Raw genomic sequence first — 63,640 nt, 5'->3', positions numbered from 1 at the left:
TTAGTGTGCCAAAGTGCAAATCAAACCGCTAGTAGCTATAGTTTGTTCCAAGCCACTGCACTCTAATGCTAAATAGGCTTACACAAGCACTTAGTACTTCTGCACTTTAATTGCTACAGTGTGTTCTTTTATGATGCATTATGGGTACAAGTTGTCCGTACATCCAGCCTTACATCCGTTCCATTCTCATGAATGAAATATAACAAGATCGCCAGAAGAAATTTGTTTAAATTTAGCAAAAGCATCCACTTGGCCTCAAAGAAGCACACATTTGATTTGGTGGTAAATAGCTGATGTGACTGTGACCTCACAAGTTTATGGCCATAACTGAATAAGGAATTGGCTAAGATCATTTCATAACAATGTTAATGAGGTTAAAATTATGAAGTGATAACATTTGGTTTTCAAGGTGTAATGTTTTTTATCAAACCAACCAACCCTCCATTTTAAAACCACCAATCATCATCAAACCTGTGTTATTGGTACAAAAAACATCTATTTCATTCTCCATATAATATGCATTGGGTCACAGTTGGTTGGGTAGATGTCTTTTACTAGTTCGCCATGAGTCACTAAGCTATCATTTAACGACATGACCTCTCCTCGGCCTTCAAATAAAAAAATATTTTTTCACAAATCTCCTCCTCTATTTTCACACTATTCTGAGATGACTGAGCAACCATCCAAGCCTCCTTTCCAGATCCTCTCCAATCATCTAAATTATTAATATTATAAATCAAGGCACATGAATGTATTATTTAGTAAGGTCCTTCAAATTATGCCTATAAAACCTAGCTTTCTTGTGGTTTATAACCCCTCCCTCTAACTAACGGTTTCATAACCTACTTCCATAATTCACCAAAATAGGGTTGTACTGTGATTTAACACTGCCCTATACAATCTTACAGCGATTAGAGGCTTAACCCATTAATGTGTGAGAACTGATAACATTCTCCCATCATAACAAACACTTTGCTCGCTTTCCACCACAAACAGGCCTCAGTCTTGTTAGCAGAGTGCCACGTTCGAGGTCAGGATTTCTCCCATTTTCTAAAATGCGATTTACAGCCGTGACTCACAATGGCCTCTTTGTCACACAGTGTTCAGGCCTAATGTTATTTCAGCAACAGGGACTGATAATGTGATAACCACAGCCACCCAGCAGTGTTGTCTTAGGTCATCTGTGATCAAATAATGACCCCCAGGAAAAGAGTCTGGGGGCATAAAGACAAGCCGGGCTGTTTGTCTGAGCTGACAGCGGCGCGGACACTAATCATTCGAAGGGGGTTGATTCGAGGAAACCGAGCAGAGTTCAGTGAATCCACATCTCGTGATGCCAGTGTTTTGATATAAAATTCCTTCATCCATCCAGCAGTTCTTACGTAAGCTTGCTAGATCATGTTATATCACAATGACTGAGCTGTTTTCACATTAAACAGATTTAATGGTTACATAGAAACAAATAATTTAAGACATCATGACCTACTTTTAAAAGCCATGTGGGAAATATGTTGATCACCTGATCACATTGTTATTCTAAGAAGCTGGATTTAAGCAAACAAAATACATGTTGTTGTTTTTTTCTGTAATTCATACAAAATGTAAAACCCCAACTTTTTGTTTTGATACAAATGTTTTACTTAATAGATCTATTACCTACAGTAGTGCCTGCATACCTCAATATTTAATAGGTATTAAAGGGAGACTTCACCCAATAAATTACCATTTGTATATGTTTGAACATTTATGTTTTTCATATAATTTTTCTTAAGTTGAACACCGCCCCCATTTACTTAAATTTATCATAAAATGTCCCTAATTTTTCTCTTAAGATACCTTCAAGATTTCAATTTTAAACTGGTTGAATCATTGGTAAATTAACTATTTATTTGTATTGATGTTAATTAAAGTAGCTCTTGTTTCAGTTGGTTTGTTCTCTTGGTAAGTACTGGCCAGACTGTAATGACATTTGGTATAGATATCCCTAGAGTATCATTTTTAATGATTTTGGTAACCCTGTGACCTCTACTTCACCATTAGGCAAGAATCAGATTTCAGAAAATGGACACCCCTGTTTCCTAAAAAATAACGTTCCCATACAAAAAAACTGCATCGTCATGACATTTCGGGTTAGAGCAACAAAACTACTTAAGTATAACTTTGTTTTAGCAAGGCACAATCGCAGGTGTTTGGGATAAAACCCAGACTGGTATATCTACCTGATCTCCACATTTGAGGACTCAGCCGCCCATTAATGAGAATCATATCAGGGTTAAGTTAAAAACAATATACGTTCTCAAAGCGCTATTGACAATACAATTGACCTGTTTGGAACTTAATTTTTACGAGCCAAGGCCCATACCTATACAAACCAATAGGAATTGTCCAGTATGGATGTTATTCAGAGGGAGAAGTTCCTGTCATGAGAGTGAAAATCAAATGGTAGAAGTTTTACAGAAAACATCATGTCCTAAAAGTTGTGAAACGAGGTGAGGAAAAGGCAAAACATTGACTTGTTTGTCTTTTTGTTTGGGACATTGTGAGCCGTCCCAGATGCTGCTTCAGTTAATTCCACTGCGACACACAGCAGCTATAAATCCACTAAAATTAGTTCCTCAGGGACTTTAACAACCCTGTGTGATTGAGCTCATGGCTGTGTGCAGTTTTTTGAACATTAGTTCAGTTCTATCTTTAGACCCTTACAATAAGTCAGGTGGATGGAGTTGGCTAGACGTATTGACATGTGGCTGAAGGGAAGTAGATCACTGTTTCACTGCCGCTAAGGATGTAATTTCTGTTGAATTGACTACTTAATGGTCACGTTTGGCAGGTCTGGTGCAACAAATGTTGTCGTTATAATCTGCTCAAAGTCTCTTGACTACGAAAAAATACTGTTCATAGAAAACCATGTTTAGTATGGCCCTTAAACGATTGGGAAACTGCATCCAATGTGAAGTCATAAATCCTGAGAGTTCTCCAATATGATTGACTGTGGATCTCTTGCCTCAAGATTAGTGTTAAAATTACATGCATTGCTCCTCCTTAAGGGCTGATATGAATCCAGGCAGTCTACCATATTGTTCTTTTCTTCAGAATCATAAATCAAAGGAGGGTTAGAAAGCTTGCAGGCATAGTGTGACGGATAAATGCTCAAACATGTTACACACTTTTACATTGGGGAAATGCTGTTTACGCAAACACCTTTTTGAGTTGAATCTTCAAGACAATACATGGTGCTTTTATACTGTGGATCAAAAAATAAAATAATGGAGCCATTGGAATATTCCAAAAAAGAGAAATCCTACTTTCCTCTCCAAATGCACACATTTAATGCATACAAGAAAAAAAAATGTTTAGGATCCACATTGTTCACTTCCACAGCCGTGTATTTTTCCTGCTGTGGATAACCTCATCAAATAATACTTTACAATATGATTACTGTAAGCATAAAGAAATAGAATATCCATATAATCAAAAACATCCAGTATTTGAAGGGACGTTGCCCTGAAATGGGCCTTTTCAGTAGACAACAACATACGAGTAAGGATTTTTGACATGTTCTTAATGTGCACTTCTCACTAACATGTGTGGCATTTCCTGTTCACCACTAGAGTGATATAATGATTGTTGAAGTAAAACAACAATTTTTTCATAGATTGTTTCTCAGAAATGTTTGACTTTAATCTCAGATCATTAAAAACAAAACCTTGCTAACGTATTACTTTATACCTTTAGAAAATATCTCTGATTTTTATCTTTTGTTCCTTTGGAATATTAACCCCTCCCCTGGCTCAGAATAAATTATTTAAAATGAATATTCTGTCAAATGTGTAATTTACATAATACATACGGAACACAAGCCTGAGTTGAACATTGCAGCAATGAATTATTGACAGTGTACATTATTCCAAAAAAGGATAATTATTTGTCTAGTTGTTTTACTTTTTTTGTTCAATAGGGGCTTTCTCATGCACACTCATGCCCTTGCTGTGGTCCCTCTGTATGTGTGTGTGTGTGTGTGTGTGTGTGTGTGTGTGTGTGTGTGTGTGTGTGTGTGTGTGTGTGTGTGTGTGTGTGTGTGTGTGTGTGTGTGTGTGTGTGTGTGTGTGTGTGTGTGTGTGTGTGTGTGTGTGTGTGTGTGTGTGTGTGTGTGTGTGTGTGTGTGTGTGTGTGTGTGTGTGTGTGTAACCTTGACAGTGAAATCTAAGCTTCATTGAGTGCCTGGGAGCGCTGTACTATCTTTAGCTTTTGTTGAAGCTTTTACCACTGGCCTCCTCCTACTCTTCCTACTCTTCCCACTCTTCCTCCTCCTCCATTCCCCTCAGCCCACTCACTGTTGGCTGCACATGCAAACAAGCACACTTATTCATGCTTGCACGCATACTCGCACACACACTAGTGTAACATACAGATGAACACTGCATAACTGTTACAGGGCAGATTAGAAGAAGCAACCTACTTCTGGGGGGGGAAAAGGCTGATGTTTGTTTCTTGTTGCAGAGTGAAAGACCGACTCTTGCTCCCTGAGCCGCCCTGATTCCTGCCTGAAGGCAAGTTACAAGCTGAGAGTCTCACAGGATACACTCGTATTCCTATTGGCCCAAAATGTATTAAATTCAGTCAGTGGTGCACTCATCAAATATAAACTATTAATAAATAAATTTGCCCCGAACCAAACTGTGCTTACACCAATTATATTTCATCAGTGTAATGGCCCAGCGCCTCTTCAGAACATTTATATTGCATATTATGCACATGGGATACTGATACTTGTGGCAGGAAATGCATTTACTGTTGGTATAAATCAGCTTTTTAATTTGCCATGTTAATTCAGTAATATTAATGCATGCAATATTTTGACTTTTTTCCAAGATAGCACTTGTGATTTCAAACAAACTGCCGCAAAAAACTAAAGTTGCTAATGTAGATGGAATAATCAACAATATAATGTTATTGTTTTTATCAAACAATCCAAAAAAAGCTTCAGTCATCATTTGTAATCATGTTAAACACTGTCTTAAGTGATGACAGTCAATCGTCATCCTACATTTAAGATATTCCACAGAGGTTTTTTAGCATGCACATCCCTTTTCATGGTACATATTCATTTGTTATAAGCTCAAATAAATTGCAATATAACATGCCACAATTCAGTAACACTGAAATAAACATAGTCGGTTTAAATCATATCTTATTTAGTTTCTTTATACAAAGAAAACAATGAGGTTAAGCAGTTCCCTTAAATTGGTCATCTGATACCTCTTTATGTAGCAGATCTATATCCTTCCCAGCAATTTCACTGCTAATGTTATTCTGTAAAGACTTCTTCAATGATTACCGTTCTTATTTTATTCTATTATCAGATGTTTCCATTAAAGGCCAAAAAGCCGGGAGAGGTTTATCTTATCTTATCTTAGCTTAGCTTAGCTTAGCAGGAAGACTGCTGGCAGGGGGAAACAGCCAGCTTGGCTCTGTCCACTTGTTTTTACAGGTAAGGTTTGTACTGAATGAAGACATAAGATTGAATTGTTATTAAGTGAGCTTTTACCTTCTGACAGAGCCAAGCTATCTCTATCTTTAACGGACAGATAAGAGAATGCACTCCATGCAATCCATCTTCTCATCTAACTGCCAAGAATAGAACACATTTTTTTTTAACATTGGCCGGATTGCATATAAAAAAATTCTGCAAAACACTGCGTCATTGATGCCTAAATATGTCAAAAGTTCATTCAATTTTAATAATAATAAAGGACAGAAAATACTGCAAATAGGGAGAATCATTTGTACGACGACATAAAAGGCAACCTTTAACATTTAGTTTTTATTCAAACATCTCTGTTTAAATCATAGTGTCTTAGCCATTAGCGGGACACTCTCTCCTCCCAGCATGTGAGAATGGGAACTATTCTTGCATTCTTAATAACCATGAAATCATGTCAGTGTGCGGTTGTCTAATAATAGTCATTTTACAGGGCAGAATGAGCGTTATTGGTGTCAGTGCACCTGTAATAGTTTCCTCCCCTCTCTCCTCTTCTCTCTGTTTCTGCATTGCAGTGTCTGTATGTCAAGAGAGCATATGCACTGTGTGTTATGCTGGCCTCTGCTGCCTGTCATCTCTCCCCTGTGCAGAACAGGCCACCAGGCAACACATCGAGTAACAGTATACACACTTTCCCTGTCCTCCACGCTTCATCTCTGAGCTGTAGTCCCCTGACACACTCCTAGCCGAGAGCTTTACACTGCAGCTGACAGCGACCAGAAAGTATTGCAGCTTCTATGCTTCTAGGGAAAAGAAAAATCTCAACAAATATTTAGAGATTCAGTGTTTTTGCTGCTAACCTCCTGCAGTTTTTCCACCAAGCTGTTATGCTTTAATCCCAGTATGAAAAAACAGATAGAACCCAACTGGTGAATAATGAATGGAATGGCACATTTGTGGCCTCCACTGCCTTAATATAAATGATACCCAAGTAAACGAAAGAGTAGTTGTCGAATCCTCTACATTTCCCTGAAATTGTAAAAGCGTGCCCTTGACAGAATGACAGGGTATTTAGTCGCATTCAACTGATGCCTGGGGCGTTTCTTCTTGTTTCTTTTTTACTGTCTCACTCTCCGAGTTTCCATTCAGGATTAATAAGTTCCTAATGAAAGGGGGCCGGCGGAAGCTGTTTCACTTGTGCACAGTTACAGATCATTGGATGCCTCATTTAGGGTGATTTAAATGTGTGCCATGGGACATATTCCAAAAAGCAATTGACACAATGGTTTCCCATTTACTTTCCTCCTTCTCCTCTCGTATTACAGAAATGGAAGTGGGATTTTCTAAAGGCAACAGACAAAAGAAAGCACAATGGTTATACCCCCCAACTCAACCCCTCCTCCCATACTCTCCTTGGAAATGGCATGACAGTTAAGCGTGCACCCCGGTGTCATTGTAAAATATATATATATAAAGCTGCGCGATCAATCGAGTAAGACAAAAACTACCGGTGCAAACTATGCTGCATGTCACAATTTTGCAACATGTAGGAATATAATGAGGGAAACGAAGCATCTTTTGTTCAATCTATAACTGAAACTGTTAAGGAAAGGTAGAAACATTTAGAAATGTTGGATGTTGAGGAGTTCTCAGGATCTACGGGACAATATTTGGACTTTGCACACTGACTGTGTTGCTTACTTACAGAAATATGTTGAAGTATATATGGCCCTATAGGGAGAGTAAGAATGTTCCCCTGCTCAATACATTTTAATAATAAAATACAATTACTATGACACATTAGGAAGATGATGTTCTTAGCAATCTTAGTGTATCCATGTCAATATGTTGAAAATCACCCGGCTCATCGATGGTACACTCCATAAAACCTAAACCTTAAAAGTTGCATTGAGCAGCTTTTTGAATTCAGATATTGATGTTTCTAAATTGTTTCAAAAGATTTCTTAACGGTCAACTGTATTTGTAACGTCCATCTCTGAAGACAGACGATTCTGAAAACGGGGGGAGGACCCGATTGCTAAAGCATTCCGAGATTAGCATACCTTTTTTGCTAACTGTAGCCAAAACACTTTTTATCAAATAGCATTTTTACAGCCAAGCCAGTGAGCTCACTTGGAGATTTCACACATCATTTCCTAATCATTAGACAGGACATGGGTCTGCATGAAGGGTGTTACTATCCATTAGCTGTCCTGTCTAGACAGGACTTAAGGCTGTTTGTGACCTGCGGGTCTCATACCACTGGTGCTTCCTGGTAACACTTTGCTTTAGGTCTGTGTAACAGGATTAAAGCAACGCTGGAGGACTTGTGTATGTCACCTATGAGATGGGGGTGGGGGTGGGGGGGCAGTAGACGTGATACAACCAACAGCTGTAACGCCCGTGATGCTTGATGTAGAGCAACTTTATATAAGATAGAAGGGTCAATGAGGTTTCTAGTATTATAACCTTAACCAAATAAGTGTGGTTTAGGTTTGGTTTGTTGGTTTATTTTAGCATGATTACATAACACTACTATTAAAATGATTTTCATGAAAGTTGGGGGAAGAGCAGATTATATTTTGGAATGTAATGCATTTTTTTAATGCTTTTGTATAGGTTTGCTTTCACCTAGTGTAATCTTTGTCTGTCCCTCTATTTTTGCCCTACGTTTTCTCAACACGATGATCGTGAAATGTCCCAACACAAGTGTAATTGTCAACATTGGTCCTTAGAAACATAATCACATAACCACGGCATTGATATATGAAGTTAATATATGCAATAGAAAATCTACGGTGGCCCTGAAGTGCAAGTCACTACAGCATTTCACAAAACACTACAGCATTTCATAAAACACAACGAAATTTCAAAAAACACTACAGCATTTCAGAAAATGCTTCAGATTTAACACATTTGAATCCAGGTTGATGTAGAGTGAACTGAATTACCACATCCCCTTGTGGGAATGAACTCACTGTTGTCAAATGAGTCCTGGTGGTTCCTGTGTTGTAATGGTCACTGGAGGACAGAGATTTTACTGCTGAGCCTCAATAAAAAAAACAATCAACTTTATCCAAGCATGATGCCTACTTTGAAGTACAGTACCATGGATAGTCTGGCCAACTTCAGACCCTCAAACAATGAAATCCTTGATAAAATAACACAGAAAAGCAACAAAAGGAACGCTGTGATGGCTGAAAGGCCGGAGCATGGCCGTGATGAACAAAAAGGCCAGTATGGAAGCCTCATTTGGGAGATCAAGCTCCAAATACCAGATCTGATCCGCATGGGTTCCCCCTCACAACCATGGTCAAGATTCCTGGGTTCTACACAATACAGCTTGCAGTCTATTGTACACCCATTACGGGCATTTATGACTGAGAAATACTCTTACTAAGTGAGTTTGTCATTTTCTAGTCTTCACTTTTTGTATAAGTAAATAAAAACTATAGGCCTAATTAGATTGCAGCTTTCCCATTCTTCAAACAAAGCTTAGGTTATTTTTGGACATATTTATGCCAAAAGCATCTGAGCTTTAGGACTTTGGGTGGGAGTTTCAAATCATACAGTTGATTGGAATTTGAGAGCCGGCCTTGGTAGAAGTGTGCATGTGTTACAATGTGAGTCAAAGAAGACTTTGTCCTTTTAAAAAAAAGCACAAATAATGCAGTGTCGTTTTTAAGACGGATGGTAGAAGCTAGCAAGCTGGACTAACTAGTTAGCTCAACATCGGGTTTGCTTTATCCAGCGTTATTGTTGTGTAATATTACTAAAGTGGTGTATTGCAAAGCTACTATCTGCAACTGCATCTGTTTCTGTCACAAAAATATCCGTACTTAGACTTATTCACATTATAGTTGGTACCGGTGAAATTGTTAATTGTTTTCTATTAAAGGCTTTACTTCTACAATGAGTACTCCATACCAGTCATAATGTGGTGAATACAGGGAACAGGGATATGACACAAATGCAGATGAAGTTCAGTGATGTATTCAAGGTAAATACTTACTGGCAGGCAGGAAGCAGGTTCCTTTAAGCACCCAGTCTCACGGCATTTCGTGTTATACTGTAGTCACGAAATTAATCTATTGACTCGTGTTCCAGTGGCGTCGAAGCCATGAATGTTTTTTCTTTAGCCCTGGACAATTCTCCCTCAATAGTATAATACATTAACCGTGCTTTACCTGAACCTCATCATGACACTAGAGAGGACGGCAGAATTGTAATTTACCGTGTTCAGTAAATGCAATTATTTTGTAAAATATTATTTCCAAGGCACACCTTCATATGATCATTGTAGTTGTAAAAGAAATAAGAGAATAAATGAAAAAGTTATGAAAGTATGACAGTAAAACAAGAATACAGTTTAAAAGGTGATTAGTAAAATATCCATAAAGAAAAAGAAAATCTGCTTACAGTTCTGTTTCATATGGGTTTTGAGAGATGTATCCATAGATCTCTTAATGTTGCTCTCAAGTGCACCAGATTGATGCTTTTAACTTCAATATTTAAAAAAAAAATCTCCTGGGGGCACTCCCCAATTAATAGCACTTTACCCCTGCTTACACCAATATGCTGTGAGTTGATCATTGAGCCTTCATTGTAACAGTCGCGGGTACACTGTGTTTGCGTGTGGGGAGTGTTGCAGTAGAAATTTCCACTGTAACGCCCGGTACCTTAATGGGAAACCTTAAATGTTTCAGCACCCTCTATGAAACGTCAAGCTACCCCACAGCACCCCCAAAACAAAATCTCCGGCCGCCACTGTGTGCTAAGCCCCGGATGTTTCCAGGTCCAGGAAACGCCCCTGGTGTTCACCAACACGATTTCCCCATTTCTTTCGTGTTACACAGAACGATTTTAAAATCAATGTAAATAATAACAGATTAGAAGGAAAAAAATACAGATTTCAGTATTCTGAGGCTCTGAGCCCAATTTATTTTCCTTGCGGATGGCAAAAAAAGTCTGACATTATACAATTTATAATACAAACAATAATCGTGGCTTTATATTGAGTAAGAACATGTTTTTATGAACCCCACAGCTTCTGGTCTTCCAAGACCCGACCGGACAAAAAGACGTGGTGCAGGCACGAAACATACTAATAGAAATACATTGCTTTTAAAATCGTTCTGTGACGCGAAACAAATGGGAACATCGTGTTGGTGAACACGAATCAATAGATTGCATTTATTTTGTGACTATTACACGAAATGCCGTGAAACTGGGTTGGTAAGCAGACAGGTCCAGGTCCAGCTCCAGGTAAAGGGGCAGAGGAGGAGTAGCAGAACAAAAAAGATGCATCTTGGTAACTTTGATGGTCTTGCAGGGAATGAATGGAACTAGGCAGGTATATTAACTGAGAGACTGATGGTGGACGGGAAAGCCCAAAATCCACAGGTGCAAATACTGTATGCAGTTGATCACATCACATATGTAATTTAAAAGGACAACACTAAGTTAATTTGTTAAAGGCTAACCTGCAGAACAGGATTCCATTTTTTCCTTTTAATTAAAGTCAAAAAAAGTCATGTGACAGGGAAATCTAGTGGATGCATGGAAAATGACCATGAAAGGACCTGGGTAATTGGAAATGAGCCCCATGTACCTGAATCAATAAAATAAAGAAACAAGAAGTAACACATATTTAGAATGTTACAATTCTGCCTTTGTGGACATGTTGCACCCTTCCCGAGTCATCTGCTACGTACATATGTTGGCAGCTTATGTCAAAATATTCAACACTGTATTCTTGATTGAAGGTAAGTTTGGTGCAGAAACAAATCAAAATGTACTTATCTATGTGCAATTGTATGTACAATGTTGACCATCTAAGCCCCAAAGGATTTTTTTATTTCAGTTCAACATGAAAATTATCCAGGCTGAGGTGGGTGACACTTCCACACAAAACATAGTACAAGTATTAGTATTTGTAGAAGTAGGCCTACTAAGAAAAGTTTAGACAAACGGTTTTGTACTGCAAGGATATTACATTTTATTCTTCAGTATGAAACAATACATTTGTTCTATGAAGGTTTTCTAACAAAAACATTCTATCTTGTTTTTCCATGAGCTCTACAGCTCATGTGCAGCCTCACTCCCACATGTTCTTGCTATCTTTCCAAGGCTGAAAAACACCGGCCAGTTTACAGCTGGTCCTGCTTTCAGGGAAGAGCCAAAGCAGCCAGGGGTCCAACACTTGATGGAGCTCTGATCTTGATCTTCCAGGTGGGACGCAGAGTCAACAAAGAAGTCACATGGGGACAGACAGTCCGACCTCAAAGATAGAGACTTGGCTGCAGTGGATTGAATCAGCTTATTTTCTGAAACAGCTGTACTTCAGTGCATTGATATAGTAAAAATTGTCCTGAATAGATGCTAGGTGAGATTTTAATTCATTTACTCATCTAGTATTCCCTGCATAGTAAACATTCAAATGTCTCTGTAGCAAAATAAATGCTTTCCTCACAGTTTTAATGTATTTATCCAGTCCATTTAACTTTTTACTACATTGATTTGACATCTATAAGAACTCAAAATTGAACATACTATCGCTGAAAATAAAACATGGTTGAATTGTAAGATAGGCATTATTATAGATTAAACTGCCTAATAGTTTTTATAGTTATTCAATCAGCTTTAACTCTGCTAGCTAAAACATTCAAGTACTGTTTAGACAACTCATCATCAACTCATCATCATCAAAATGACTTTTGAGTACTTGGCTAAAAATATTTGTACAACATTTGTCCTACGGTATTTTCCCATTGTAATATTGTTAGTCCCCCTGCTCTGTAGTAAATTGAGATTTAAGACATTTATGGGTAACTAACTAGTTCATTGTATAATACCTTTAATTTACATACAGTAAGTAGCAGAAGTGAAGCCTTGAATGTATATGAATTTGTTAGCACAGTATTGTGTACACTTTTTGACACTTAAATGCAGAAGAATAAATATAATGTCTTACAATAAGTATGGCCAGTGTCTTCAGCATGTAGTGATTCATGATCTCTGAGTCCATCTTTAACAACAGCAATTATTTATGTCCCATTCCATCACATTAAATTATTCCATTGCATTAAATCAAACCACATTATTCCTTCGTCAGCACATTCACAGATTAGCCCACTGGCAGGGTGACACAAATAAACAGCCCTGATCCTGATGTAGCACCTCACAGCACGTCTGATCCATAGGTCTGATCCACATCTAGGGGTTGCAGCTCAGAGGCCTGTCTGCTGTTAAACGGCAGCAATAGTCAGGATTAACAAGAGCTGGTGTTTTTGGTGGCCACTGGGGCATTGATCATGTACACCCCGCTAGCTGACAAGCACCAGATGGGTTTCTGGCTAATCCTAGCGTGGGATCAGGGGTAGACCCAGGGGTGGAGGTGTGGGAGTGCAGAATATACACTGGATTATCACTGCCATATTAACCCATTTGTGCCAAGAGACTATGTTTAGTATGATAAGGAAAGATGCCACAACAATTTGGTCGTGATTGATCTTTACATTTAGAGTCAAAGATGCTATGGACAAATCCCACTTTTATCAATAGTCATAAAATAAAATAAAGAATGTCTTCCCTATGAGTTTTGTATTCAACTTTTTAGTTCTTAGTTATTTGCCAAAGATATTCTATGCTCTTGGTAGTTTCTAAGATATAGCCATTTTATTGTCATACTATATTTAGTCTTTGGACACCTGGGATTATTATCTTTTTCCTAAAAGGTAATTATATATAAAAGTAAAAAACAGTAGTCCCATCTCCCCAAATAAGAAAAACTTGCTTCACAGCCGGTTTGACCAATTTTGTCTTGAGATTTGTATTCAAAATGTAATTTGGCACAAATGGGATAAAAGAGAAGACACCATAAAACTTGAGCAGCCAAAAAGAAGGTATTCAATTTCCAATACTGTTTTAAAATTCAAAACCAAATGTTCAAAAATGACTTCAATATGCTTCACCTCGTGAGAACTGTGCATCAACAGAACACAATAAGAAGGGCTTCTTGAATGATGATTTAATCTCAACCCTTTTTAAACTCCCCCCTGCAGCCAAATAAGTTTGGTCATTAGGTTTGGATCACAGTAAATATGAGGCCCTTTATTTCCGCATGGCTCCCATGAGCAATGAATCACCGTCTGACTTAAAGTGGACCTATCATGCTATATTTGAATAATATAGTGTAGGACCATACCTATATAAGGCATATTTATACTTTTTAATTTTCAAAATACCAAACAGATCATACATTTTAGCCATTCCTCATTTTGCTCAATTTAACACTGTCTTTGCATGGGCTGATTCTGTGAGAACAGCATCATCTACAGGCCTGGCATATGTAGTACAGCGTCTCCAGCGCTTTCTAATGGCAATGCCCGTGGCTGTCTCCTTCTGATTGGTGGAGTTGGCCCAATAGCCGTAGTGCCACTTTTGTGACGTCATAGAAGTGTTCAAATCTGGATCAGTCTGTATCAGATCCGTTGCAGCCCCTTTTTAAGAGATTTGGGTATGGAGGAAAATAGAGAGGGTTGTGTTTTCTGACACTTGGTGAGTTCCCTGGAACACCGGGGATACATATTCATGTATAAAAGACGTACAAAAGTGCATTTTGCAATATAGGTCACCTTTAAATGTATTTGTGATTAGGAACAAATGATCTCTGACCCCTGATGTGATACCAATTCTTGACACATAAAATGAAAATGATGTCCGTCTTTTAGCTAATGGCAAAGGATGAATAAACGGGTGATTATATCCATATGTGTTGGTGCAGGGTCACCTCAGAGGTAAAGGGGATTTAATATAACCACAGAAGCCCCACCTACTGTGACATTGTTTTTCTCGAAACCAAGACATACAGCTTTGGTGTTCCTTCATTTTCAGCCCTAGGGTGAAAGGCAGCACTAAAATCAAGCTATGGTTTTCCTCACAATCCCCAAGCTTCCATTCAATCCTACAGGCTCGGCTCTAAATGAAGGCCTAGTGGCAGCTTTACGACCTTTCAGGAATAAAAGCCAAAGCAACTAATCCAGCCCTCCCACCAACATTGTCCCTTTTAAACCCACAAAGGACTTTCCCTCTGCAGCATGTCCGGTACAAACAGCCAACTCTCCTCTGAAGTACCATCTCCAAGGCAACGTCAACAAGGTCCATTTCCTAGAAAGATACTGTAGTAGGGAAATTTAAGATACTTTAATCAATACCTAGAAAAACAAGGCAAATGAAAGTGAAAGAGCAACACCTTTATATCAGAAGGAGATTAAATAAAGACACAAGTAGCGGATAAAGAGGTTAAAGCAATTTACAGCAATCTGACATTTACAGCAATCTGACACCCTCATCAGCACCCCCCACCTCCTCTCCTGGCTCCCCCCTTCACCTCACAGCCCCTGTCCCACTTCTCCCCTGTGACCCCCATGCAACTGTCCCACTTCATGACTGGAATTAACTCCACCTGCACACTTGACCCAATGCCCTCCAAATTTGTTAAAAAGAGCCTCCCTGCCATCTCCCAGCTCATCCCCACCATCATTAACTCCTCCCTCAGATCTGGATCAGTTCCCCCCTCTCTCAAACTGTCTGCTGTCACACCCATTCTCAAAAGACCTGGACTCACTCCTGACATCATGTCCAACTTCCGGCCCATCTCAAATCTCCCCTTTCCTGTCAAAAATACTTGAACGTGTCATTGCCTCGCAACTAAAATCCCACCTCAGCTCCAATGACCTCTTTGAGCCATTTCAATCCGGTTTCCGATCAAAACACAGCACAGAAACAGCTCTTCTGAAAATCACAAACGACCTCCTCCTCTCCTCTGACTCCAGCGACCTGAACATCCTCATCCTCCTCAACCTCACCGCAGCATTCGACACCATCAACCACACCATCCTGCTGTCCCTCCTCGAATCATCACTCAACATCACTGACACTGCACTCTCCTGGCTGAAATCCTACCTCACCGACAGACATCAGTTTCTCAACATCAACAACTGCACCTCCTCCACTGCTCCTCTGTCCCAAGGCGTCCCTCAGGGTTCGGTGCTTGGCCCCCTCCTCTTCATCCTTTACATGCTCCCCATGGCAAAATAATTTGTCGCCACAACCTTCAATTTCACTGCTACGCCGATGACATCCAACTTTATATCTCAACAAAAAACATCACCCCCACAACACACTCCACTCTCACCAACTGTCTCTCAGAAATAAAAGCATGGATGCAAACAAACTATCTCCAACTGAACAGTGCCAAATCAGACATCATCATCATCGGCCCCCCATCCCGTATCAAAGACATCCAAAATTTCAACTTCACCATTGACAGCCACACTCTATCTCCCCCCCCCCCCCCTCACATCCGCAACCTCGGAGTCATTTTCGACAGTCAGCTCAAATTCAACCACCACATAAATCACATCACCAGGACCGCCTTTTTCCACCTCAAAAACATTGCCCGTCTCCTCCTCTGCTGCTGAAACCCTGATTCATGCATTCATCACTTCACGACTAGACTACTGCAATAGCATCCTCTATGGCATACCATCCAACCTCCTCAATAAACTCCAACATATCCAGAACTCTGATGCCCGCCTCCTCACCCACACCCGCTCCCGAGACCACATCACTCCCATCCTCCAGAACCTCCACTGGCTCCCCGTCTGTCAAAGAATCCACTTCAAAGTCCTCCTCATTACTTACAAAGCCCTCAACAACCAGGCTCCCCCCTACCTCACAGACCTGCTGCACCACCACACCCCTTCCCGCTGCCTCCGCTCATCAGAAGCCAACCTCCTATCCATCCCCACCCGCACCAATCACCGGACCTGGGGGGACAGAGCCTTCTCCGTCGCTGCCCCCTCCCTCTGGAACTCACTCCCACAACCCATCAGAGACTGCACCGACCTCACCACCACCTTCAAAAAACTCACAAAAACTCACCTCTTCAATCTGGCTTTTCATGTGTGATTGTTTTTGTATTATTTGACTTTAACTTTAACTATATATTTATTTGTTGTTCCTTTCTTCTCTTTTCTTTTTTCGTCACTATTATCTGTAAAGCGTCTTTGAGCACCTGTAAAAGCGCTAACAAATTAAATCTATTATTATTATTATTATTAAAAGAAAGATGGGGAAAGAAAGAGACAGTTATAAGGATTCCAGTATTGATCTGAGCTTCTATTTCTAATCTCGATAACCTTAGCTGGATTGGACATCAAAGCAATTTGACCCCCACAGCTGCCCCCACGGGTCACCCTTTAGTGACTGCTGACTCCAGGTTGCCATAGTGACAGAAGAATTATGTCTAGGCTCTCTTTGGACGGGTTTAAGAGACTTGGACCTGAGCCCAGCGCCTGATTGCTTTTAATCATGGGCACTATAAAAACGCTGCAGCAGAGCATTATTGCTTTTTTGCTTTTGTTCTATTGTTGTTATTCTTCTGGGTACTGTTTTATGTTTTTATGTTTTTTTGAGAAGAGGAAGAAACATTAGGTCTGTCACATCCCTCAGTTGAATTTCAAGTTTGTGCATCATCATAATATAAATGTCAATGTGGAACTGTCAGTCCGCAAAGCCATCCACCATTTTGTTCCAGATTGAAATATCTGAAAGGAAATTGTGTACATGTCGGTGAAAAAAAGAATGATTCCTAATCATATGCTGCACACTTACCAAATTGTCAAAAATGTGGTAACAAAGAACTTATTGATTGTATTTAAAGTCTACACTTCTTTATCTTTAGGTGTGTTAAGTGATATACTAAAGGATCACAATGAACTGAGTTTATGGCTTCATTATTGTCATTCTATTTTTGACGTAATCACTGTAGGGCAGTGTTAGATGTGTTTTAATCAAGTAAAATCAGTCAGTCAATAAATGGTTCCCAGAGGATATACCGCTATTACTTTGGTGACTGCTTGGATTTAACTCTTCCGCTAACATGGGGTTCTGTCTCTGATTATTTATGGAAATTAGTTTTAGTACAGACAATAATATTCTGCTCAATATGAATTTTAATCATTTTGGTGACTATTTTATTTGACCTCTTATGTTTAGCATTTCTGAAACATTGCTTTGTGACTAAATACCCTCAAAACATATGACATCAGCTGTTCCCATTAGCCTCAGCTGCCAATTTGTTAGCTTGCTGACACTAGCTCAAAGCTGTGTCTAATGCTGCCTTGAAATGAAGGCTAGCAACATTTTGCAAGCTAGAAAGTAAAGCAATACAAGAAATGCTATGGCAAAATAACAAAACAAAAAGACTAGGCCGTTGGGATGTTTCAACATTTTTCTTCAGATATATTTTAAAAACTCAATTTACCAACAACCAAATAATGAACTTCCATGGCCTCCCACCATTTTTGAAAACGTTGTCAAACATGTCAGGTAGCTTTGAGAAAATGTTCACTCTGCAGGTTGTGAATACCTAAAGAGGGGGTCATACTTATGGAGTCATATGAACGCAGTAAAAAAAAAGCCTATTTTAAGGCAGCCGAGCCGCTAGCATTTCTGTAGGCTGTAACCTCATAATCTTGTTAGGAACTTTTTAACAGATGGTGCCCCTTAGCAGTCATTGGATTGTTTTTTTGAGGAGAGGAAGATACATTTAGGTAGTTTATGACCTTGGGTTGACTTGATTTACTGGCCTGTCATTGATTTATGTCACATGGTTGCAGGGAAACACCTCGCAATGTGCAACCACATAAATAATCCCCAAGGCTTCCCTCATTTGCGTGTTTCTTGTCAGCCACCATTACACGTAAAGCATAAGAGGCAAGAGAGTGGCACAGGGAATAACAGGGACAGGTGGGTAACGGAAACATGCAAAAATCACAATGCACATTCTGCTCCCTCAGGTTTCCCCCCTGTGGATGCATCACGGCTCGAAATTCAGCAAGTCAATCATGTGTGCAGTAGCTTCACTGCCAAAAAACAGCACATTTTCCTCAGCTGCAGTGTCTTTTACACCTTTTTTCTCAGAAACGTTGGCGTATTGCTGCCTCCACATGCCTCACAATGTGTCTAGCTGTTGAAAACGCCGCATCATGATGCAAATGTATTCCGGCACCAGCTGCTGTGTCAAGATGATTCGGCAAAAGACATCCTTGAAAGTTTTAATGAGCTTACCTCAAGTAATGAGGACACTCAGGTCACGCAAGTCAAGATGTGTGCTTGGGCGTGTGTATCAGTGTCTTTTCATATTATATGCGCATGCATATGTTTTGACATTCAGCATTCAAACACACTCAGTGGGAGGCATCTGAGTAGGTAACAACTCATTATCTCATCATGTCAAGCAAGAAAATGACGCAGCAGGGGCACACACACTCACACTGTGATAGTAAAGTATGCAGGTCAGTAATGTGTGAGGGGAGGTTGGACTTTGTATTTGTTGAATAACATCACATTTCAGGACCAAATTAATAGATTTGCAGAAAAGCAAGCGGGTTAAAAGACTTAAGCCCTTACAGATTTGCCACAAATAGGTTTAATGGTTTATGCTTGTCAGTAAATAACGTGGCAAAAATAAACTGTTGTGTAAAAATACTGAAACCGGGCGTTCTGAACAAGCAAACAATCACCGAACTCTGTTACCATACACAGTGACGTGACAAAAACTTGCCTGGATTGCCTGGATGGAACAAATAAATTGATTTAGGATAATAAATTAAAACAAAGATATCCGTTTTTTGCGAAAGAACCCTTCAAATATGACTACAAACTCATGTGATGATCATAACCTGATTTAGTTTCAGTTTAGGAGTCAGAGTAAAGCATCTGCTGATCTCACAACAGGCTTGAGCTGCCTCACCTCTCAACTACCTCAACACTAATCGATGCAATTACAATGTCAGCAGCTGGCAGACTAGAAGGTGGGAATCAAAGTAAATGGATTGTTTCAGCTTGTGTGGGGAAGGAGGAGGGGGAGGGAGGGAGGGGGTGGAGAACTCCCCTATCTCTGCTGACTCAGGCATAAATAGGGAAGGAGTGTCACAACTCCAGACTTCAACATTTGGATATAATCCAGAATGAACTTTCCTTTTTGCTCTATTTTTGGTTTCCACCAAGTCTTGAGGGAAAATCTGACTCTTTTATCAGCTAAATAGTCCACCATGTTCCTCAGCATTTTGCAAACTGCTGCTAGGCACAGTGGTGTTTTCAGAGAAGATTCACTAAGAAAACCAAAAACATGAGTATTAAAATCCGCACTAGAATGTTACATAGAGATACATCACTTCTAGGATGCTTTTTTAATATAAACATTTTGATTATGGCAACTTTCATTGAAATTCTGAATCATTTGCACAGATTCACAATTTCTTAGTCCCAACCCTAAACCTCAAAAGGATCCTTCATTCCCATTTATTAACTTCAAGGAAAGCAATACATTTTCTGTACAGTGCTTATATTTATTAATTCTTCAGTGTTAAAAAATGTACAATTTGTATAAACATTATTATTAATAATACTGAAACTTAACCTGTGTGGCCACAAAGGGAATGCACTTGGGATAACTGTTCAGTCATGGCAACAAAATGAATTATACGTTTTAGCTCCTTCACCAACTGAAATCTGTCTTATTTCCAGAAAGAAGGTCCCTTTTGTCCAACACTAACACAGAAATATGGAATAAATATTTCGGGGAAGAATCCGTGGAACATAAACAACCGTGCTTTAGTGGAGGAAAATCTGTGTAAGCTTGTGAAGGATATTAAGGACATTCAAAATGCTATAGGAACCTGCCACATGGAAGTACATCTTTATATATTAGTCCTACAGTTAACAGGCAAAGTCTGCTTTAAAACAAGTGTAGAAAAGCACTTAGTGAAAACTAATTGCTATCAAGGTTCCCTTCAAATCTATAATAGCTTTCAAGGGGCAGAACAAAGAATGTGTCGATACTGCTTCAATTATTATGAGCAAATCCATTCCTCTTGACCCTGCGGCCGAGGGTTATTGTTGTTGTGTTGGCACACATCGCCCATTAAAAGGGTCCATTAAAGAAGTGTCCCAACCATGGATAAATCTCCTAATGTCCACAGCGTCAATCAAGAGTTCATCTCCTCCTGTTCTTATTGTGCTTCACCATCTTCTTCCTCTTGAGAATCATCTCGTAAAGTTTCTCCAGGCCCTGTTGGAGCCCCTCACCATCCACAGCGCTGCAGCTCTGCACGTGATGCAGCGTGTACATGCTCAGTTCGTGGACAGAAAGCATCTTCTCCACCTCGCTGACGGACAAGGCTGACTCCTGGTCCTGCTTGTTGGCCAGGATGAGCACGGGGACCCCCTGGTTCTCCGACGTGCGGGTGATCTTGTGGAGCTCCACTTTGGCCTCCTCCATCCGCTCCACCTCAGTAGAGTCCACTACAAATACCAGGCCATCTGTCCGCCGGGTGTAAGACTTCCACAGGGGGCGCAGTTTCTCCTGGCCGCCAACATCCCACACCTGAAAGTTTATTGTCCTGGACGTCCCAACGGCCACCTTGATCTTCTCCGTGTTGAAGCCCTTGGTGGGGATGGTCTTCACGAACTCCTTCAGTTTGAGCCGGTAGAGCAGAGAGGTTTTTCCGGCCGAGTCCAGCCCGATAACAACCACGTGCAGGGACTGGAAGTTTGGCAGGAAGGACGTGTTAGGAGCGATATCAGTCAGCTGGTTTCCCATGGTTGCAGCCAGCAGATCACACCTACTTAGCGTCAGGTGAAAGATTCCTGATTTAATCCTGTTTTAGTAGAGTGGCATTTGCTCCTGGTCCTCAGAGGCAGACGGGATCAGAGTGGGCTGGAGACCTTATCAAAACACATGCAGAGTTAATTTTTAATGAGAAAACAATGTGGGCTTCAGGAATGTCAATCACACCTAAGGGATTTTACAATAGATAGTGATGATTATCAGTAGATGTGATTTCATCCCAAAGTGTTTCCTGCTGTGTTCACGCCTGAAATGTATCACTTTAAGCCAATTCTATTTATTCAATTCATGTCTGCACGCTTTTAAATGTGATTATACAAAACAATACATTAGCCACATTACAGAGCCAAACAACAGCTAATTGGCTGGCTGGGGTTTCCTGGAGCCTAAATCCTCTTACCGCTGCTAAACCGGAGAGGCTTTTCTTCAAGGCAGATTGATTTCAATGCAGTACATGGATAATATGTATTCACTGTGTCTATGAGGACTGCTGCAGCAGCACCAATCCGGTTGTTGTTGACATCCTGATATCCATCAAACATCTGCCAGGAATTGTTTGTTTAGGATGATATTTATTATTGACTCATGAGCAGGCGAATTCTAATGCTGCATATTATTAGAAGAGTATCATTAAAGTATTATTGATTATAGAGGCTAAACTGCTCATTCATGTTGGTGAGTCGATGTTTTATGACTTTCTCTTTTTACGTTATTATGTTGGGAATAAGCCACCGTCTTCCTCTCCAGCACGAAAACACATAATTTATATTGCATGGTGTTAACATAGTATTTTAAGAGTACGAACCCAAATAAATTAAACCATTAAAAAATATCCTACTGTGCACAGAGCTTGAAATATAAACTTTAAGAGATAACCAGACTCAATTAAAGCTCAAAAATATAAAAATGCATGAGGGTTACACATCAGAAATAATTTAATCCCTAATATTAGATGCTGTCCTCGTTAATGTATGTTTAAAATAAACGTACCTCTTTATATGTGCAGCAAAAACATCATCCAGAAGCAATAAACACGTCCATGGTGTAGAGATTATGTTTGTCCCGGCGGAAACATCCGCTCCTGTTCTCCTACAGCAGCACTGATCAGCTCCAGAGAGGCACGAGAGCTCAAAGCACCTAAAGCCCCGGTGACGTCACGGCCACCTAGATAGATGCGCCCCGCCCCCTGCAGGTACAGCGGTTAACTGCAGGATCTCTAGTGGCACAAGCAACATAGATTTTTACCAACAAAATACAACAATTACAGTAGAATGGGTAAATGTTATATCATTTAATTATTTATACTGATGCAGGCATGCAAGTGGAAGTTGATTTTAATTATTTAGATTGCTATTGTTTAGGGAGTTTAATCTACAACAATGTATATTTTATAATTTGTGTTTGGTATGTTCATCTAGAATGTCAGATCCATAAAGTAAAAGGTGCAATATTTACTTTCAACAGCACATTTGACTAAGGAAATTGCATATTTATGACTGAATTGGCTCTTTTAATGGCAGCTCTACATGTTAACTTACCATAGCCTGTCTACACTGTCAGCTCACAAAGCGTTGGCTCCACCCTGTGTCCACGATCAAGATCTCCAAGAGCAAAATGTGGGTCTTGTTTTTTTAGTTTTCTATACATTGACATTATATTGGTTGTCAAATAAAAACAGATTCTAATAGACAGAATCTTAAATGCCAAAGTTTAATGCAGTGCAAATTATATAAGTCACGATTATCATAGGTGAGCATCATAACAAATACGGCATCGTTTACAAAAACATTGTGAATCAGTTGTTGAGAAACAAACACATCGTCATACAAAATAAACATTTGTCACATTTAGGAAATTGTGCTTTTACACAAATTTAGGACACCACTTAAAGAACATATAATAGAAAAATAATAGTTTTAAGTTGTACAGAAGTGTATTTTAAGCATCAATATGTTTCTATTGTAATATTGAAGTGAATGATTGAAGTCTTATTAAGGCATGCTAAAACAACATACATAATTAGATAAGTGTTTGAATGTAACCAAGCACATTTTTCTCACTGTTTGCTAGAGGAATTTAAGTACACGTTGTAGCTAATACTTGATCTCTACTCAAGTAAAATGTTGAATGCAGGACTGTTTTCATTGGTGGTTTCCTTGATCACTGGATAATATGCATTTTCACAGTAGTTATCATTCACAAAGTCACATCCCCGAAGAAGAAGAATAAGGTGCAATGTAGCAATATTCATTATTTCACACTCCCACATTGGTGGTTTCCATTTGATCTCATCATCTCACAGGATGAGGGGTTGTTGAGTTGGTGCCACAGTCAATATATTCATAGGTGTCCAGAGACAGCTGCTCCGTGTGAGAGAGATAGGAAATATTCAGTGTCATTCTGGGGAGAAAAGAAAAATAATGTTTTAAAGCTGAACCAATCAATATTTATTGGATCAATGGTTGAAATAACGATGTTTAAAGTAGCACGGCTTTTTTTTTTTCAGATTTCTGGTAGTTTGTTCCAGATATTTGGAGCATAATAACTGAACGCTGCTTCTCCATGTTTAGTTCTGACTCTAGGGACAGAAAGTTGACCAGTCCCAGAAGACGTGAGAGATCTGGATGTTTCATAATTCAGCAGTAGGTCAGAAATATATTTTGGGCCTAAACCATTCAAAGCTTTATAAACCAACAGCAATATTTTTGAAATCTATTCTTTGACACACAGGAAGCCAGTGTAAAGACTTCAGAACTGGAGTGATGTGATCCACTTTCTTAGTGTCAGTGAGGAGTCGAGCAGCGGCGTTCTGAATCAGCTGCAGCTTTCTAATAGATTTTTTATTGAGACCTGTAAAGACACCATTACAGTCGTCGACTCTACTGTAGATAAACGCATGGACAAGTTTTTCCAAATCCTGCTGTGACATTAGTCTTTTTATCCTCGATATATTCTTAAGGTGATGGTGGGCTGATTTAGTAACGGTATTAATGTGACTGTTGAAACTCAGGTCAGAGTCCATGACTACACCTAGATTTCTGGCTCTATCTGTTGTTTTGAACATTGCAGACTGAAGCTCAGCGCTAACTTTTATACGTTCTGCCTTGGCTCCAAAAATCATTACCTCAGTTTTATCTTTGTTTAATTGGAGAAGGTTCTGACACATCCAGTCATTGATTTGTTCAATGCACTTACTCAGTGTTTTAACTGGAGCATAGTCTCCTGGTGAAATGGTTACGTAAATGTGTGTGTCATCCGCATAGCTATGGTAAATTATTTTGTAGTTTTTCATTATCTGAGCCAGCGGTAGCATGTAGATGTTAAAGAGAAGAGGCCCCAAGATGGAGCCTTGAGGAATCCCACATGTCATATTTGTCAACTCAGTTTTTTCCATCCTTTAAAGTAGGATTCAAACCAATTTAGTCCCACTCAGTTTTCCAGTCGGTCTAGTAATATGCTCTGGTCAACAGTGTCAAATGCAGCACTGAGATCTAATAATACTAACACTGAAGTTCTGCCACTGTCTGTGTTTAAGTGGATGTCATTGAAGACCTATACAAGAGCAGTCTCAGTACTGTGGTTTGGTCGAAAGCCTGACTGGAACATATCGAAACAGTTATTTAAATGCAAGAAATTACTCAACTGTTGAAAAACAACTTTTCCAAAGATTTTACCTAGAAATGGGAGGTTTGATATGGGCCTGTAATTGTTCATTACTGAAGCATCTAGATTATGCTTTTTTTAAGAGCGGTTTAATGATTACAGTTTTCAGGGCCTGTGGAAAAACACCTGAGTGAAGAGACTTGTTTACTATATGAAGTAGATCTGAGGCCATGCAAGGGAACACATTTTTGAAAAACCCTGTTGGAATAATATCAAGGCAGCAGGAGGAGGATTTCAGAAGTTGTATAATGTCCTCTAGGTTTTTATCATTAATCTGATGGAATTGTGTCATGATGTCTGAATTGATTTTAGTTGGACATTTGCTGTACCTGATCCAGAGGCACTGACTGCTTGTCTGATTTTCTGAATTTTGTCAGTGAAGAAGGAGGCAAAATCATTGCAGGCCCTGGTGGATAAAAATTCAGAGGCTACTGACACTGGGGGGTTAGTTAGTCTGTCGACAGTATTAAATAAGGCACGTGCGTTCTTTTTGTTTTTGGTAATGATGTCAGAGAAGAAAGACTGTCGTGCATTTTTGAATTCCAAATTATAAAAGTCAAGTCTCTCTCATTATAGATCTCAAAATGAACCTGGAGATTTGTTTTTCGCCACCTATGTTTAGCTTTTCAACACTCTTTTTTCTGTTTTCACGGTCATGGCCTTTATCCATGGAGATATTTTCCCGCCAGTCACTTCCTTTACCTTAGTTGGTGCAATGGCATCTATAACATTTTTAATTTTTGAATTAAAATGATCTACTAGCTCATTTACTGAAATGTTAGCGGGGGCAAGTGTGGAAGAAAAAAATTCTGAGTAAACATTTCCGGAGTACTTTCAGTTAAATATCGCTTTGTGGTTACCTCTTTTTGAACATTTTTGTGAACAGAAATAGAGCTCTCAAAGAAAACACAGGAATGATCAGAAGGTGCAACATCAGTCACCACAACCTTAGAGATATTCAGACCCTTTGAGATGATTAAGTCCAGAGTGTGCCCCTTGTTGTGCTTGGGCTCTGTCACATGCTGAGTCAGTCCATAGTTATCAAGAAAACAACACAGTTCTTTAGCACCTCTTTCCTGGGGGTTTTCAACATGGATGTTAAAATCACCAACAATGACTAGACGGTCAAAGTCAATACACACTATAGACAGCAGTACAGTAAAGTCATCAAAAAAGCTTGCACAGTATTTGGGTGGTCTATAGATATTTGGGAACAGAGCTCGAGAGGAGCATTTCAGCTGAAGGGCCACATATTCAAAAGAAGCAAAGTTCCCATAAGATGTCTTCCTGCATTGAAGGGAATCCTTGAACAAAATAGCAACTCCACATCCTTTCTTATGCATTCTTTCCTGACTCATAAAACTAAAGTTGGGAGGTGTTGATTGGATAAGAACAGCTGCACTGTTATTTTGTTCAATCCAAGTTTCCGTGAAAAACATAAAATCGAGATTGTGCTCAGTGATAAAATCATTGATTAAAAATGTTTTTCCTGGAAAAGATCTGACATTTAATAAAGCTAGTTTAAGTTTGTTGAATACACTATCAGTCAGATTTTTTGTGACAAGCTGTGGCTGACATGGAATCACTGCTAAATTCGATAAACTCACACAAACGTTTGAGCACTTCCCGTTTCTAAGCTGATTCACCGCTCTTAATCTATTACCTATCAACAGGTACATGAATGTACATGAATGCTTGTTTGCAATAACAACTTCATAAGGTTATAATATAATAATAATAATAATAATAATGCATTTTATTTATATAGCGCTTTTCACGACTCAAAGACGCTTTACAATATGAGGGAGGGTAGACAAACAAGGACAGGCAAACAAGTAAGTATAGTAAAATAAATAAAAAGGCAGTCAAGAGGAAATTGATTGAGAGGAGGGGGGCTTATGGGTAGGCAGAGTTGAAAAGATGTGTTTTGAGGCGGGACTGAAAGACTGTGAGGGACTCAGAGTCACGGAGATCTTGGGGGAGGGAATTCCAGAGCCTAGGAGCTGCCACTGAGAAGGCTCTGTCCCCAAAGCTGCAGAGTGTGGATGTGGGAATGGATAGGAGTCCGGCTGCGGTGGATCTGAGGGACCGTGGGGGTTGATAAGGAGTGAGAAGGTTTGTGAGATAAGGGGGGGCCAAATGGTGGAGTGCTTTGTAGGTGAGGACTATCATTTTGTAATTGATGCGATGGGAGACAGGAAGCCAGTGGAGCTCTTTGAGGACTGGGCTGATGTGATGCCATGATTTGGTATGTGTGAGGAGACGTGCAGCTGCATTTTGAACCCGTTGGAGTCTGTTGAGGGATGTAGTGCTGATGCCGTAAAGAAGTGAGTTGCAGTAGTCAAGGCGGGAGGAAATGAAGGCATGGATTAGTCGTTCGGCTGCGGGGCGGGTGAGAGAGGGTAGGATTTTTGCAATATTGTGGAGGTGGAAAAATGAGGTTTTGACTGTTTGGCGGATGTGAGGTTCGAGGGAGAGGGTGGGGTCAAAGATTACGCCAAGGTTGCGTGCCTGATTGGAGGGGGAAACAATGGTGCCATCGATGTTGAGTGTTATGTTAGTGACCTTGCTGAGGGTGGATTTGGAGCCAATTAGGAGGAGTTCTGTTTTGTTGCTGTTCAGTTTGAGGAGGTTATGTTGCATCCAAGTTTTAATAGCTGTCAGACAGGAATCGATGTGGGTAAGGGGTGGGTTATGGAGGGATTTGGTGCTGAGGTAGATCTGAGTGTCATCAGCATAGCAGTGGAAGTCCAGGTTGAAGTGGCGGAGTATCTGACCGAGGGGCAGGATGTAAATGATGAAGAGGAGGGGTCCAAGTACTGATCCTTGAGGAACACCTTGGGTGACTGAAGCTGTGGCAGAGGAGTGGTTGGGGAGGGAGATGAAGTGGGATCGTTCAGTGAGGTAGGACTGGAGCCATCTGAGTGCAATACCTTCAATACCAATGTCCCTGAGTCGGGTGAGCAGGATGTTGTGGCTCACGGTATCGAAGGCTGCACTCAGGTCGAGGAGGATGAGAATATTGAGGGAACCAGTTTCAGCAGAGGTGAGGAGGTCATTGAGGACTTTGACGAGTGCAGTTTCTGTACTGTGGTGAGGACGAAATCCAGACTGAAGGGGTTCATAAAGCTGGTTGGTTTGGAGATGGCAGTGAATTTGATTGGCTACAATGCGTTCAAGAGTTTTTGAGAGGAATGGTAGGTTGGAGATGGGGCGGTAATTAGTGAGGGAGGAGGGATCAAGACCAGGTTTTTTGAGGATTGGAGTAACGGCAGCAGTTTTGAAGGCAGAGGGGACGGTTCCATGGGACAGCGAGGAGTTGAAAAGGTTAGCAAGATAGGGGCAGAGGACGGGGAGGCAGGACTTCAGGAGAGGAGTGGGTAGAGGGTCAAGGGAGCAGGTTGTGGGATTTGAGGAACCGATCAGATGGAGTATTTCAATTGGGGTAACGAGGTTGAACTGGGAAAGGCGGCGCTGGGGAGGAGGAGTCAGGAGGTCAAGGGAGATGGGGGGAGAAATGGTAGCGGTGGAGGTTGGGGGAGATGCTTGTATATCAGATGGAGCTGAGAAGGAGTGGTTAATGGCGTTAATTTTGTCTGCGAAAAACTGGAGGAATGAGCTGCAAGTAGCGGAAGTAGAAGTAGGGAGGTTATCAGCACGAGGTTTGAAGAGCTTGTTAACTGTGGAGAAGAGGGTCCTGGGGTTACGGGAGGGGTCAGTGAAGATGTTGGAGAGGTAGGCAGATTTAGCGGCAATAAGAGCATCTCTGTATGCATTGAGATGGAGTTTGTAGCTTATGAAATGGACTGTGAGGGATGATTTCTTTGAAAGACGTTCAAGTTGGCGGCCTCGCTGCTTCATTTTACGCAGTGCGGGTGTGAACCAGGGTGAGGAGGTCTTGAAAGTAACAGTTTTATTATTGAGGGGGGCTAAAGTGTTGAGGGAGGTGAGTAGGGTGGAGTTGAGGTGGTTGAGCAGATCATCAGGTGAGCTGAGGGTTGCGTCCAGGGGGAGATTAGACGATAGCAGTTCAGAGAGATGGTTATGGTCAATGGAATGTAGATTACGGAAGGTGATGTTTCTGGGTGGGCAGGGGTTTCGGGTGGGGGGGGCAATGTTGAATTGTATGAGTTTGTGGTCGGAGAGGGGAAATGGGCAAGGGTGGAGGTCAATCACTGGGAGGTTGGTAGAGCAGACGAGATCAAGAATGTGTCCTTTCTCATGGGTGGGGAAGGTGACATGTTGGGTGATAGAGAAATTGTCCAGTAGGGTTGTGAATTCGGATGCCAGCTTGCAGGTGGGTGAGTCAATGTGAATGTTGAGGTCACCAAGTAGTAACAGACGTTGAGAGAGGGATGAGGCAAGTGTGAGGAACTCAGTGAAATCGGAGAGGAAGGAGGGATGAGGTTTAGGAGGCCGGTAGATGAGGATGACTGTCAGTGAGGGAGGGGCTTTGAAGGCAATGAATTCAAAGGATGATACTGAGGGGAGGGTTAGTTCTGTGATCTGGATGTTCTGATTCTGGATTACAGCAAGGCCGCCACCACGGCGGGAGGGGCGGGGTTTAGTGATGTATTTAAAGCCAGGGGGGGATGTTTGGTTGAGGGAGAAGAAGTCATCGGGCTGTTGCCAGGTTTCGGTGAGCAGAAGAAAATCAAGGGATTTTTCCAAGATTAGTTCATGGAGGATGAGGGCTTTCTTGTTGAGTGATCGGATGTTAAGGAGGGCAATATTAGTTGAGTGGGAGGGGCGTGGTATGGTCACAGGCTGAAGAGGTGAGAGGTTGTCCAGGTTGACAGTGCGGGGAGGAATGTGAGATGGGGGGGAGGAGCGGAGAGGAGGTGGAAGGAAGTGTGTTATTATCAGTTTTTGGTGGTTGAGGGCGGTGGAATCCACTCCAGGTATTTGGGCCAGCTCTGAGCAGAGGGCAGTGGAATCCACTCCAGGTATTTGGGCCAGCTCTGAGCAGAGGGCAGTGGAATCCACTCCAGGAATTTGGGCCAGCTCTGAGCAAAGGGCAGTGGAATCCACTCCAGGTATTTGGGCCAGCTCTGAGCAGAGGGCAGTGGGATCCACTCCAGGTATTTGGGCCAGCTCTGAGCAGAGGGCGGTGGAATCCACTCCAGGTATTTGGGCCAGCTCTGAGCAGAGGGCAGTGGGATCCACTCCAGGAATTTGGACCAGCTCTGAGAAGAGGGCAGTGGAATCCACTCCAGGTTTTTGGTACAGCTGGGATTGTAACGGACCAGTGGTGGGTGTATAATATGGAGTAATAAGTGCGCTCAGATGACATGACAGTTATGGGACATGGCGGTTAGTCGACCAGATAGATGTTATGGATGATTTTCCGGACTGGGAGTAAACAAATCTGCGTTTGGAACCTCTATGGACATACCTCGGTCTGCGTAGAAGCCCGTGGCAATTGATGACAGACAGGCTTAGAGGAAGCGCAGAAAAGTTGTTGAGATTAAAAAGTTGGGAGACAGAGTATCGTAACATCGTAATGCCGCGGTAGGATGCTAGCGTTAGCACAGCGCTGGCTATGGTTGTAGACCAGCGGCGCTGAAAGTGGAGCTGTTGGCAGCCGTCAGACAGGATGAGAGGTCTGTTGCAGGCTGTCCTTTACAGCAGATGGGGGGACCGGCAGGAAGAAGAACCAGAGTCAGGGCCCACGGGGAGGGGCAGGACGAAGAATGGGGCTGGTTATTTGATGGATGGAGCAGCGTTAGCAGGTAGGTGTAGCAGGGTAGAGAACCAAGCGTCCGTCAAAAATGGCAATCGGGTGTAACAAATATGTCCAGATCAGAACAAAAAAACAACAGAATAGTTAGCAATCTATAGCAGTAGAAAGTGGTCAGAAACTCTTAGATTAACACAAAGAAAGACGAGATTTTCGGACAGAGAAGCGGCGAACAGTCAGCGCCAGCGTCCTCTCACGCCGAAGGTCGTTATATGTCGATGTTTTCAGATTGTTCAACTGCCCTTAATAGCCAGAAAGACATGAATGCTGTTTTAAATGTTATCACAATGATAAAGTTCGATTGATCACTTTTCCCTGTGGTAAAACCTGTTAAATTATATTTTTAGAGGCCTTTTAGAGTGTTGGTATGTCCAATGAAGGCTGCCAAAGTTTGACTTTAATGTGTCTGTCTTATCATCTCTTCCCCTTTTATCTCCAAATGAAATGTCTCATTGAAAGATTAACCCTTTATATAAAAAGAGAACCAGTGACACGTATTGGATGTGAGAAAGGCTGTGAGGCGGCTGCCTCCTCCGGTGTTTGTCAGATTGAGATTGATACTTACTGCAGCTGCAGAAATAACGAGTGAATCTTGAAAGAGCTCGACTTGCAGTAAGTGCTGAAAGAGAAAGAGGCAGTTGAGTTCAGACATACAAACAATAATGATGGAGGAATATGTTACTTTCTCACAGTATTTCAAACTTACTTCAAGCCTTCATCAGCAATAGGCAGGTCAATTTGAATGGTGTACTGCAAAAGAAGGAGGAAATGAATTGCGTGTCAAATACAACAACAGTATGAATGTGAGTCATCCTGCGTGTAACTCACCGAATTTTGTGAGCGGGCCTGGATGTCGGTCATGTTAGAAATCTTGGCTTTACCCACAACTGCGTTAGAGATAAGACCCTGAACGTTAAACTCCACAATCTTCACTGGGACATAGTTCTGGTTGGAGATGTTGACAAGATTCTAGAAGAGACAACACACACAGCTGGTCAGGTGCAGCAAACACACCTTTCCATCATTAAAAAGTCAGCAGAACTTTGTCCTGTAACTGCAGCAGCTATCTACAGTCAGTCATGTGAATGTGACTCAGACACTTCTTGGTGGACGAGGTTTTCACACCTACAATAAAAATATGGTTGCTCAGAATGTTCAGCAGAGAGCAAATAAATGTCACACTTTGTATTGCACAATTACACACAGTATAACACACTGTAGCTGTGTCTCAGGGGCTAGCTTTAGGGTTGACATTGTTAGCTTTCTTTTCTAGCTGTTTGATGGGTGCCAGCTAGAATATGCTTGGTTTCAATCTATGTTTTATAGTTACTGCTAACAACAAGTTACACATTTGTTCAGCATCAGAGTTGGCAGGGCTTTGCGGAAAGAAAACACAGGGCCAATGAAAACAGCCCAAAAACAAACTATTCCCCCACCAAACCATATACTGACTCACTGATTTTTAAAATTCCAACAGCATCTCTTATCATTGCCAAATGTAGTGTTTCTTCTACAGAGTAACACTGCACATGTTTAGTGTTCCAGCATACACAGTTTTCCCTGAAGAGTTATTATCCTTAGTTCCTAAAAAAGGTCTTGTGAAATGTAATTATTATATACAGAGCTAGAATAAAATCCAAAGATAGAAAATGTTTGGGTTTTATGACTCCGCTCACCCTGAAGCAAAAGATCTTGGTTTCCAAAATAGCATTACTTCATCATTTTTGATTTGAAGATATTTGTGTAATTGTTTTTATAATGAGAGCGTAAATCCCTGACTTATGGTCCATAAGTCCAAGAAAAATGTTTTCGAAAGATTTGAAGAAATTCAGTATTCTGACATATAGCTTTCACGAGAATGGCATGGAATATATAATGGAATCATTTTTGTTTATGTAAAGTCAAACAATACTCAATTAAATTGTGTGTTTGTATGCATAGGAGTCAGTTTGGTAAGATGTTGATATGAAAAAATTATCTAATGACATACATTTAAAAGAAATATACATTATTCATTACATTTGCACACACAATAGGCCAACAAGTGATTGAAACAATTCATCCCGCAATAACATTTCAAACGCAACCCAATAATATTATCACTACTACTTATTTGATATATATATATATTGTTAATGTATGAGCAAGACTCTGGTCCTGATTCACTTTCAAACTAAAATATAACTTCTTTAATTTTGGCGTTGCACTTTCTTTTACCATAGGCACAAATTCAATCCCTGCACATTGTTATACTTCCAAACAACAAAGAGGTGGCACAGATGTACATGTAACAGCATTACTGTTCCTTTTACTTACTGTGACCTCCATTTTCACAGTGTTTGGTGTGAAGTACACCATTACTGACAGCACGGACACAGGCGTCAGCGTGACACTCCGGGGGAAGAGGAAGAAGAGGATGAGAGTGCAAACGAGGAGACACAAGACCATTGACATGCACACGTACAGCTTCCTGAAAAACAATACACACATGCTGAATTATATGTGTCATGGTGATACCCTTACTTACATGTGCATGCGCATGTTCAAGAGACATAAACACACTCACACGCATTCATAGGTCACTTACGTGCGCCTTGGTTTCAGCCTCACATCATTACAGGGTATTACAGCCACTAGCTGATCTTCATGGCCTGGCAATACAAAAACACAGCTTGTTTAACCACAAAAATGATCTGAAACTGGCATCTCGTAAATGGTTATTATGTCTGGTGCTGTTTAGGAAATGTAACCTATCATCTTTAATAGTTGTAATAATAAAAGGGCATATTTCAGTACTGTATAAAATATTGCTTTCCTACTCATCTGTATCCTCTGATGGTCTGAAAGACTTGATGAAAAGGATAACCGACACTTACACTAATTGTAACGTTCATTAATGTATTAGTTAGTAAAACTATTATATTCTCTCGTGATATTTTTATGAACTACATGTAAATTGTTTCCTTAATTTTAGTATGACTGCCACTTGGTTACTTTTAGATACAACATCGTTTGTGTATTGTGTGTGATCTGTCATCAAATCTCCATTTATATACATTTAATGGACAATAACATGATGATATCTTATTCTGAAAGGGAAAAGTGAAGCCTTTATCACTGCTTTGCTCTTTGCTCTTGGCCAATAACGGTGCATATGTCCAGTTTTTATAATTAATAAATAAAGATAAGAATTACTAAACAGCGACATATTACTGGTGACTATCTGTGTGCCACTTTCAAACAACCTCCTGCCTCTAATTTTTAATTTGTATATTTCTTTCCTTTGTCTTCTGACGTGAGATTGTTTTGTACATCACATTACATGTAATTTGTTAGACGATTTTATCCAAAGCGACTTACATACATTCAGTACTGTGGACAATCCCCACAGGAGCAATTTGGTCTAAAGTGTCTTGCCCAGGGACACAACGACATGCTGACTGCAGTGGGACTTGAACTTGCTATCCCCTGATTCCAAGTCCAGCACACTATCCACTGAGCCACAGCCTCCCTCTATGGTTTGAAGAGATATTATTTTTCAAAAACATGAAGTGAAAGTGGAACAGTTGTGGCAAAACAAAGTTCGGCTGCATACACGTTTGTGACTCTCGTTTTGACTCGTTCCTTTAGTTGTTGGATGTGAAATGAAACATAATTTGAAGATGATGGTCTCAATTGGCTGCCCTTGCACTAAAGCTGCTCAGAAGGCCGTCAAAATTATCAAAAAAGAAGACCAACCTCTGGGAATCCTCCCGGTGCCGCGACATGTGGGGCAGATGTCTCCTGCTGAGGTCCCATTGATGGCGCCGTACGGAGGGAAATACTTCAGAGTTTTCACCTTGTCCATCCCTTTGATCACATCAGGTTCTTGTGTGGTTTTGCTATTCTTCGCTGGTGTAACCATTGCACCTTTAACAGAAGAAAAAAAGAGATGAACATGGCTGAAATATTCTCCTAAAACTAACCAAACAGCCAAATGACGCACACCTAGTGTTGCAATAGGAAATATATTGTTACTCAGCAGTTTAAAAGTTTGAACAAAAGTGAAGATCTAACTAAAACATTGTCAGAGAATGTGTGTTTGATGTAGGAACAGGGAACATCATTTGTATTGTTTTCCATCCGAGCTGTCTAGTTATGGCAGTATAGTGCCGATAAAAACTTATAAGGAGATGTTTGAGAATTTTAATGTGATGCACACAGAGTGCCCAACCCTCATGGGTAAATTGACACCTGAGATACAGCTGCTGTGGTTTAACATTGCATCCCATTAGAAATGACAGGTGATTTTACCGTTCGGTCTTCAAACATATTAGCCAAATCTTCCAAATGTTTCAGATAATATCTGCTATGGAATATGTTCCTTTCCTGGAGCAGAAGTCAAGTCTTTCTGATCCAGTCTAAAGAATTTAGCATTTATAGAGGCCATTTTCTCTTAAAAGTAAATCCCTTACTGTATGTCCTCGTTGACAGGACAGTCAAACACAAAGTAAACTTCATTCTCATAGCCCCCTTACATTCATTTTGTTTTTCACTAAGATAGGACTATGTTCACATTAAGGATGGGAAGGCTCAGAAACATCAAAATAGGATAAAAGCAACTTCTTTCCCCAGATATATTTTTTTGTTGTTGAACAACCTCAAGTGGAACTAATTTATCTAAATGGCCAATTAACGCCCATTCTTGTGCTAAATGTCCTCATGTGATCAGAGTCCATGGTGTGGGAGTGACAGAAAAACTCCAGCATTGACTTATGTTATAACTGACTTCACAAAGAAATGAATAAATATAATGCATATATTAAAAAATGCTGTTCCTTCAATTGAAATTATCTAATCTGTGAGCAAAAGATGTTGAAGAACACATGTGATAGCATTTAGGAATTTAAACACATTCTGGATTTGGGCTTTTGTTTTGCAAAATATATTAGCTTTTAGTATTCACTTGTGTTTTACCATCTCCTACAGGATTAAATGATTATGTGAAACGTTTTTACCAGTATTTTTCTGGCAATGGCGCAATGACTAGCACTTTCTGTGTAGTGTTACAACATTTCACTGGCGGTTGAGTTTATTAATCAGGCACAGGGTCTTTCTGTTTTCACAATGTGATTAATTTGTGAAACCAGGATCAAAACTGGTATAAAATCTAAAAAGCAGCAGCATAGTATTAATTGCAGTAATATATACTGAGCATTATGTATTTGAAGGCAACTGCTGCCATACATAACATTAAAAAAGCCTTATTTTGAACTTTGACTTCAACAAATGGATTTGGACACCTTCCCATTTTTCTAAAAAGAAGCTGAGCTGGTTTGTTTTGTTGGTTATGTAGCTCCACTGACTCACAGTAGGCCCAATAAAAGTACAATGAAAAACAATCTTACAATACAGCCTACATTCTTCTTTCTAGGAAGTGTCACTGTGTTCTCAATTTATTTTGAAGCCCAATTTTAAAATAAAGTTTGAAATAAAACACACAATTAATAACTCTTCAAACATAAAGAGGAAGTTATCTTGTAAAATATAGAAATCATGATAATTTACATTGCCTATTTAATGGCTTAATCAGGAATTGATCATACAAATTGAAGTTATATTCACCTGCATAGTTGGAAAGAATATAAAGGGTAAAATTACTACTGTATTAACGGCAGACATTTCAAATGCAGGACTTACTTGTTATTCTTCCATTTATATTGCAGTATTGCAAATGATACTTAAATTAAAGATTTGAATACTTCATCCACCAGATAGGAGCAAGATAATAGCATTTTGGATGAGTTTCATTTGGATTTAATGTTAAACTTTACATTGTTTATTAGATTAAAACCTGACACCTCACATTAGATAACCTTCATCAAAGATGGCGCAAACAGAAGCGATGGTTTGCAATTTAGAGATCATTAATCACTAATCTATCTGAGGCCATATTATTAGCAACATGCCTTTAGAAACCTAAGTTGTCGCAGTGAAACATGGCTTAGCAAAGACGCAAAACATGATGAGATGATTGATCCCGCATTACTGCAGCGGGCAGAAGTCAATAGAAACAAGTGTTTACCTGACAACACGACTCAGCTCCGAGTTGAACTGCTCCACCGCTTATTCCTTTGTAGTTTTAATAATTTATGAAAGCTAAATGGTGACTGCCTCAAAACTCCTGTCTACAGAGAACAGTGGGAGGATCACTTCCTCCTTTAGGTGACAGCTCGGTTACGGCTGCAGATCACATGTGCTGCTTTCCATTTACTTTCCTTAAAGGCTATAAAGAATGGAAACACATTTTCAGACCTAATCTAGCAAATGTGCAACTAACCCCAAACGTTATAGTGTAAGCTATTTTGACTCTGGTATTTTATTTGTTATACCATGGCCAGATTAACCTGTTATTGAGCCAAGGGGAACCCTCCTGACCCCAAAAAATGGGTCATCATTCAATCGTCGAGATACTCCAAGGTTGGGGGCCCTGGGGGAACCTTGGAGTATCTCGAAGATCTTCATTTAAGTCACAGTCTATTGCTTGATTGAGCATATGGGGAACAGATGAAGTATTGCCATATTTATACCTTAACATTTGTTACAAACTGGACATATTCTGAATTAAAGGGGCCCAATATCCTTATTGGGGGTTTCCCTTTCCTATAGTGTTTTCTCCCACACACAGTAGTTTTACAGCCCCATTAGTTCAGGGACTTGTATCAGCAGAGGTGGAAGAAGTATTTGGAACCAGAGTACAAGAGTGTCGGAATACTCTGTTACAGGTAAAAGTCCTGCATTCAAGTGCAAAAGTATTTGCATCAAAATATATGCAAAAAAAATGTAAAAATACTTATTCTGCAGATTGGTCCATTTCAGAATAATATACATCATATGTTTTCATTATAATTATTGATGCATTAAAGTTGTCAAAGCTGGTAAAGGTGCAGCTAGTTTTAATGACTTTGTATGCTGCAGGGTAGCTTTTGAATTTACTCCAGGTGTAACTAAAGTCTGATTTAAGAGTTGAATATATTTCACATTATTCATCCAAATCTGCAAAGTAACTAAAAGTGTTAAATAAATGTAGTGGGGTGAAAGTACTCGAACTATGAATTGTAGTGGAGTAGAAGTAAAAAGTAGCATAAGTGGAAATTCTCAACTAAAGTATCTCAAAATTGTACTCAAGTACAGTACTTACGCCACTTAGTATCAGACTGCATTTGTTGTTACCAAAAGGGTGATGCCAAATCAATCATGACCCTAAGTAAATCCTGCTGATGATAGTTAGTATGTTCTTTTTCAAAAAGCTTGGGTAGGAACATTTGGGGAAGCAAGCCAGAGTGAGTTAGAGATTTAACATGACCCAACCGAAAAAACAATCTCAGTGTTGCGAACTGTAAATATTGGTCAAGGTGAGATTTCCTTATCTCGGATTATGATTACGCAGACACCACAAATATGTCAGAGCTGGAAACACTGACTAACCAGAGCCGTTTTGGGAAAAGGGCTTAAAGAGACAGGCACTTAAAACGGAGCATTTCAGATTGGTGGTGATGACAAGTATGCTCAGTTACAGTATGAGAACATTTATGTTTTTTTAAACATTTATGTACTTTCTAGTACAAACTCAAAACTGTATGAACCTTAAAATGATATGTCAAGTGCAGTGAGTCAACCTCTTGGCTACCGACATACATTAGTAATGCAGCTTTGATGTACACAAGCGGTCATAAAATATGTTAAACCCAACCTCCTTCTGTCAGAAATGCAGCATCATCACTTCTTTATAGTATCTAACTTCTGAACTTTTGACAAACTCCATATAACCTAGTACAGCCTGTCCTCCTGTATATCAGATATATAGTGTACCATGACCTACATCTAGACATTTGGCATTAAAACAAAAGAGACAAGCGAGATGTGCAAATATTTTATTGGCGGATTGACAGTAGAAGGATATTTAATGTATACACTCTGTGACAGAGGAATAAGTTGACAAGCATAGTAGATATATTCAGAATTATTCTTCAGAGCATGATTTTTTTTAAACGTGGGTGATCAACAAAAGAAAATCCTCAAGCACCCACACAGGATTCAAAATAACAGACATTAACTTAAATCTGCACACTCACACCACAAATCACCGTATGTATATTTCAGCAAACTAATAATCATGTTTTTATAAAGGCAATGTAAGGAAATAAGATATACTTGGTTCCACTATGAGAGTGAGGAATGTGTTGTTAGAGACATCTCGAGTTTAAGTAAGTGTTAAATGACTGTTTCAGCTGGATATGCGAATAGAGAAGATGCAGGCAGGATGTAGGAAGCGGACACTTTCTACCGTGACTGTGCTAAGACCACGAGAAAACACATCTCTAAAGCCTCTACCTGTCATGCAGGTGTCTCCTAAAAAGCGATAGAAAACATCCGAGTCAGTTTCGGACAGTTTAAGTATACATTCCACATGTCAACGTCTAAAATAACAGTACTCTGATACAGAAAGAAGATTGCATTGGTTAGGCAGAGTTCACTATGATAATCGGGAAAAGTTTAAATATTCTCATTTCTGCGCTTCTGACCCTTGCCACCCAGATATCGTTAGCTACGTTAGCTTCAGTAGAGCACATGAGAGCTGTCTCTTTCTATCTTTAATGACATTCAACCGTATTCATTTTCCTCACTCTATTTGTGAAAGGAATCTAGCCAAGCCCAGTCAAAATACTTATTTTTCAGCGCCGAGGAAGCAGCAACAACAGCCATACAAACACTAATAATGAAGAGCGGGAATACGCACTTTTTGCCTTGTTGAAGCTACACAAGACATGGCAAAGGCTAACCACTATTTGTAAGAATTTACAAGCGTAGATATGGTTAATTTTGTCAAAATGTTGAAGCTAAATCAAAAGGTAATGGCAGAAAAAGCCAATAGGCGCGTTCACACCGCAGTACTTTTCCCACTTTAGTTCCGACATAGTTCCGAAATGTCGCGTTCACACCAAAAAGAGCCGGAACAAAAATGAGTTAATCAGAACCTTTTTTACCTCCTTTTCAGTCCCTGCTAGAGAGCAGGTACTTTAATGGGAGAAAAAGGTTCCTATCTCTGATTGGCTGGGCGGATTGCAAACCACGCCCTGTAAAACTCCCCAAAAGTTTTGTGAAGCCACTATTTTATTATCCTCGCATTAGCATTATTAGCATTAGCCCAGCGCACAAACGCAGAGAGACTAACTAATGGCAACACAAAAGAAAACATGGGAGCGGTGGAGATGAGGAGGTGTCGGCGTTCTGGCGATTTACTCTGAAGGCTTCAGTAGAGGTATACGCCGTGAAGTTGTTTGCGGCCTGTCAGTAAACCCAAAGCAGAAGAAGAAGAAGTGACGTCAGCGGCTTCATTTGCCTAATCCCCCCCCAGGAACTTATTCCGGTGTGAACGCGATCTGCTCTTTAGTTCATCAGAACTAAAGAGTTCTCATGAACCTTTGTGGGAAAAGTACTGCGGTGTGAAAGCGCCTAATATCTATTTTCTCTCTGATGAGCAAGTCCAAGAAATAATTCCTCTTTAGAGACATTGCCGTCTTATCATCAGTTTCTAAATAACCATCCACCCTTTGGAAAAGTATTGAATAGAACGAATCATAAACATCTTTCTCTACACAATTTAAAACAAATCTAGACACTGGAAAGGGTGATATATACGCAGGTCATAATCTTAATATTCTCTTGACGTAATGTTTAAAAGTCAAATACATTTATTTTTAGAGTAGCGTTTCCCTGGCTCAGTGCGGAGCATTGACAGCTTTGCTCTGGTTGTCCTCGGCGATCTGCACCAGCTCGTTGACGGTGTGCAGCAGGCTGTAGCCGTGCTTCCTCAGCAGCCGCTGGTTGAGCCGCTGGTCTCTGAAGCCCATCTCCAGCAGCATGGCCATCAGGGAAGGGTCCTGCCGGGTGGCCGGGTCGATGCCTCGCTGCAGGGGGGGAAACAAAACAGGCATGAGATGGTGAGATACCGGGACATACAGAGTAAATAAAGACAGAGTTTACTAAGTTTGAGGCAAATATTCTACTATATATTTATTGGACAGCCTCAGTTACATTTATAAAAGTCAGATGTTTATTAAGATAAGATGATAAGATGTACTTTTTATTGATCCCAATTTGGGATTTTTTGCGTTGCAGCAGCACACAAAAAACAAGGCATTGCACATAAGAGAAATTAAAAGAGTAGAAATAAACAATTCTAAAATGTAAACATCTCAAAATATAAATTATGTGTAGTATAATTATTATTATAAAATATGAATCAAGTAATACATTATTTTATATTTTATAATTGCCACACCTTTACCTGTGGCTTATTATAATCAGCAACAAGGTATTGTTATATTATTATTATAATAATAATAATATAATGTGTATATTATGAGTATAAAATGCCATTCTACATAATGAGTAACTTTTCTTTTTGTGCTTTACATGTACATGTAGATGCTGATGAGTACTTTAGTACTGTTACAATAAAGTAAAGTTTTGAATGCAGGATTTTTAATTGTAACTGAGATTTTCATCATTTTCCTATTAATGCTTATACTTTGTAAAAGGTCTGAGTAATCCATACCTAAAACAGAGCATTGGTTAATGGAACGTGTTGGCAGCAGCTTTATACTTTATACTTATTGACACAATTCAGGGAAAATATGTGGGGTCACAACGGTTAATGAACTTCTGGTCTGACTCACTACACAGGCGAGTAGCTACTGAAACAATACCAATCATATAATTCCCGAGCTCTCAAATACACTTTTAATTTTCATTTGATTAAATGTTAGGATTAACAGCAGTTTGTTAAAGTTGCATTCTTTTCCCAGCTGAGTTACAAAAGGGCAATGGAAAAAACCTTTAAATGCAACACTGTATTACCTTCTAAAGCTGTTATGATGAACTTTGAGTTCTGACCAGGCTTGGATTTTCATCATTTTAGAGGCAAGGCCATTTGGCCTTTGGTGTCACACGTTATGTCAGGGCGGAAAGGCCACATGCCAGGGCACAAAGGCCATTGAGGGAAAAATTTGGATTTGGAGCTTACAAATAAATAACTTCACTTTCTGATAAGAAATGACATGGAAAATAAATCACTTTTTATATATCAATAATGTCAAACATTATATCATCATATAGGCCTATGCCTCCTTAGTATTACTGTATACTTTGAATAATTAGTTTTCGGTAGGTTTTCCATCTACTACTTCTCCCATTCACAAATCCGAAATCAAATCTAAAAATCTAAAATTCTAATAATATGTAACAAATACATTCAATTTCAGAGCAGAAGAAACAGCCTTCAAGGGTCAAATTCTGCACATACATTCAGCAGTGCACAGTGAAGCTCCAACATTGAACTGTGTGAACAAGCAATACTTTGAAATGCAAAAGTCTGTGCGTGGGTGCGTGCGTGTGTGTGTACGAGAGTCTCTTTAATCAACTCCTCACAGCTCCTCATATCTGTTCAGAAACTGGACAAAAGTTAAAGATGTACAAACCACAGACTGTCTGTGTCATGGTGAATACAGTCACTGCTTTAATTCTGTCTTTAGGACGTTGTTGTGAGTTTGGACGGAGCAGCTACATGTTAGTTTAGCCTGATCGATCCAATCTCCATTCGGAAAACACGCATTTTAAAAGTTTTTCGCCTGCCGTCTTGTCTGCACACTTGTCAAAGCATGTTTTTTACTAACCGTCATCAGTATTTAGTTACTTCGGCATCATTTTTGAAACGTGTATTACAATTAAATCACGGTAAAATAGGTTAATTTTGTCATAGTTGGTTTCCACCACAGTATTTACATGAATAAAAGCCCCACCCCCTCTCCAGCGCGTCCTGTTTGAATGACAGGAGTAAACACAGCTGGCAGCCGCGGTGAAACCCCAGCGGTTAGAGCAGGGGTCGGCAATCTTTTTGATATGAAGTGCCATTTAAAAAAAAGATTGTTATCAGCTTGCCGACGATCGAGAATTATCAACGGGGGGGGGAGCTTGACGCTCGTGAACTATCAGCCGGAGGGCGGGGGGAGCCTCGCTGCGGGGAAGCAGTGTGTGGACCTGTCAACGAAACGTACACATTTAACACATTTAAATAATTGGTTTAAACGGCATAATAATAAGGACAATCGTCCGTTCTGTGATTCTCCAGAACACACATTGATGTTATGATATTAGGGTCATGCAGAGTGAGATGAGATCGCTGTCCATTTAAGAGAGAGAGAGAGAGAGAGAGAGGGGTGTGGCTTGTGTATGTGTGTGTGTGTGGATGGCAGAGCGACAGTGAGGGAAGTGGGAACGTGTGTATGTTTCTGGAAGTGAAACGAGGCAGCAGAAAAACAGAGGTCTGTGATGTATTTTGTGAAACAGAAGAACAACTAAATAAATGCAACGGCCTCCCAAGAAGAGCTCGCCTCTCTCCAGTCATTTAAGCTAAAGTGGGTTATTGAACCTGAAACTTGTTGCTGCTTCCCACCTCGACTACGGTCTGGGAGCCGACAGGAAAGTTCAACACACAGATTGCCAGTCCGCCCCTTTGTAGCATATTATTTCGATGAGCAGATCGCCACTGGGCTTTCAACTAAAGACACAGCCACGCAAAAACTGCGGCATTTGTACAGCTCCTTATGGGTAGGCCTACTGCAATTTGTGAAGTGCTTTCGATCAGCACTGCACCACGGAGGAAAGCGGCAGAAAGTCACCTGGAGTTAAAGAGAGCGGGGCTGCGTTGCGTGCATGGCTTCCTTCTGCAGGTAGACGCGCTCTGGCGGCGGTCTCGTTCAGGATCCGAAAATACAATTTAAATATTATTGCACTTATTCCACTTATTCCTAGTGTGCCACTGGTTACGGTGCCGCCTGCCAATGCTGGCACGCGTGCCAGGGGTTGCCGACCCCTGGGTTAGAGCAATGCGAATATTTGCATCGCGTCCGTTGTGAACGCAGCATAATGCAGTTCCGAAACCACTGTTCTGACGCTTTTAAAGCAACTTCGAGATTTTAACAGTGTGAGGGGCCCAAAGACCAAGGTGGCCGTAGGACGTACAATTATTTGTGGGGCATAACGGCCAGACCGAGGGGCTACGACGGCCATTGCCGCCGTGAAAATCCCAACCTGGTTCTGACACAGAGCAAAATTAGCTTTCTTTTGATGTCCATTGATGATATTCACTTTCCTTTAAGCTCCGTTTGTTCTAAAAAACCCTCAGTGGATATATCTGGCTCTTTAGTTTCTAAACGCTCCACTAGTTTCACCAGCTGGTAGCTTATTTTGTCCCTCTGCTGTCTGGTGCTGCACAGGTTGTGTAAAGGGGGTTTACCAGACATTGTTTGGTTGGAAAAAGCTGCCTGCTATTACTGGACATGTGAAACAGAAAAAGTGAAGTGAGTGAGAAAACAATTACCTGTCTGAAGGGGATCTCAAAATGTTGTTCATACATTAAATCTCTGTGGATTTGTCACACCTTTCATATTACACATAGAAGTAGGACCTGTTATTATAAAATATTCCTTCTTTAAATATTATCGATCACATTTTTGCAAAAATGGTCACACATTTTCTGGGGAAAATGCTGATGCAAAGATCATAAGATCCTAGAAATGTAATATCTCTCAAGCATGTTCTCGCCAATGTGATTACATTTATCGGAGGGCCAACTCTTAAAAGGGTCCATATTATGATCATTTTCAGGTTCATACTTGTATTTTGTGCCTCTACTTTGACCCGTCTCCATGCTTTCATGTTCAAAAAGCTCTTTATTTTTCTCATCCTGCGTGTGCTGCAGCACCTCTTTTCACCCTCTGTCTGAAACCAGAGCCCAGTCTGCTCTGATTGGTTAGCTGGCGGGTTCTGTTGTGATTGGTCAACTGCATAGACATGTCCAACCCCTTATATATCACGTACAATGTGTTGGAGCGCTAGCCGATAACATGTTACTATGTCACGGAAGAAAACAAAGGATTCCGATGGAGGTGTTTCAGGCAAGGGTTGGGGGACGGAACTTTGTGATTTCAGATTTTGCAGACAATTTACATGCACACAAATCTATATAACAAAGTACAGAAAAGGGAACACTTTTGAGTTGAAAAAAACTGGGGCCTTTTAACACATTTTTTACGAGTTATATATTTTGAAATGGAAAATGAATATCATCCACTTGCCCTTCAGTAACGTAATCTTCCCACTATAACTCTGATATACTGTTTGTTTTGCTATGCATTTATGATACACAAAACAAAAAAGACTTTAAATAAGGGTTTCTGTGTGATGTACCTGTATTGAGCAGTTTGGTCCTGTGAAGAGAGCTTTATAAGCGGACGCTGCCACAGAGAGGGCCCCTTTGACAAGTCCCTCGGTGATGCCTCCTTGGCCCCTTGTATAAAGACAGGGATGTGGTTAAGCTGGGTTGTATAACAATATAGCAGAGAACAACATTTTCTAGTTGGATTTGTTTATAAAAAAGTACATGTGCATCACATTTCTGATTATAGACTCTGTTAAAAGCTATCAGATTAGGTTGTTACACAAATAAATTATAAAAACAGATGCGTATCGTCAACACAAAAGAGAAACCAAGGAAGGAATCTGCTTTATGAAAGTGAAATATATCAAATTTTACTCTTTGTTGTATTGCACCTTGGCTGCAAAGCGTTGCTGGGTCTGGGGTTGTATGTCTCAAAGGCACTGGATGCTGAGCCTGCTGATCTCGACAGACCAGATGATACTGCAAAGCAGATTTTATTTTTAAAAGAAAAGAAAAAAAGGAACCACACACACATGCAAACACAATATTAGAGGAGGAACAAAGCATTCTGCTGAAGCAACAGATTCTGAAAGCTTGTGTGCGCTCTCACTTCCTGTCTTCCCAGCAAGGGCAACAATGTGTTTCCTTTCTGTGAGGCAACACTGAAGTCAATCCACCACAGTCTTATTTATATAACACCCAAAACACACTGGTGAAGATGTTGTGTTGATATTGCTGTGTCATGCCGAGTGGTTTTATGCTCCATGTGTGCCAGTTTGTACTATGACACTGTGATGTGCTTAAAGCTGGGCGGACAAACAGTGAAACTCACCATTTAGGTGGACCCTCGGTTGATGTGGCTCATATGGATCACAGGCTGGAGGACTGGGATCCTCGGCCAGGTACAGTGCCTCAGACCTGAAGCACAAATCAAACAAAGACGACTTAAAACATATAAGTCTGTAGCAGGCAGAAGAAGAAGAAAAAACGAATCATTTAATACTCTATTTAATCCCAAATTACTTTTTTTCTAAGTGGCAATAGACAAGTTATTTCCTTTAACTTATTGTGAAGTAAATGTTGATCGCAAAATGTAATAGGTAAAGAATAATTAAACCAACCCTGTTTAGATTGGTTCCCTATAAGTCTAGCTTTCAAAATGGAACTCTGCCTGACCAGGTTTGATCTCTTGGGAAAATAAATGCGTAATTTACGCACAAAGCCGCGAAAAATAAAATGCAGAGTGCCGTGTGCAAAGTAGCAGCATTAGTTAAACGACGCTAAGGGCATTTATTTGCATAATTTGCGCTGATGATCTGAATAAGTTTCTAATTTTTTCGCTTGAAGTAAGCAATCTGGTTTTCATTGTGATGGAGGCGGCGATAATAATGCCACTTGAAAAAGCGCAGTGATACAACCTTGTCAATGTCACATTAAATATTTGAAACGTAAACATTTTCTGGAAACAATCAACAGTTCAAAAACTGTTATCAGTTGGAGGATAATTCCCCATTTGCTAACTTACAAACACATTTAAAGTTTTTTCATTTATTTAAAAGAGACATTCTGTATTTTAGCTTTTGCAACCAAAACCAAAACTGCTCAAGGTGCAATATATCGTCATTAATTAACTTTCATACTGGGTTCCCATAGAGATAGCCATGTTTATTTACACTTGACATTGTTAACGAGGAAAACGAAGACATTTCAACGACAAGAACAAAAAAACTGACAGAAATCCAGCTTAAATACTGATTCACATCCAAAAGTTAGTTCCACACATGCCAAAGACCATTTGTGTGATCTAACCTGGGTGAGTAGAGTGTGGGGGGGGGCAGCAGGGGGTCAGGCAGCACTGGTGGAGGCACCACTACAGGCGTGAGCGTCACGGCGTCCAGGGTTTGGGAGGCGCACAGCATCTGGTTCACACTGCTGTGGGGGGGGGGGATGGGCAGGGGCCACGTGTTCACAGACAAATCCTCTGCATCCACTGCCTCCTGCCTCTCTCTCAGCGGGGCCACGTCATCCGGCCCCGAGTTGGAGTCTTCCTCTTCCTCTTCCTCCTGCAGTGCGTCCGGATCGGCTGGGGTCACGTCATCATCAGCAGCAGCAGCGGCGGGGGGGGCGGGGTCCGGCTGCGACATGGCGGAGCTGTACATGGACTCCCCCAGAGGCCGGCTGGTGTCAAAGCAGTCTGGGAGGATGATGATGTAATCGTCGCAGGAGGAGACTGAGGAGGTCTGACTGCTGACCTGAGACACAGGACGAGACGATGGTGGATGTGATTACATTAAGACAACTGATGTGGTTAGAAGGGAAATGTGGATCTGAAATAATAAAGCAACTCTTACAGATAAGATGCCAGAGAAAGGTTTCAGTTTAAAAAAGGTTAAACCCTCACCTCCTCCCAGTCTTCTCCTTTAGTTCCACCCTCCTCTTTCTCCTCTTGAATTTCTGCTATGTTTTGCATGTCATCAATGACTTCTTCGTTCTCGATATCATGATGTGAACTCGTATGCAGGTTTTCATTTGCTGGTTCCTGCAAAACTGAAAAAAGAGGCAAAAACCCCCACAAAATTAGCATCTAAGAATTGCAGATATCAAACTGTCGGTGTGCAATTAAAAGCACGGATGTAATACAAATAAGTTAATAAACAGGAATAAACCGAATCCCGGAAGTGTTCCACTAACCTGGTCTGGTCTCCTCTTCCTCTGTGATCTGGTTGAGGCCTGTGTTGACAGGCAGAGCTGAACTCTCCAGTCTAACAGCACAGATCTCCTCACTTCCCTCCTGTACTGTCTCTGTCGTCTGCTCAGCCTCTACAACCCTCTCCAAGCAAAAGCTGGTGCCCCGCGACACAACTGGAAGAAAAGAAGGGAGAAAAACTAAGTGTGAGCACCTGATTATACTGCACAAAACAAAGAAACACTGCATTTCTGAGTTAAATTACTTTGGCAACAGTGTTTAATAATAACAGTAATGGAAATACGGATTATCAATAAAACACAATGCCATGATGTTGTAAAAAAAACTATATTCTGTAAGCCTCACTTGTCAAAAAATAGTAGATAAATGTAGATAAGATGGTGCAATGTGACCACACAGTAGGTTACCATTGATCTGATCATGGGTCTAATGCCCTTAGAGCCATGGATCAGTAATATCATGACTCAGCATGTATTCACTGAATCTGTATACAAGCTGACTCAGTTTGAGTTGTTGCTCTGGGCTGTAGAGACTTTTGCTTTCTGAAAGCTCTGTGACTCCAAAGTTGATCAAAGAGTCAGAAGGACAACTCTTGGCCAGTTCATTTCAAGGATTTCCACCACATAACACAGTGTGATTAAAGTTCTCATTCTCACCCTGAGGTTTGTGGCTGCTGTGCAGGGCCCTGCGCAGGGGTCTGTGATCAGGGGCCTCCTCTAAGGTGAGGGAGCGGATGACGGTCTCACAGAGGAACTGGGCTCCACTGATCTCCTCCTCCCGGTCCTCCTCCTGGACCAAAGGCTCCAGCTGCTCCTTCTGCTGCCTCAGTTTTACTGCTTGACCAAATACAACACATATTAACAGAGTAATCCACAGATTTACCAATGAACTTCTGTAATGGACTAATGATATACTGATTTATGTGGCAGAATCAGAGATATCTTCTTCTTTATTCCAAACATCATTTTTCTTGTTAAAATCTAGCGACTATATCAGGGGTGCCAACATTGGAGTGAGATTTTTTTTTTTTGGTGAACCGAAAAAACAAAACGTTCATGTGTACAGTGTTACAAATGTATTGAACATGTACAAACCAGGGTTTCCCATTAATGTACAGGGCGCTACAGTGGAATACGCACATACACCATACACAGTGTACTCGCGACTCTTACAATGAAGGCTCGATAATCAGCTCACAGCATATAAAATGCCATATAGGTGTAAGCAGAGGTAAAGTGCTATTTTATAAGTGTGGGGGCGAGGGTCCTCACCTCCTCTAGGGGGGGTCCGGGGCCATGCTCCCCTGGGAAGATTTTTTTTTTAAATATTGAAGTTAAATGCATCAACCTGGTGCACTTTGAGAGCAAAATGAATTTATGGATACTTCTCTCAACACTCATATGAAACAGAACTGTGAACAGATTTTCTTAATGAATAGCCTACAAATCACTCACCTTTTAAACTGTATTCTTGTTTTACTGTCATATTGTATTTCATGACTGTTTTTAATTTATTCTCATAAATGGTGACCAAAACGTTTGAGACCCACTGAGATAACTAGACTAAAGTGAACTATCTAAACACTCAGAGAGTCCCTTACCTCACTGAGCTGTAGTTATCTCTCTCAGTCTGACAGGACAGAGCTCTCCCTTTCCTTGTTTTAGAAACAGCTTCTAATATCCGTTAGCACAGCTAGCTAACCAGATGCTAACGACAACAATGCAAATAGTGAGTTTGGTAGAAATATACTGTATAATAGTAAAGTTATTCAAGATAATGCCATATTTATTGAAGATTTTACATTATAAATATTCCCCAAAATTATTCAAAAGCATATTCTTCCAAACTCCTTGCTGTAGTGTGACACACAGGAGACTATTGATGTGTGTGGTGAGTTAGGTAGTAATAAGCTGTGTAATAGTGATTGAATATTATTGTATTCTCTTTTTTCGGAGTTGCACTTCGCAGACGGTCCCTGAGCACTCGTTTGTACTCCGGCTGCGGATAGAGACCAATGTAATGTGTCCAGCTCGGAGGACGGCGTGTATTGGCTTTTTTTGATCAAAATGTGATTGTAGTTCGTTGTCAACCTTACCACGGTACTTAGGAGATGTCATTTGTGTCTGAATAACCTTTTCATGAGTTATTGATCCGTGAAATCAGAATCTCCCAATATCGTTCCAACTTGTAGACTGCTCGGTTTGTTGTTCCTTCACTTTATTTTTATATTTATACATTTATTTTGGACGAAAACTTAGCTTGAGGAAAGGCATGTGTGGCGTGAGTGCGTGAGATATGGGTTAATTGCGTGACTCTCACGCTCAATGCGTGAGTGTTGGCAGCCCTGACTACATTAATATGTTATGCTAGCAGTGGGTAATGTTATGCTAGCAGTGGCTAATGTAGCCTTCAGACGCTAGCCCAAAGATAAACATGCTGGATACTTTTTTTACTTGAGTTGCATTTCCTTGGGAAGCAACAGACAACTTCATGTTTACAAAATTAAGAACACATAACTCAGGATTTTTTTTGTTACACAATCAGTCTTACCAAAAAGCTTTCTGACCCCTGTGACCTCTGCGTCTTCTTTAATCTGGGAATTTACGGGCTCCTCCAACACTGGTGGATCATGGGGCAGAGGAGATATGCAGGGAGTCAAATCTACATTCAGGAAAAGCAAACACAACACATTTTACACACTTATTTAGCGATTCTCAAACGTGTAAGTGTAGCCATTTTTTCCTAGCAAAGCTAAGGGACATTTTGGAAGGGAGGAAGTGGCACAAACTGCTCTCTTTCAACTAATCTTGTTTAAAGTATTTCTCACCAACAGGAGTGTTGTTCGGAACCTTCTCCAACTCTTGCACAATATTTATATCCAGCAGCTCAAATGACAATAGATCCTATAAAGAAACAAACAGAAGACATACGGAAGGTAAAGGCTGTTCTGTGAGTGTGTGTGATCACAAACAAAGCAGAGGTATTGGCTGAAAATACATGATACGATATATGTATGGCAGATTCTTTGTGAGCGTGCACCTGTGCAGTGAGCAGGTCCACGGAGGGGAAGTAGTAGTCTTCGTGGTTCAGGTCTACAGGAAAGACAGGGCCGCTGTCCTTTGACCTGACCTCCTCCTCCTTCTCCACTGGACTCTCCTCCTCCTTCTGAAGCAAACACAAGCACCATATCATGAGTATCACTACAGTTTGCGTTCAGAAAGTTACCATTACATTTTAAAGAGTAACCCAGGTTTAGTGTCACTATGAATTTAAGGGTTCCACAATGAAATATATGTTTCTTTAAAACCTAAATCACAGACATCCTGTTTCTAATTAATACCCGAGAACCAGACACATCTGCTTTTAATTGGATTGTTTCTCTAATATTCGCTTTTTTGTGAAATATTGTAACCGCGTTACAGCCCCCAACTAAAATGTAGGGGAAATCTCTCTTTGGTAGAACTGCTAAAAACTTATCTGAAATGTGAATGTGTTTTTTTAAAGTGGACCTATCATGCTATATTTGAATAATATAGTGTAGGACCATACCTATATAAAAGGCATATTTATACTTTTTATTTTTCAAAATACCAAACAGATCATGCATTTTAGCCATTCCTCATTTCGCTCAATTTAACACTGTCTTTGCATGGACTGATTCTGTGAGAACAGCACCATCTACAGGCCTGGCATATGTACTACAGCGTCTCCAGCGCTTTCGAACGGCAATGTCCGTGGCTGTCTCCTCCTGATTGGTGGAGTTGGCCCAATAGCCGTAGCGCCACTTCTGTGACGTCATAGAAGTGTTCAAATCTGGATCAGTCTGTATCAGATCCGTTGCAGCCCCTTTTTAAGAGATTTGGATATGGAGGAAAATAGAGAGGGTTGTGTTTTCTGACACTTGGTGGGTTCCCTGGAACACCGGGGACACATATTCATGTATAAAAGACGTACAAAAGTGCATGATAGGTCACCTTTAAGTAAAACGCTAAGCGATTTTGATCCTGTGTCTTAATAAAAAAGTATAAACCTAAACGACAATGTTACTAGGGGTGTAAATCGAATCATCATCGATTCAATATCGTTTATGTAAAGTGAAACCATTGAATGTCTTAAGCAGAGCCAGCCCTACCCATTAAGCGACATAAGCGGCCGCTTAGGGCCCCACAGCCACTAAGGGGCCCCCTAGCAAACAAAAAAATTAAATCTTTTTTTTAATTTTTAATAAAAAAAAAAAAAAATCTAATTAATTGTCTTAATATGCCTAGATTTCCTACTCTCAAAAGGCATGTATTATATTATTGAGTCAATAATATAATACATTAACCGTGCTTTAACTGAACCTCATCATGAAACTAGAGAGGACGGCAGGAATGTAATTTCCCGTGTTCAGTGAATGCAACAGAGGCAAGACACCAGACCAACCAGAGAGTTGAATGGAAATAAACATCTGTCTTATTGGCTGACAGGTACCTAACCTGTGAGCTGTGACAATGTTTAAAATAAACTGTCAGTCAGACTCAGAGTCTTTGAAGATGGACATAAGAAAAAAAATTCTTAAAAATACGACAATTCTAAAGTGTTGGCTCACACAGCAACCCCAGAGCCACCACTTGAGCCAGGTAAACAAGGTATGTAAATGTCAGTGAACTTCCAAGTTATGCGAACATGTAAGAAAAATTACAAAATTAAGCTAAATTACAGCTACGTTGACGTTACTTTGAATCGCGGGGGTAAGCTAACCGTTAGCAAGTAGCTATAGCTAGCCAGATATATTAAATAAACACTTTGTCATACAATCTAAATGTAATGTTTTTTAGCGTTACCTGGTAATTTCAAAGAAAGCTCTCTGGGAAATGTTGACTTACTGTTCAACATGAAGCTAGAAGCTACCTTACAGTACACAGTTGATCCGTAGTCCTGTCAGTTAAAGTGTTTCATAGTTAGCTTAGCTAAGCATCAACCTAGCACTTAAATATGTTATGTGACAGTATTTCTGAGAAAAAGTCAGCTGAAATGGTGGCATAGTTGCCACTGCTTTACGTGTCAACAGCATGTTTGAACGTATTTGCAGCAGTAAATGTGGCTGTTTGGCCACTGACGTTGCCATAACAACACCTGAATTTAAATGTGCAACCTCTTTTTGTGACAGATTTTTGCAATAAATTATAATTCTTCTGAATGATATTCCTATTGACAGCTAGTTTCTATGTGAACATTATGAGATGGACAGCCAGAGAGAATAAATGAAAAACAGTTATGAAATACTATATGACAAAACAAGAATACAGTTTAAGTGATTTGTAAAATATCCATACAGAAAAATCTGTTTACAGTTCTGTTTCATATGGGTGTTGAGAGATGTATCCATAGATCTCTTAATTTTGCTCTCAAAGTGCACCAGATTGATGCTTTTAACTTATATTATATATATTTTTTTTTTAAATCTTCCCGGGGGAGCATGCCCCCGGACCCCCCTAGAGGAGGTGAGGACCCCCCTAGAGTATGTTAGGTCCACGGTGTTTACATGCTTATTTATACAATATGTGTGCTTATGCTAACATCATAAGACAAAAGTTGGTTCCGTGTTGTGTGTAGTGAGAACGCGCTAGAGTGAGGGGGCCAAAAGCCCCCAAGCCAAAGCTCGCTTAGGGCCCCCGAAAGTCTAGGCCCGGCCCTGGTCTTAAGATACGCTTTCATTTTGAAATTCCTTTGGCTGTCACCATTTCCGTCCAAGTGTATATATTTTACACAGGACCAACCCATAAGATTGTGAAATAAAATGTCAGCTCCCTTTTCTTTTTTATAAACAAATAAAAAATGATTATGTCAAATGTGAGTAAGATATCATCTCAAATCGAGCCCCTAAAATCGGAAATTGTGGCAGAATTTGTGATTCAAGCAAGGGATGGTATTGTTGTCCAAAGAATACAAAAACATATTGTTGGTGTTAAAAATGTGATAACACCCCTCAATATACCTTATCATTGTATCTGTCAAATAAGTACAGCCGAAGTAAAACATCGATATACTCAAGTAAACTACCAAAAAAAATTGGTACAGCACTAGTTACAGATAATGGCAAATCTAGCCGTGCATGCCAGCAGTTAACGTTCTCTCTGCAGTTGTACATTGTGTCATTGGTTATCAGACTTGCCAGTGGTTTGCTCTGATTTCCGGGTGCGTTCCGGGCGTCACCGAGGTCGACCACGATGCTGCACCAGACCCGGGGGCCAAACTGGCAGCCGCAGTGCGCCAGCCGCCAGTGGGAGGTGTACGTCCCCTCCATCACGGGGGCCACAAAGGCCACACTGACCACTCCCACTTGTCCAGGCAGCAGCAAGGGGACCGGCACCTCCTTTCTCTCCTCTGACGCCAGGCCGAGGTTTCCCCACATGAACACTAGCTGGGTGCACGTACACACATACACAAAACACAAAATAGGAATACACATGCGAAAAAGGCACAAGGACAACAGCATGCAGCCAAAGTCACTCAGCAGAAAAATAATAAACTCAAGTGAGGGACACCCACACATACACTCTCAAACAATGACGAAGACTTAAAAACTTAAATAACAAAACTGAATTAACTGAATTCAAACAAAATTGAGGTCTCAGACGGAAAGGGCATTAGAAAGATTAGGCTGGGAAATACATTTTAGCTGGTGTTAGTGGATAAGAAGCTGAGCAGGGACTCAAAGTGGGAGTGAAGCAGAGGGGCCTGTCCTCTCGGCGGGGTGGAGCAGTACCTTAGTCTCTGAGGTCCAGCTGATAGTGCCCGAGTTCCTCATCTTCCAGTATTTGATGAACTTGGTAGCAGGCTCCAGACGGGTGCCGTCCGGCAGATTTTCATCCAGAAACAAGGCAGCCATAGTAGGAACCAAGGACGTGTTCGAGACCCCGGGACCCCTAGTTTCAAGTGTACAGAGCATTGTTGAAAATAGCCCTGGTTTCTTATAATACCCATCTCTTTTGTTCTCTATGAATCAAAAAGCAGGACCCCCAGATTTTTTTTTGCAGCTCAAAAGCAATTTTTCTTAGAAAATCTATGAAGCAGCAGCAGCAGCAGTTTCACATTGAGGTAGTTCCAACATTTTCCACCACCCCAGAGCAGCCAGCGACACACTCATACAGACTAGATTACAAAGATGGCATATTTTGATTTCTTTTCTTGGAAAAAAAGGACTTTTATTGCATCCATGCTGGGTTTGAGGTACCCAGCACTGGCGGACGCCCTTCCCACATGGCGCTTACTCTGGACTGGAGGTCTGGGGATCAGGGGCCGGGGCAGGGACGGGACCTTGGGCTGGGGCTGGACCTGAGGCAGTTTCTGTGGCAGCAGGGGGGGACAGGGCTGGGACCTGCGTGGACGTGGAGGCCATGTTTGTCAGGTTGGCTCTGCCTGAGGTAGAGGGCCCACTCCACTGCAGCCCCCTCTTCTCCAGTCTCAGTTTCTTCTTGATTTCCTTCACTTCAGCTCTGAGCTGCCTCCTTTCAGCTTTGAGGCGCTGTCGCTCGGCCTTGCGCACAGTCATGTCTCCTCGCCTTGGGAACCTGGTTTGAAATGTCATCAGGAACACCTATTTGTTGACTATCAAAAGTTTATTTTCCAAGAACAAAAACACATACACACTTATTATTCATTATTTACGGTAATCTAGCTGCTAAAACATGTTTGCAGTCTTGCTCTGCGACTATTTCATATATGTTTTCCTCCAATAATGCAGAAGAAGTGATAGCAAAAAGGGCTAGCACTGTTGCAAGTAAGAATCTCTTATAGTTTCAAGAAGTGGGAAGATTGATCCTCGGTCTTGGGCGTTTACCTCAACTCTCCCGACATGCCATGCTCAGGGATGGAGAGAGGTGTCTTGGTTCTCACGAGGTTGTGGCTGGGGTCATGGCTGTGTCTGCACATCTCACACAGGATGCAGGACGGGCAAACACTGGCAGGACACAAGCCAAGAAAAAGCAATTATATTGATACTCATAAAGATGTATCAGAGCACGGAATGCAGGAACAAGTTTGACGTAAACAAAGTGCAAACTTCGAAAAAGGCCCAAAGGTCTAAAGGACCACTAAACATTGTGTATGACAATATCTGTGACATGTTAAGATCATCTCTGTTGACTCATCAGGTGAAACATCACTTGGCGCCTTCTCATTGTATTATCATGTGTTCCTACCTGCATTTGTAGGCCCCTTCAGAGGTGAGTTTGTTGCAGCTGCTGCAGTTGGGGGTGTAGCCCAGAGACCCACTTGAGGTGGAGGGGCCCGGCCCTGGCCCTAAAGGACCGCCACTGGCTTCAAGGGGCCCATCCGGTGATTTGTGGGTACAACACTGGCCAGAAAAGTCATTGCACATCCTTTCCACCACCTCTTTCACCACCTCATCTTTAAACTATGGAACAAGAAGGGGGAAAAAAAGAGTTTGATTTATATTATTAAAAGCTGGAGAGACAACAATATTAAGTTGAAGTTGATTTGTTTGAATTGAAATCTTACCTTCTCCATGTACGATCTAAACCACATGGGAGGTGGTTCATCTTCTGGCTTGTTCCCCTTGTTGTCCTTTACTGTGACCTGTAACAGAATGAATCAGACTTACATCAAGGAGGTGTGAAGTTCATTTTCTAGCATATTTGAGTTGAGCTTGACTTTCATTATTAGACACAAACTGACCACACAATTCCCTGTAATATGTCCATCATTGCCAGATAAATACATAGGCAATGAAAGACTGTTATCCATCCTTAACATTAATTGGGCTTTGCTGAATTGCATGGTCCCAACCGGATTCGAACCCAGGTCTTTCGCATGGGGACCAATCAAACAGAATACAAATAAATAAAAGGTTGTTTATATCAAATTGGAATCTAAAGTTTATGGCTGAAGCTTAAACATATAATGTACAGCCCTATAAAAACTATTTAAAGAATAATACTACAAGAGATGAACCACAACGGGTGCTTAAGATGTGTTTCTAGACTGTTACTGTGCCTAACAATGCCAAAAAGACGCTGTAAACACTGCAGGTGTGAGAGCATGTAATGAGTAGAAAGAGGAAGGTGATGGGAGGAGGAGAATCTGTTTGTTTCCTTACAGCTTCTCGCTCCGGGGTGACCTGTGTGCCTTTATCCACCGTTTTGACCCTTGATGGATACGGGGGAGCAGGCCGGAGGTCTCCTTTCAGCTCCTTCACCTCCGTCTTCAGCGGGCCTCCACAGGCCTGACCCTTCATCTTGTACACGTTCATGTGCAACTGGTTCCCCTGCTTCTCTGCACTCTGTGTGGAAAACAAGAATGAAACACATACCACAGGAGACACAGAAGTATGAACATTTGATACATTGAATAAAAACAATAAGCTAATATCTTGACTATGCCAAAAATAAACTTATAAGGATAAAATATAAAAACACAGTGTAGTTGTAGTTGGCACAATTCCCCTTTAAATATCTATTTAAACAACTATTGGAACGCTGCTAGACTGGTTTATGTCTTAAGGCAGGTTAAACAATACATGTGATGTGTCACCTCATATTTTGTCACATGCCTGGAGAGTAACAGTCACGCAATGCAATGTTTTTTTATTTTCATTCACGCAATAATGTTGGACTGAATTCTACTTCCACTACAATCGTCAATTGATTCCCATATCCTGCATGATCTCTTCAATGTTCTACTGACTTGCGAAATGTGCCTTTAAATCTAATCGTGTCTTTAATATGTGACAGAAATAAAGCAATGCCCTGTACCTTGATGGCTTCTTCATATTCATCTGAAATAAAAACACAACAACAGAACATTGATAAGTAACAATTAGTTGCACACACATATTTCTGTAAAGTACACATATTTCCACTTTTTATATGAATTATTTATAATTATTTGTATATTGTTGGTAAGTATTGTGTATTTTCTGTTGTCGTCTTCGTTATTCCGCAGTAAGAATTGTAACTTTAAAAAAAGATCATATCAGGTATCATTGTTGCTCATATTCTACTTCAAATACATTATGAAATGAAAAGATAGGCAAACAAACGTTTTCTTACCTTGACTGTTTATACAAATCTGAAAGAAAAGAGTGAATGAGTTAGGAATATGTAAATGGCTTACGCCTAAAGATCATACAGGTCAAACATTATGAACATTTTATCCTAAGTCTAAAAACCAGTGCTGGAAGAAGAATATAAATACAGTTTTACAGGTGAAATTCATGCATTCAAAATGTTACATAGCATAAATATTATCAGCAAAATGTAAAATAAGAGGACTTACTGTATAAGAAATGGATATATATCACGATAGAGAAAGGCCCAATTCAGAATAATAAATTGTATAAATGATTGTCAGTGACACATTAGTGTCCACATCTCTTCAGTGTTGTGGCTGGTTAATGTGGGGCCAGTTGTCATAACTATATTAACTATATTGAGTAGCTTAATATATAAATCAGTTATTAGTTGGTTTTATGTTTCGTATTAATAATCTAAATCTGGAAAGTATTTGTATAAAAGTGGTTCAAAATGTAAACAATGAAGTAGAAGTACCCAAAAAGTGTACTCCTTTACATTACTTGAGTACATGTACTAAGCTGCAGTTCACTACTGCTCCCTTACTTAGCTAATAGCAATCTTACTTCAGTTTGAACTAAAGTATTCTTATGTTTGTTAACAAACTACACGGTTTATTTATATGTTGTCCTATTAATCAGAATCTAAGTAACTCAACCTTTTACATAAATGAAGTGAAGTAGAAATGACTATATTGCCTTCCCAAATGTAGACATACAATAACATAAATGTACATAACCAAGTATGGTGCACTTACTATGGCTACTTAAATACATTTACCAAGTAACATTCCTTCAGTGGTAAACACAACAAAACGGACACATACAGTATTTGTATACACTCCCTTACCTCTTCATTATCCTCATCAAAGTATTTGATTTGAAAGTGGTTGATCCCAAAAGACGCTTTGATCTGAAATGTATACATTTAAATAATTGATTATCAAACCCCGAGGTAAAATATATTTTTTGAATCAGATTTGTGTTCCTCACAAGTGTAAGGAAAACATCAATAATGGCAAGCCGAGAAATACCTTTACAGTACAGCTAGTTACTGTAATTGTCCTGTAAAACGCATAATATCAATCCTAACCCTCATATTCAGGGTAAGCATTAAACAATAACCACGTATGAACATTTTGTCGCAACAGTATTGCCTGTCCTTCAGGTGGTCTATTGTTTACGTGTCTAGGCCATGTCTGGGCCTGCTCTTCACCAAACTGCGCCAGCGTTTAGCCAGCACGCTCAGCTAGCAGCAGCTTACCCAGGCTTCAACGGACTCCCACTCCAGTTTGTCCAAATCCTGAGCCAGAAATCTCTTCACGTTCCCACGGAAATTTACTTTAATCGTAACAGGCAGCCCCATGTCAGCCGTTTATGAGCATATAGTGGCTATCATTTGCGGTGACACCGGCCTATTTGATCCCTGTTGCCCTCGACTGTCTTTTCTTGTTTACATCGTCAGCTGCGTCGAGAAAAATACGGTGACGTTTTCGCGCAGGCGCAGTCCAAACATCGAGTCCCTTTCTCGTGTCGCGTGTCAACAACGTCATCTTTGAGCTCACAAAGTGTGGCTGACAGGTGAAATAAGCCACACACACGTTTCAAAGGCCAATTTAATGCTATTGGAACACTCTTTTCTTTACCTATTTGATCACATAAGATGTCTTCGCTCCTCAAGGTGGACAAGGAAATTAAAACCAAGGTAAGGTTTGTGTTTCTGGAAAGCCCAGTTGAAGTTATACGACGTGTTGTTGCTATTGCCTGCTAGCATGTTAGCCACGTTTTGTAGCATGATATGGGAACTCAAGCTAACAGCAGCTAGCTATCTAAAAGCGGCTAACCGGCTTGTTGCCCGACTGTTGGAATGCACCTGTCAAACCTCCTAACAGGTGTTGATACACAAAGACAATACGCTTCTTGTGTGGAAGTTAACGTTGCAGCACTGTTTGTGAAGAGGACATGCATTATATAGGCCTGAGCTAACAAGTTAGCCACTTAAACAAGCTGCCGTTCTCATACCTGCGTTATGTTAACAAGGGATATAGCTTTAAATTGTAATAGTCTACTGGCACACTTGCTACACCAGTCCTAGACTGTGTATGGTCATAACTAAAAAAACAGTGCATTTATTGATCATCCCAAACCTTACTTACCTATAAGTATTCATCAACAACATTAACTAAATGTATCGTATTCCTTGTGCAGTAGAATGTTCTAATCATTTTAACTTTAAATTATATTTTTGCTAATATTACTAATGCATTGATGTGTATGTTGCGTTTACCTGCTGTTGAAGTTTAAGGTTATGTACATTTGTGGACCCTTGTGTTTTTTGCAGGTCGATGCTTTCAGGGAACGTATTACTTCAGAAGTAAGTAGTGTCACATGAAAAAACACAGCAAACATACTGCTATCAAAACTATTCTGGTTTACAAGTATCTAAAAATATTGAATTTCTTTTAGGCAGAAGATCTAGTTGCATGCTTTTTCCCGAAGAAGTTGCTGGAACTCGATCACTTCTTAAAGGTCAGTTATACTGTATGTCCATTCAGCTGAACACACATTGATGAGCCTTAGATCTGTGCACATCTTGGTTTGAAGTGGGAGATTTGGGGTTTTTCATTTACAAGGAATTTGCCTTTGTGTGTAACAATAAACAACATACATTGCAAAAAGGGTTTTTGACTAATCAAGTAAGTAACATCAAGGTGTTTCATTAATCTCATCCAAAATGTATACAAAATCCAAGAAGCAGATTTGTCATTACAAACTTGGAAAAAGACACTCATACAAAAGGTCAAAACTGAAAAAAATTGTTTGTCAAAATGATTTTTCAGGCAATACATTTTTTATAGTCCTACAGTATATATCTTTATATCACCAAACCCTTGATCTTGCCAAGAGACCGATAATTAGTTATAAAATAACAGCTAGTAAAATTGTTGATTTTCAGGATCCAATCATAAACATCGCTGATCTGAAGGAGATACACTCAGAAATAAACCTGACTGTGCCAGACCCCATTCTGCTCTCAAACCTCCAGGACGGATTAGAAGCGGTGAGTCTCCATTTTAGAGAATAATTAAATCCTCAATAACTAATGTGTGCAGGGCAGAGGGGAGTGTGTAGCCTGATCCTGTTTCTATCTGTTTCTCAGCAAAATGCCAAAAAGAAAAAGCTTGAGGATGGAGGTGGGGAGGACAAGGGTGAGTACAAGACTATTAAATAGGTCAAATAGATTTAAAGGGAAATTCTACTTTTCTGAATTTCAACGTTAATATTCCCCCCCTCCTTTCTCTCTTTCCTGTGTAACGCAGTGACTGGCACCAAGGTCTTTGTCATGCCTGGTGGGATGATGAAGAGCAACGGAACCCTTGTGGATCTGATTGAAAAAGTCAAACCAGAGATCAGGACACTCATAGAGAAATGTAACACAGTAAGTAATGTCTCTTATATCCTGTCCCAGGGTCGTACTCCTGCGTCAGAAGCTAAATGTTAAAATACCAACAGTAAACCAACATGAATTGATACAACTAGACATTTAGAAAACAAGTCTAAGACTAATATAAGGTTATTGATGAATATGGTGTGAAAACTATTCTGAGTTGCCAGGCTTGTCTTAATTCAAAACATACACTTACACTTGCTAAAGAGACTTTTAAAAGGGCAAGCTATGTGTCTAACTGGTTGAACAACTTTTCTAGCCTAAACGTATTCACATTCAACCTGTTAATGTAGAAAGTTATTGTTAGTATTTAGTGGCCCCCGTTTCCAGACAGTTACTGCAACTGTTGTGGACATGACCAATCTACGTCTATACTTCACGGTGAGCCTTCCAGATGTTGCATCTTTTTGTTCTTATCATTTTTTTTGTTCTTCTGTAGGTCAAAATGTGGGTTCAGCTGCTAATCCCCAGGATAGAGGACGGCAACAACTTTGGAGTGTCAATCCAGGAGGAGACGGTAGCTGAACTCAGAACAGTTGAAGGGGAGGCAGCATCTTACCTTGACCAGATATCAAGGTCTTTCAAATTCCTAACCATATTGTTTTACAAAAAGCTGGTTAATGTCAAATGACTTAGATGCTACAGTTTATTTTCCTGTGTTTGATTGTTAACTTGTCCTTTATAATTTACAAAATTCTTTCTGGGATTTTTAGCAATGTTAACTGTCTTCTTTACTTCTAGATACTACATCACAAGGGCAAAGCTCGTTTCTAAAATAGCAAAATATCCACATGTGGTAAGTAAATATTTTTGTTAGGACTTTTTGTCTATGAAAAAGGGTTGATTTTGGTAGAGTTTCAACATTTTTAAACTGCATTTTACTTTAGTGTTGGTTCTCGTCACCTTGGCATGCTGATAACGTCACGATAAGTGTTTTAATGAATCTTTTGTGCATGTGAATGCGGTTTTATTACAGGGCGAGAGTGGCTGTCCCTCCCACAAACAATGAAAACTTCTATAGAGAGAATGTAAATACATTCAATGGCTCTCACTGACAAATTGTATAAATACATTTAAAAAATGGGTTTGTTACCCTGAACATAAAATATAAAGCGGTAAAGAAAACAGAAGTTGTCTGGCCCTTGTGAGATTGTGTCTCACTTAAGTGAAGATGAGCATGAATATTGATATTTGGATCAACTTGATCTTTTTTATTAGGAGGACTATCGGCGCACAGTAACTGAGATCGATGAGAAGGAATACATCAGTCTGAAGATCATAGTTTCTGAGCTCAGAAATCAATATGTAAGTTATTATTTCTATTTCTCATATAATATTTGTTTGACTCAATGGAAGTATTTCAACAGTAAGCTGTATTTTCCACATGGTCTCTTTTATTTTCTGTGAAGGTAACGTTACACGACATGATCCTGAAGAACATAGAGAAGATCAGGAAGCCTAGAAGCAGTAATACTGAAGCGTTGTACTGATGTTCACACAGCCATCTCTGCCTCCACCCTATCATGCCTGTTGAGCTGCAGTAGCCCTCGTCCGCAGGACTACAACTCAACTTTCACCTACAGTACAATCATCACCACCCAGTACAAGGACAAAGCATCCATACATGGACACATGTTTTTGTTTTAAATGTAAAATATTGTTCTTGTTTGAAACCCTTTTGAAGGAAAATGGGGAAATAGATCATAGATGACAAAAAGCTCTATGTATTTTAATTTTAATTAAACATTTCGTCCTCAGCTCCATTTATATCTCTTAAAATAATTCAAAGCAAAGTGGTTTGTTTCATGTCCCCTGCTTTAATGAATTTTCCTTTTATTTAAGTCTTCTATTTGACTCTTACACCATCTTTCTTGTTGCACATCCATTATAGTCTTGAGGATACGCAACACGAAAGCTGTTTTAGTTTTTTCTCCGAATGTTATACATTACACAGTATAATGGTAACATCTGAATACTAAGCAGGTTTTAGGTCTACATGCTTATTAGTTTTCAGTGAAAATTCCCGAGTCACCAAAGCATCTCTTATGTTAAGGCATTGATGTTACTGAATAAAACCTTTTGATAAAATAACTACTTCTGGCATTTATGTTTTTTTTTTAATATATATCCTTTTGGATATATAATGAAGATAGTTTTATAGACACATGTAAAGAGGTTTTAATTAAACGTTCATACTGTAGTTATGGGTTTAGGCCATAGTTTAGGCATACAGTAAAAAAACATGTAGCTATGTTTTCTCTAGACCTGCAGATGTCACTGTTGCTCTCTTTACATTAGCAGAAGACACAAGGCTATAAGCACACTGGGGTAATAACTAACATATACAGTTTTTATCCAAGATTGAGATCATTTTATATTGTGCAATTTTCTTTGCAATAAATGCACATTTATCTAAATGAAAACGTTTATATTGTTAAATGCCTTGACATTTGGATGTAAAGCTATCTGTTGATTATACATGCTTGGAGTTCGGGTCAATATTCTGTAGAAAAAAAGTTCAATCACATCCTGAATAATTGTTGAATGCAGTATCTTAAGAAG

The 63,640-nt window shown here is 40.1% G+C and overlaps 4 protein-coding genes across 8 annotated transcripts; 1 reads left to right on the top strand and 3 right to left on the bottom strand.

Annotated features, from left to right (window-relative positions):
* Positions 1-19,839: 19,839 nt before the first annotated feature.
* On the bottom strand, positions 19,840-22,732 carry arl4d (ADP-ribosylation factor-like 4D). Its single transcript, XM_079658861.1, has 2 exons — positions 22,173-22,732; positions 19,840-21,280 (listed from the first exon to the last, which is right to left on the bottom strand). The coding sequence occupies exon 2, from the start codon at positions 21,153-21,155 to the stop codon at positions 20,550-20,552; it is 606 nt and encodes a 201-aa protein (XP_079514987.1). The 5' UTR covers positions 21,156-21,280; positions 22,173-22,732; the 3' UTR covers positions 19,840-20,549.
* A 146-nt stretch (positions 22,733-22,878) lies between these two features.
* Positions 22,879-36,802, bottom strand: tmem106a (transmembrane protein 106A). Its single transcript, XM_079658860.1, has 8 exons — positions 36,650-36,802; positions 34,324-34,494; positions 33,173-33,236; positions 32,902-33,055; positions 31,414-31,554; positions 31,292-31,335; positions 31,151-31,204; positions 22,879-23,582 (listed from the first exon to the last, which is right to left on the bottom strand). The coding sequence occupies exons 2-8, from the start codon at positions 34,487-34,489 to the stop codon at positions 23,474-23,476; spliced, it is 732 nt and encodes a 243-aa protein (XP_079514986.1). The 5' UTR covers positions 34,490-34,494; positions 36,650-36,802; the 3' UTR covers positions 22,879-23,473.
* A 1,681-nt stretch (positions 36,803-38,483) lies between these two features.
* nbr1a (NBR1 autophagy cargo receptor a) lies at positions 38,484-59,117 on the bottom strand. Of its 4 annotated transcripts, none has more exons than XM_079658560.1 (22): positions 58,895-59,117; positions 58,481-58,543; positions 57,611-57,629; positions 57,314-57,336; positions 56,659-56,841; positions 56,061-56,138; positions 55,742-55,956; positions 55,381-55,500; positions 54,812-55,111; positions 54,307-54,466; positions 53,713-53,961; positions 50,595-50,720; positions 50,383-50,458; positions 50,106-50,216; positions 48,212-48,388; positions 47,540-47,710; positions 47,250-47,395; positions 46,658-47,100; positions 45,681-45,766; positions 45,241-45,328; positions 44,878-44,977; positions 38,484-40,535 (listed from the first exon to the last, which is right to left on the bottom strand). In XM_079658560.1, exons 1-22 carry the CDS (start codon positions 58,994-58,996, stop codon positions 40,347-40,349), a joined length of 3,225 nt encoding a protein of 1,074 aa, XP_079514686.1. In that variant the 5' UTR covers positions 58,997-59,117; the 3' UTR covers positions 38,484-40,346. The 4 variants fall into 4 exon arrangements, with proteins under 4 accessions (XP_079514686.1, XP_079514689.1, XP_079514687.1 ...); XM_079658561.1 differs by having other exon boundaries at positions 40,348-40,535; positions 45,224-45,328; XM_079658562.1 differs by having other exon boundaries at positions 40,397-40,535; positions 44,878-44,969.
* Positions 59,118-59,176: 59 nt separating this feature from the next.
* On the top strand, positions 59,177-63,169 carry psme3 (proteasome activator subunit 3). 2 transcript variants are annotated; one of them, XR_013803889.1, is made up of 11 exons: positions 59,177-59,335; positions 59,972-60,004; positions 60,097-60,159; positions 60,587-60,691; positions 60,791-60,839; positions 60,951-61,069; positions 61,518-61,654; positions 61,820-61,874; positions 62,055-62,106; positions 62,297-62,383; positions 62,488-62,540. XR_013803889.1 is itself a non-coding variant. In XM_079658564.1 (10 exons), exons 1-10 carry the CDS (start codon positions 59,294-59,296, stop codon positions 62,566-62,568), a joined length of 771 nt encoding a protein of 256 aa, XP_079514690.1. In that variant the 5' UTR covers positions 59,177-59,293; the 3' UTR covers positions 62,569-63,169. The 2 variants fall into 2 exon arrangements, 1 of the variants encoding a protein (XP_079514690.1); XM_079658564.1 differs by lacking the exon at positions 62,055-62,106 and having other exon boundaries at positions 62,488-63,169.
* The last annotated feature ends 471 nt before the right edge of the window (positions 63,170-63,640 follow it).

Source organism: Notothenia rossii (assembly GCF_949606895.1).
Source record: "Notothenia rossii genome assembly, chromosome: 11".
Lineage (NCBI taxonomy): Eukaryota > Metazoa > Chordata > Actinopteri > Perciformes > Nototheniidae > Notothenia > Notothenia rossii.
Note: the sequence above shows the minus strand (reverse complement) of the source record. Positions and strands in the feature narration are given on the sequence as shown.

What these genes read in the sequence shown, in the direction of transcription:
- arl4d (XM_079658861.1), bottom strand. Translation starts at nt 21,155, where the DNA reads ATGGGAAACCAGCTGACTGATATCGCTCCTAACACGTCCTTCCTGCCA.
- tmem106a (XM_079658860.1), bottom strand. Translation starts at nt 34,489, where the DNA reads ATGGTTACACCAGCGAAGAATAGCAAAACCACACAAGAACCTGATGTG. An exon ending in AGGCTGAAACCAAGGCGCAC is followed by an intron (nt 33,056 to 33,172) that starts GTAAGTGACCTA and finishes ATTGTTTTTCAG; the next exon opens with GAAGCTGTACGTGTGCATGT. An exon ending in ATTGCTGATGAAGGCTTGAA is followed by an intron (nt 31,205 to 31,291) that starts GTAAGTTTGAAA and finishes TTTCTCTTTCAG; the next exon opens with CACTTACTGCAAGTCGAGCT.
- nbr1a (XM_079658560.1), bottom strand. Translation starts at nt 58,996, where the DNA reads ATGGGGCTGCCTGTTACGATTAAAGTAAATTTCCGTGGGAACGTGAAG. An exon ending in GCTGGACCTCAGAGACTAAG is followed by an intron (nt 53,962 to 54,306) that starts GTACTGCTCCAC and finishes ACGTGCACCCAG; the next exon opens with CTAGTGTTCATGTGGGGAAA. An exon ending in TCCGAACAACACTCCTGTTG is followed by an intron (nt 50,217 to 50,382) that starts GTGAGAAATACT and finishes TCCTGAATGTAG; the next exon opens with ATTTGACTCCCTGCATATCT.
- psme3 (XM_079658564.1), top strand. Translation starts at nt 59,294, where the DNA reads ATGTCTTCGCTCCTCAAGGTGGACAAGGAAATTAAAACCAAG. An exon ending in ACAAGGAAATTAAAACCAAG is followed by an intron (nt 59,336 to 59,971) that starts GTAAGGTTTGTG and finishes TGTTTTTTGCAG; the next exon opens with GTCGATGCTTTCAGGGAACG. An exon ending in TAGCAAAATATCCACATGTG is followed by an intron (nt 61,875 to 62,296) that starts GTAAGTAAATAT and finishes CTTTTTTATTAG; the next exon opens with GAGGACTATCGGCGCACAGT.